Source organism: Sus scrofa, chromosome 4, assembly GCF_054392235.1.
Source record: "Sus scrofa isolate SSC_HxYL_T2T_F1_AM1 chromosome 4, Sscrofa_HxYL_maternal_Yorkshire_Landrace_v2.0, whole genome shotgun sequence".
Classification (NCBI taxonomy): Eukaryota; Metazoa; Chordata; class Mammalia; order Artiodactyla; family Suidae; genus Sus; species Sus scrofa.
The window spans coordinates 115479661-115540608 of NC_139386.1; the positions used below are offsets into that span (position 1 = coordinate 115479661).

The 60948-nt window shown below is 48.7% G+C and overlaps 2 protein-coding genes across 3 annotated transcripts; both read left to right on the forward strand.

The window, feature by feature from the left end:
• The first annotated feature begins 17019 nt into the window (after positions 1 to 17019).
• On the forward strand, positions 17020 to 32122 carry EPS8L3 (EPS8 signaling adaptor L3). Its single transcript, XM_003125864.5, has 19 exons — positions 17020 to 17199; positions 20714 to 20779; positions 20934 to 20998; positions 22844 to 23002; positions 23287 to 23436; positions 23529 to 23584; positions 23997 to 24136; positions 24224 to 24339; positions 24574 to 24694; positions 24773 to 24834; positions 25058 to 25132; positions 25465 to 25613; positions 29199 to 29280; positions 29504 to 29538; positions 30022 to 30202; positions 30418 to 30546; positions 30828 to 30901; positions 31404 to 31536; positions 31794 to 32122. Exons 2-19 carry the CDS (start codon positions 20749 to 20751, stop codon positions 31803 to 31805), a joined length of 1770 nt encoding a protein of 589 aa, XP_003125912.3. The 5' UTR covers positions 17020 to 17199; positions 20714 to 20748; the 3' UTR covers positions 31806 to 32122.
• A 3027-nt stretch (positions 32123 to 35149) lies between these two features.
• On the forward strand, positions 35150 to 38090 carry GSTM3 (glutathione S-transferase mu 3). 2 transcript variants are annotated; one of them, NM_001244939.1, is given in 8 exon segments: positions 35151 to 35229; positions 35609 to 35684; positions 36017 to 36081; positions 36728 to 36809; positions 36896 to 36996; positions 37299 to 37394; positions 37484 to 37594; positions 37889 to 38084. In NM_001244939.1, coding segments are annotated over 8 exon segments (678 nt in total). In that variant the 5' UTR covers positions 35151 to 35181; the 3' UTR covers positions 37988 to 38084.
• The last annotated feature ends 22858 nt before the right edge of the window (positions 38091 to 60948 follow it).

The following is a 60948-nucleotide window of genomic DNA, read 5'->3' on the forward strand; positions in this document are numbered from 1 at the left end:
GACATCGGCAGAGCATTGGGGCAAAGGAGGGCAGAGTCCAGGCTTTAGGTGGCTGAGGTCCGGAGGGTCGACTCATCATTCCATCCTCTCCCTGGGGGTGGGGGGCTTAGTTCCTGCAGAAATCAAAGATGTGCATCAGATTGCACTGTGTATTCCTTGAGGAGGAACTAAGACTCTGCTTTATCGCTGAGCTGTTGTTTCCTGCCTGCTTTTTCTCTGTTTCTGCACCCCTCACTTTCCTTAAGATTGTGCATTACTGAGACCTATTCAAAGCCAAGCATTAGCCCAGCTTAGATCCCCAATGGCTTAGGTCAAAGATGGCTTCGCTTAGGTCACGGAAGCCATGCCTGGTTCTTTTTCTCCGGGAACCCCTCCCGCACCCTACCTGCTTACATCCTCACAGGTGGTGACAGGCAGGAAAGGGAACAGAAGCTCATGTACCTACTGCTTCCCGCTGTCCACGGGAGCAGCGTTCAAATTCGTTGTCAGGGCAGGTTTGTATATTTACTCAGATGGATAATCTTCTGCAGCCCAAAGCAAACCGCTCGGAAGAAGGGGTGGTGCTTTTCTCAGGGACTCCTTGGGGACCCAGGCGTCCCTGGCAGAGGGAGTCCCCGAGATGAGGAGATGTGCGGAGAGTGAAGCTGGGCTCTGTCTGTGAGCTACCACCTGGCCCTGCTTTCAAGAGGAAACGCGGGCACCTTGGGGTGAGTCACATGCCTCAGGCGTGTTTCCAGGACAGAACCCGGTAGGCCTGCCTCTGGCCCTGCCCTGACTCTGCCCCCTCCTAGCCCGGCCAGCTCACCAGGCAGAGGGCAGCACTCCCGCCCAGGCGGAGGCAGGGGAACCTGACTCTCCCCAGCCCCTGGGAGGGGGCGGGGGGGACGGTGGGATGCTGGGTTCGGCAGGGTTGTCTGTGCCCCCCGCCCCCAGCACCCACCATGGTGCTGGGACCCGGGGCTTCAGGGTGTCAGCTCAGATTCTTCTTGGCTTCCTCCACCTCTGCTTCCTGCTACCATAGCCAATCCCATTAATCACCTTCGCTTGCCATTCCCCAGGAATGCGGCGGTCTCATAAAAATCAGGCCTGGGTTAAACAAATAAACCAACCTGGAGGCTTCTAAGTCAGCTGCAAGGCTCCTCCAGGCTTCTTCTCTGCTCTGCCCCAAGCCCTGCTCCCCAACAGGATCGCAGAGCCACCCTCTCGCACACACCCCAGGACTAGGAGGGAACAGCCTCAGCCCCAGGAAGCCATCTCTAGTTAGGGGGAGTGGGTGCCCAGAAGCCGGAAAACCACCTCCCCCTGCCCAGGGCTCCCCTCCCTACCTCCACCACACCTCCACCTGTGTCCCCCCACCCAGCTCCTCCACATTCGGTGTCCAGCACCCCACTCCCCCAACCTGAGGCTCTGCCGACCACCTCTCACCCTGCCCGGGGCCCTACACCCTCCCTCGAGGGAATGGGATGTGGCTCCAGGGAGATTCCCCCAAGGAAATGGAGAGGCCAGAGGGATGGGAGCCAGCTGGGAGCCTCTTCCTGCACGCCCCCCCATCTCCTCCTCCAGCCCCAGGACGCAGCATGGTAAAGTCCCACTGGGCCTAGCCTACAGGCAGGCTCAGTCCTGCCTCAGAGACTTTTTGCCGAAAGGAAGAGACCCACACCCCTAAGCACCAATAAACAAATGGGAAAATATGCAAACACTCAGCCCACTCACCAGAACACAAGAACCCACAGCTGGGCCGAAGGGTGCGCGCAGGTGCAGACTGCACTGCTGCTCCAGAGAGCGGCCAAAGGGGCCAAAGCCAGGCTGCAGCTATCACGCTAGGGCCCCAGACCCTTGATTCTCCAAGCCACTTAAAATATTTCAGATAGCCAACAGACTGCTGACATTTAGCCATAGTAAGGCTTGTGGGATTAACAAAAAGTTGAAATCTTTGCTTTTGGCTGGAATTACATCAATTGAATGCAGACCATCTCAGGCTGATAAACATTCTGAGGGTCTGTGTACTAGAATCAGATTGAGAAGACGGAGAAAGAACTAATAAATTTACCACTGTTTAACAGTTTTTTCCAAACATGGAGTTTATAGAGGAGGAAATAGTAAAATGGATCTCAGATGCTTCATTTCCTTAATATACAAAGAGTTCCTACAAACCAATGCGAAAAAGATACATAGCCCTCCCTCAAAATGGTCAAAGGCCATTAACACAGGATTCACAAAAAGAGAAGAAAGAAATTCAAATAGCCAACAAGTATAGGACAAATGCTCAACCTCATTCTTAAAGGCATTTAAAATTTTTAAATGCGATATCATTTTTTTACCTATCAAATCGCAAAGATTTTAAAGTTATGGTAATACTTGTATCAGTGCAGTTACAAGAAAATGGGCATTCTCATGCACTGTTGGTGGAACTGTAAATTGTTAGTGTTTTGGGAAGGCAATTTGGGAACTTACATTCAAATTTTAATCAGCTGGCAATGAATCTGCAAATATACTTGTTTAGCTCAGCACCGTCGGTAATAGTGACAACTAGAAGCAGCTTAAATGACTTTACAGTGGACTTTGCAGTCATTACAAAGAAGGTAGCTCTACAGGTGTCAACATGAAAAAGATGCCCAAGATATGACATTAAAGGCAAAAAAGGTAAGCAGTAAAATACCCTGGCTATGATATGGGTCATTCGTGTTTTTAAAGAAAACAGTAACCTGTAGCTATATATATTTGTTTATAAGGAACATGCCTTAGGGATAAACAAGAAGTTGTTGTGAGTGGTTCCCTGGGGAATAGGTTGGGGCAAGGAGTAAGATAGGATGCTTTTGAGTTGTGCACGCCTTCTTCTGATGTTATATTATTTATCATAATTTTTAATGATTTTCTATTGAGGTATAATTGTCATATATTACTTTCAGGTGTACAACATAATGATTCAACATATGTATATAAATTTATTTTTTCTTTTTTTAGTCTTTTTAAGGCCACGCCTGTGGCATATGGAGGTTCCCAGGCTGGGGGTCAAATCGGAGCTGCAGCTGCCGGCCTACACCACAGCCACAGCCACAGCCACGCTGGATCTGAGTCGAGTCTGCACTGCAACCTACACTGCAGCTCAGAGCAACACCAGATCCTCAACGCAGTGATCGAAGCCAGGGATCGAAGTGGCATCCTCATGGATACGAGTCGGGTTTGATACCACTGAGCCACAACGGGAGCTCCTACAAATTGATTTTTTTCAGGGGCCCTTGGCAAGAAAAAGCTGAAGGCCTCCAGCTTGGGAGCACTGGGTGATTTACCAAGAAGGCGCCACTGGAGGAGGTGAGGGTGGCCGTCCCGGGGTCCAGAGGGGAGGGGAGCCTAGAGGGTCCTTTGCAGAGGAGGGGAGCCCTGCAGGGACAGACCTCTGTCTCAGCTGGAACAGGAGGACCACGGAGGGGGTCTGCCCGCTCCCCACCTCCATCCCACCACACAGGCAGGGGAGACAAAGGGAGCCCCGACAGAGAGGCCTGCCCGCAAATAACAGCACAAGCCTCAGTGGGGCCGGCAGGTGGGCCCTGGGGTCTGATCCAGCCCCTCCTCCTCTCAGTCCCCCGAGGGCTCCTCCCTCTGTTTGTGCTGAGCCAAGCCCACATAAAATCTCTGACCCTCAAGACGGGCCTGTGCACAAGAACTTTTCTCAAAGGAAAAGGAAAAGAAAAAGTGAAAAGGCCGACAGATGGATGGCTGTTTGAGAACAGTCTCTGACTGGAAGCTCCCCCAGCCTGGCTAGAGATGCGGGGGCCAAGGCTGGGGTCCTTGGGGAGATTAGGACTTTTCTGGTCTTTGAGTGATTCCTCCTACCCACCCACCCCCACCTGAACTTGAGCGGGGTCACATGGTCCTTGCCTAGGATGTCAGCTCCCATGTTTCTCACCGGGGCTGTCACTTTGTTTCCCTGATCGTCAGTCTTTTCATCTGTAAAGTGGGGGTCATGGCACCTTGAGGGTTGATGTGAGAATTAGAAACATAACATAAATAAATATTATAAATAAATCATAGAGCACAAAGATCACCATACAAGAAGCATCCAGATAACTAAACTTCTTATGGTAATCATTGTGCAGTACACATGGATCGATTCATTATGTTGTAGATCTTTTTTTTCTTTTTTTTTTCTTTTTTTTTTCTTTTTTAGGACTGCACTTTCGGCATATGGAGGTTCCCAGGCCAGGGGTCAAATCAAAGCTGTAGCTGCCAGCCTACACCACAGCCACAGCAACGCCAGATCTGAGCCACGTCTGTGACCTACACCACAGCTTACGGCCACGCCGGATCTTTAACCCACTGAGCGAGGCCAGGGATCGAACCCAAAACCCCATGGTTCCTAGTCGGATTCGTTAACCACTGAGCCACAACAGGAACTCCCTGGTGTGGATCTTAAATGTACAGTGTTACCTGTCTAATATATCTCAATAAAACTCTTATCTGTTCATCATTGTCTCGGAACACAGCCTTTGCTCTGCTGTCCAGGATGTCTTTCCTTTTTCTCCATCTGGCAAAAATCTGACTTGTGTTTCAAGGCTTAGGTCCAGTCCCAACCCCTTGGTCAAAACCTCTGCAGCCCTGGATGAGCGGGAGCATCCTCTCCTCCTCAGGGCTTCTGGGCACTGTGTTCGCAGCCCCTCAGCCCTCAGTGGCTAAGTCGTGGGGGTCTTTGGCCCTGTGCACTGGGGTCTCTGGGCTGCAATGCTGCCCTTCCATCTTTGTGTCCCTGTCTCTAGCACAGAGGCCACTGGATATCTCTGCCAAAGGCCCACGTGAATGACCTGACAACCTTCTGTCTTAAGGAAGAGAGTGAGTGGGGCGGCAGGGCCTCTTTCTCCCTAGATGCCTTTCTAGTTTGGCTTGATTCCAAAGGAGCTGGGGGTGCCCTGAAGGGCCCCATTCAGATACCTCATGATGCTGGGGCTCCCTCATCAGGGGGAAGGGTTACAGGTACCCAAAACAAGGTGTACAGCTGTAGAGCTGGGCTGGGCTGCGGTGCTCCCCTAGAAGGATGAGCACCCAACCCAAGGCTGTCCTGTCAGGTCACGGGAACCTGGCAGCTTCAGTGGCCACCCATTGGCCTTTTGAAGAAAGGAGCCAGCATGTCCCCGCCCCCCCGCCAACCCCCCTACCCCGACACACCAACACAAACATACAGCTGTGCACAGCTGGCTTGTTCCCTCCCTCTGGGCCCCGGTGCTCCTCCCCACCCCAGACCTGGGCTAAAGAAACATCATGGGTCGGTCCTGCCCCCTGCTGGCAACAAAAGGAATGGCCCCTCAGCCAATGAGGCTGGGGAAAGTGCAGGGACGCTGCCTGGCCAATACTGCTCCAGAAAACAAAGAACACCCACAGCCCCGGGTCCTTCCCGCTGTCCTGTGGTGTCATTATTCAACCTAACTGTTCGAGTCCAAACCCCTTGGCCTGGCAAAGTCCTCCAGGACCTGGTTCCAATGTCCCTTTCCAAACTGACGGCTTCCTACACCCTCCCCCCACCCTGGTCCCAGGTGACGCATCTGTTCTTTGTCCCCAGAACACACTGGCCAGTGTGTCCTGACCTCCAGCCTCCATGCAGACCTTCCCCTTCCAGCAACGCCCTGCCTTTTCTCTTTGCTTCAAGATCCAGGTTAAGGAATTTCCATCGTGGCTCAGTGGAAACAAGCTCAACTAGGAACCATGAGGTTGCGGGTTTGATCCCTAGCCTCGCTCAGTGGGTTAAGGATCTGGTATTGCTGTGAGCTGTGGTGTAGGTCGCAGACGTGGCTCAGATCCCACGTTGCTGTGGCTCTGGCGTAGGCTGGCAGTTACAGCTCCGATTCGACCCCTAGCCTGGGAACTTCCAAATGACATGTGGCCATAAAAAGCAAATAATAATAATAATAACAAAGAAAGAAACAAAAGCTCCAGTTCAAATCTCACCTCCTGGCTGACTGAACTTGTCCTCATCCAGAGCTCATCCCTGTCCCTGGTGGCGTGTGCCCGCCCTCATCTCATTAGCAACTAGACTAGAGGGTAGTCACATTGGAACATGCATAGGCTCAGGGGTTCAGCACAGGACCCCGCACAGAGCTGGAGCATAATCAGTGCTGGGTGGGGCAGGTGATCAATCCCAGCACCTCACATTTCCGTTTCTCCCACCAGCCCCCAGGGCCTTCGGGAGGCTGGCAGTGTCCCTCGGGAGGGGAAGCGGGGCTGGGCTTAAAGTGCAAGTCCCTGATGATGCTCCAGCCCCCTCACCCTCACAGCTGTCAGAGAGGCAGGGCTGGGGGGGCTGGGCGGAGGCCCCCTGACATGCAGCTGGACATGGGGGGAATTTGTGTCCAAGGGAAGCTGTCCCCGTCCTCAGAGTAGGCTCCAGGCCACTCCCTCCTCTCCCAGCCTCTTCTGCTCTAACTTCTGGCTCCTGTCTACCTTCATTCACTCTCTCCTGCCCGTTAGCCATCCTCTATTAGGTGCCAGGCACTGGCTTGGTTGTGAGTATTACATGGAAAAGACACCAAACCCTGTCCTCAAGTATTTCCTTATCTCGTAGAAGAGAATCGCGATCTTTACCAATACCTTGGCTTGAAGTTTCTGACAGAGCGGTAAGACCAAGCATGTTCTGGTGTGCCCTCGTGGCACAGTGGGTTAAGGATCTAGCATCTTCACTGTGGTGGCTCTGGCCACACAGTTTTGATTCCTGGCCAAGAACTTCTCTGTGCCACAGACATGGCCCAAATAAATAAATAATATTTTAAATATTAAAAAAAATTAATGTAATAGTTTGCATCTACCAACCCTAAACTCCCACTCCCTCCCCTCCTCCCCCCCCCCCTTGGCAACCACAAGTCTGTTCTCTATGTCTGTGGGTCTGTTTCTGTTTGGTAGATAGATTCATGTGGGTCACATTTTAGATTCCACGTATAAGTGATATCATATGGTATTTGTCTTTCTCTTTCTGACTTACCTCACTTAGTATGAGAGTCTCTAGTTGTGTCCGCATTGCTGCAAATGCCATCATTTTGTTCTTTTTATGGCTGAGTAGTATTCCATTGTATATATGTATCACATCTTCCTAATCCACCTGTTGATGGACATTTAAGTTGTTTCCATGTCCTGGCTATTGTGAACAGTGCTGCAATGAACTTAGGGGTGCATGTGCCTTTTGAAATATAGTTTTGTCTGGATATATGCCCAGGAGTGGGATTCCTGGATCATATGGTAGTTCTATATTTAGTTTTCTGAGGAACCTCCATGCTGTTTTCCATAGTGGCTGCACCAACGTACATTCCCACCAACAGTGCAGGAGGGTTCCCTTTACTCCACACCCTCTCCAGCGTTTGCTGCTTGTTGACTTGTTAATAATGGCCATTCTGACCTGTGTGAGCTGGTACCTCATTGTAGTTTGGATTTGCACTTCTCTAATAATTAGTGACGTTGAGCATCTTCTCGTGTGCCTGCTGGCCATTTGTATGTCTTCTTTGGCGAAATGTCTATGTAGCTTGTCTGCCTATTTGTCAGTTGGGTTGTTGGGTTTTTTGTTGTGTTGCGTGAGTTGCTTGTATATTTTGGAGATTAAGCAAAAAAAGAAGAGGCGCATCCTCTCCAATCACAACCCCTGAACCAGCTGAGAGGCAAGGGGAGCCTTCCAGAACAAGGGCATGTTGGAGGTGAGATCGGAAGGGGGAATAGGCGTTGCCAGGCAAGGAAGGTGAGGCGGCCGAAGGTGCAGCAAGCTCTGAAGCTCCGGGTACGTCTTTGCAGATGGGTTTGGGATGGGAAGGGTATGAAGCGAAGAGGAGGCAGAAGGCAGATCTCAAGTGCCTCGGGCAAAGCCAGGGAGCTTGATATATATATATTTTTTTCCTTTACTGCAATGGGAGTAACTGAAGGTTCTGTAAGCAGAAAAGCGATGTGTGTAAATCTGATGGTTAGAAAGATCTGTTGGGCAGAGGCGGGGAAGCATCGGCAGGGAGAGTCCCTGGGGGAGAAGACAGGTGGGAGGTTCAGGTGTGGTGGCGTAAGGGGTGGGGCTGGGGGTGCCCGAATTAAGGCAGTAACAGCAGGGATGGAAAACCATGAGCAGATTCTGGAGATTTAAACAAGAAAAACCCAGGACTTAGCGACTCCAAGTGTGGAGTGGATGGTGGGACCACAGGCTGAGATGAGGACAGCAGAGGAGGAGCAGCTGGGGTGATGGAGAAAACAGGCTCAGCTACAAGCAGGGTGAGTTCAGGCTGTTTGGGGGACCTTGGCCAAGCTGACTAAGAGGTAGCCGTGGAGCTGGGTCAGAGGTGCAGAGAGACGGGGCCTGAGCCATCAGTGGGGGCATCTCCGAGATGGTAGCTGAAGCTTTAGGAGGGACTGCATTTGCCCAGGGACAGGGGGTAGGAGAAAGGAGGGAGGTGGAGAGGGAAGATCCTGTTCATTTTAGGGGTTCGAGCTCTGTCGCTGAGGGTCAGGGAGGCAAGAACAAACTAGAGGCAGTGCAGCTCGTGGAAGGGCATTCACATCAGAGAACGTGGATTCATATTCCAGCTCTTCGGGATATGGGACCATTGCCTTACATCTCCAAGCCTCAGTTTCTCCAATCATGAAACGGTCTTCATAATACCTACTTTGTAGCATTATTGAAAAATTATACCCATAAAGCACCTCCCATAGCTCCCGGCAAAAATGTTTCAATAAATGAAAGCCATGATTTTTTTTGAGGCGGGGGGCATCTTTTTAGGGCCATACTCACAGCATATGGAAGTTCCCAGGCTAGGGGTCGAATCGGAGCTGCAGCTGCTGGCCTACACCACAGCCACAGCAAAGCGGGATCTGAGCTGCATCTGCGACCTAAACCACAGCTCATGGCAACGCCAAATCCTTAACCCACACCCTCATGGATACTAGTCAGGTTCTTAACTTGCTGGGCCACAGTGGGAACTCCCAAAAGCCACTAGTATAAATGGCAAACACTGAGAGGCTGCAAAGTTTTCAGAATCTTCCACGATTGCTAGTCCTCCTGGCTGGAAGCCCTTTTGGGCCTCTACCTGCCACTTTTCTTACCAGGTAGATAAGCAGATCCAGGCAGGACAGAGATGTCCCTGAAACCTCCACCCGAGCCCTCTGTCCTCCCCAGGGATAGTGTTCTCTGGATGGACGCCACAGCCGACCCCTCCTGACCCCTGCCTTGCCCTTCAGCGCCTTCCCTGGAACTGCAGCTTGTTGGTGGAAGGGCACAGCAGGGGCCCCAGACGCCACCGTGTCTCCTCCCCACCACGTGAGCTCCCACTCCTCCTCTAGGCAGCCCCGGAGGAGTGAGGGGGATGGGATCAAAAGGTGGGTGAAGGAGTCCGGGAGCCATCAGAACTGAACAGCCCAGCTCCCTTGGTGGGGTAAGCTCCCCAAGCCGGGGACAGGCAGGCAAACTTCATCCAGAGAGGTGGTGGCCCTGGCTTCAGTTTCCTCATCCACAAAATACCAGGCAAGGACAGCCCCCTCTGAGGTCCCTCCCACCTGGACTGCTCTGATTTCACCAGGTCCTCGCCTTTCCTGTATGCTACTCACCTGCTTGCCAGCAGAGGGCGCTCACACCTCTTCCCAACCAGTGTGATGCCAGGACCTGGGAGACTGGCCAAGAGTCAGGAAACCTTATTAAACCACCGCTGTGCCTGGCATGTGACACGTTTAGTGCAGCACCTGGCCAGGGCAAGCGTCCAATAAGTAGTAGCCATGGTTGTCTCCATTTCGCAGATGAGGAACTAAGGTTCCAAGAGTTAAGTATGTACGTAGTATGTATGTATGTATGTATGTATGTATTGTGTTTTTAGGGCCACACCTGTGCCATATGGAGGTTCCCAAGCTGGGGTCGAATCGGAGCTGTTGCTGCTGACCTACACCCAGAGCCATAGCAATGCCAGATCTGAGCCACGTCTGCGACCTACACCACAGCTCACCGCAACACTGGATCCTTGACCTGCTGAGCGAGGCCAGGGATTGAACCTGCCACATCATGGTTCCTAGTCAGATTCATTTCCACTGTGCCATGATGGGAACTCAAAGTGAGTGTTTGTGACCCTGCGGCCCTTGATCTGTGCTGTGTAGTGTCCCACGTGGCCTGCATTGCTGGGGAGGCCATGGGGGCTGGTTACTAAAAGGGGCCCAGTAGCAGCTGGATGCTGCAGAGGGAACCTGGCTTCGTGTGGAGGAATAACGTGGGGTGGGAATATGCGGAGGGGGTGCGAGGGCCAAGAAACCAAGGAGAGGCTTCTGGGCTGCTCAGCTGGCTCTGTGCTCCCGCTCTCCCCCCACCGCTCACAAACGCCCCCCTCTGCAAGGCTGGGGAAGGACAGCCTAGCATGTCTGGAGCCTCTCAAGGCCAACCAGGGTACAGCCTGGACCCAGCCCAAGTGCTGGGCGACCTCAATGGGGAGGCCTGAGATTGCTCCCCAAGACAGCCCCAGCCTCTGTGACCTCCAGGGCCATGTGGCACAGAGGGGCGGGCTGAGCCCCCCTGCCGGCCTTCCTGGGGGCCAGGACACTAGCCTCATCCAACAGCCACCCCTGGGCAGGACCGAGTCCTGGGGCTGCAGGAGGGGTACCTCCTCGGGACTTCATTACCTTGTTTTGTTAACTTTAAAATTTTGAGGGGGGTGGAGAGGGAGTGGAGAGGCAATGATTATAAAGTAACATGCTCTTTGGGAAAAAGTTGGAAAATGCAGAAAAGCAGGAAGAAGAAACCACATAGAAGGCCCCCCAGAGCCCCAAAGATATGGACATTGTTTCTTTTAGTATCTTTTCTTCAAGTCAAGCTGCATAGGTTCAAAGGACACCCCTGCCGGCTGTGTGACCTGGGCTGAGCTACCTCTCATCTATTTGTGTGCGCCTCAGTTTCTTCATCGGTAACTTGGGGATGAAAACAAGAGAACCTACTTCAAAGAATTGTTGTAAGCATTCAGCAGGTGGGTACCGGTCACAGGGTGGATGCTGAATACACGTTTAGATTCACACGGTGACTTTTTTCCTATGTTTAGATTTTCGTGATTACAATTTTTTTTTTTTGTACAGAATTGACTGCTACCATGTTGTAACAAGCTTTATTCACCAAATACTACACCCTGAACATTTTCTCTGTTTAGATTTATGTGATGGCAATGTTTTCTGTTTTGATGTATACGATTCCAAGTTTTGTTGAGATTTTTTTTTCTCTGTTTTCAATTATATGCGGTCAATGTATGTGTGTGTTTCATTCACAAAAGTAGGTGCTGAACCGTGAACTTTCCTGCCCCAAATCACTGTATAAACTTTTACACATGGTTTTGAATGGCTGCATTGAGGTGGCCTTTGGCAGTGGATTGGAATGGAGACAGGAGCAGACGTGCACGATGGGGGCTGATTGAGGGCCGCCCCCCCCCCCACCGGCCGGGCATGTCCACGGCAGGCAGCCAGGCCTGGCTCAGGGACAGTAGCTCAGGGCACTGCCCCTCTTGGGACCGTGAGCTGGGCCTATATCAGGCCCCTCCCTTGAGATCCCCAAGGGCAGGCCCCTCTCAGAGGCTCCCCTACCTAGGCCGGCCTCCCCGTCTGGCCCATGCTTGCTCTCTAGTTTCTCTGAAAGCCTGCTCTGAATCACAGTCCAAGGTCCAGGCCTCTGGCAAAGGGCTTTTCAGATGTCCCTAAGGGCCTTTCCTCCAGGGCCATCTGGCAAGAGGAGGCTGGGTGACTCTGAAACTGACAACACTAAAGGCCGGAACCTAACCAGAACACAGACTGGGACTCGGAACCAGCCCCAACCCAGATTGGACTTGAACCCACATGTCGGCACTCGAAACCAGCCTAAACCCACGGTTTTAAATGAAAATCATTCCCCCAGTGTCTGGACTCACGGAGGTTCAGGGTCGTCCTGCCTCTGCACAGAAGGGATTCAGCAAGAGACAAAGCAACAGGCAAGAAGGAGGTTTATTAGGATGGGACGCTTATGAGAGATGCGAGCAGGCAGGCAAGGAGGCTCTGCCCTGGGGATCTGGTGGGCTACAGGTTTACCATCCAAGGGGAGGGGGCGGGGGGGATCGGAAAGGACCTCCTCTTCCTCAAAGTCCTGCCGCTGGTCTGGATCAGAAGGCAGGCCTCATCCCATCCCCCACCCAACGACCCGAGGCAATTCTCGCACCTCCGTTAGCCCAGCAAGCCTGCCTTGTGCTTATGGCTTTCTCGAATGAACAGTGGTCTCCCCTAGGTTTCCCTCTTTGTTGGTGGTCCCTTACTGGACTTCTATACCCACCTGTGCCTACTCCATCCCTCTCAACTCCCTCCCTGGAGGAGGTGGGATGCAGGATGGAGAGGAGGGAGGAGGAGCTCCTGCGAGTGAGGGTCCTGCCGCAGATCCCAGGCTGGATGGAGGCGGAGCCAAGTGCCCAGGAGTAGGGGGAGCCCGCCCCCCGCTGCCAAGGTCCTCTGGCAAGTAGAAGAAGGTAGGAGAAATAAGGTCGGAGCCTGGGCCCTGGGCCTGGGGTTTAGCAGACGGAGGGTCTGAGGACGAGCTGGCAGATGGGGAAGGGCCTGACATTCCCATCTCCCAGGCCCTGGAGGGGACAGTTTCCAGGAACCCCTAAGGCCCAGCCTTCTTTCCTGCAAACTTAAGCCTCGGACATCACACTGGCCCCAGAGAACTGACTCTGCCCTCAAATTGCCCCCCCCCCGCACTGCCTCCTGCTGCCAAATGCTTTTCCTTCCTCTGCCTCTGTGGGGAGGAAGGGGGACGGGGAGACCACAGCAGGACTACGCCAGGACCCAGGCCAGAGGCTCCGGCCCTTCTCCCCTGGTGAGGCGGGCCCTCCCCTGTGCCCCAGCCTCGCTCTCTCAGCTGAGTGCTGCTTCTGCCCCTGGAACGCGAGCTCCACGAGCACGGATGCCATCGCTCTTGTTTACCCCTCTGTCTGGCTCTTAGCAGCAGCCTGTCCTGCGGGCCAGGATGGGTGGCGACAGTGGCAGGGGTGGGGTCTCTTTTTGGTGACTCCCCAGCAGCCCTGGGGCCACGACCACCAGGACTCAGGCCCCAGCCCCTAATCTGACACAGAGGCCGTGCTTCGTCCATGCAGGCTGCCAGCGAGAGCACAGCCTGGAGCCCGCTCTGGCATCCAGGTCTGTGGGCCTGAGGCGTTCCTCGCTGGTAACCCACCCCTGGAGGCCTTTGAGCCACAGATGGGCTTTATTCCCCCGATTCCCGAGCCCTGCTCTGCCTCCCTCACCGCCCTTCGAGAAAGCAGAATTCGTTCCCCAGGGCCCTCCAGAGTTCTTGGTACTGAGCAGGGCCTGCTTGGGAGTTTCCTGGCAGCCTGGGAAGCAGGGGGTCCCCTTGGCCCCTTCAGCTAAAACCTGGGCTCCTGGGTCTGTCTTTACCCCCATTCCTCGTGGCCTCTCTCTATGCCTCGAGAACCAGCAAGTGGCAGGGCCCTCCCCGGTGGTAGGGAGGAAAAACTTCCTTGTCACACCTTTGTGCAAAGCTATTCAGTGACTCCACTTACCACCAGATAGTTAAAGACACACATATCCCCTGTCCCCTGCCACTACCGCCCTGCCTCTCTCTCTCTCTCTCTCTCTCTCTTTCTCTCTCTCTCTCTCTCTCTCTCTCACACACACACACACACACACACACACACACAGAGTTCAGGGTCTAGCCATGCCCAATTTCTCACCACTCCGCTTTACCCATCCAGACAGCAGGATCTTTCCTCCCTTCCACCCGGCCCCAAATGCCTTCATCTCTGGGCCAGACTCCTATGTTATCGTGAAGGCCCAGCTCCATCATCTCCTCCTCTGGGAAGTCTTCCTTGCTGTCCCCAAACAGAGTATGGGCCTTTGCCCTTGGGATGTCACCGTGCATATATTTGTCCGCAGGTCCTGCTCTCTCCTGGGCTGTGGCAAAACAAACAACAAACTAGCCTGGGGTCTCAGGGATTCTAGTCTGATGGGAGACATGTCCCTCCGTGTGACACATGCGATAGTAGAGGGACATGTGTACAAGGTGTCTGGGAGCCTAGGGCCACAATGCCCGGTGGTCCCGTGGAGGCAGAGCTTACAGTAGGCACAGAGGATCGTAGGCGGTGCCCCTGAGCAGGGAGCACGGCAGGTGGCCCGGTACCAAGGCATGACGCATCGAGGACTCACAAATCATTGTCTAAGCAGAGCGTAAAGTACAAGAGGCAGGGAGTGGGGGGGAGATAAGGCCCGTCTCAGAGGCAGGAGCCTCAAGCTCATGAAGCTCCTGCTCCATTAAGTAGGAAATACGGCGTGTTCGCAACATTCAGGAGGGGGTGGACGCGAACCTCTCATCCAGCCACGATTTCATGTGCTGTTGCTAATTTATCAAGGCGATGGTTCAGGACCAAATGAGGCCCAAAGTGGTCCAAGTCCCAGTTTAAAAGTAACACTGGGACATTTTCCAGTTTAACAAATGGAATACTGGAATGGAATACTGGAAGCTTTTAGAAAGAATTCTTTCTAAACCCTTTGAAATTGAATTCCTGGGACTTCTAGCTTTCCTAGAGCTAATAAGGATTTATCCCATAAACTGTTAGATAGATTCAAAGTTTTCATAGACATATGCATCTTTTTTTAAAGGGCCATGATAAGGAATTTGGATTTTATCCTGAGAGCAATGAGGAATTAGCAATGGGTTTTATTTTATTTTATTTTTAATTATGCTACTTTATTTTATTTTATTTATTTTTAGTAACCACAGCCATGGCATATGGAAGTTCCTTGGCCAGGGACTGCCTCTGAGCCACAGCTGCAGCAACACCAGATCCTTTAACCCACTGCACAGGGCTGGGAATCGACCCCACGTCTCCGCAGCAACCTGAGCTGCTACAGTCAGGTTCGTAACCCACTGCACCACAGTGGAAACTCCTAGTGATGGGTTTTAGAGGAGAGGATGATCAGAGTTCCAGCTAAGGAGGATCCCCCGTCTCTAACGAGGAGAGGGACTAATAAGAACAAGACTGGAGGCAGGGAGGCTGGCGGCTGCGGCGCTGTCACAGGTGGACAATTTGACGAAGGGCTGAGCTCAGGTCATAGCAGTGAGGTGGGAGGAAGACGGGTCTGTAGGAACTTGCTAAGGTGGGGGGCACGGGGGGGGGCGGGGGGGGGACTCACAGGATGGGTGATGGGCCAGGGATAGGGGCTGAGGGAGGACGCGGATGGTCCCCGTGCCTGGCTTGGACGCTTGGCTGGTGCTGGTGCCTTTGCTGAGCTGGGAGGGCGGGAGGAAGGGCTAAGGGGTTTGGAGGGAGATGCTGAACTCAGCTGATTTCCAGTGTGTCTCCTAGGATGGAGCGTAGTGCCTGGCAGACAGGAAGCCCTCCGTATAGAGAATGAATGACTGTAACAATGAACGGACGAATGAATGAATGAAGTGCCTTGGGCTGCACAGGCTCATCATTCAAGGAGATGCCTCCTGAGTCCCTAATTCCTTCCCCTCCCACCTGTGTCCTGGCTCTGGGTGCCCCAGACAAAGAACTGCTTTGACACTTGAACTTTCTTTGTGCAGAAGCATCAGCCTTGGCCCCCCAATCCCTGGGGCCTGGCACCTCCAGCCTTCCCAATGCCCCTCTTCCCTGGAGTGGTTCCACAATGCCTCGTGCTGATGAAGCCCCAGGCCCAGCCCCACCCAAGCTGCAGAGGGCTCCTTCCACCGCTTCCTATCGGACCCTGCAGATGCAGGATGCGGACCCAGGGACAGGCTGGGGGAAGGACAGGGCCTGGCCTCAGCTGGGCAGGGACAACAGTCACAGCGGGGCACCCGGGCTGTCCTATCCTGAAAGAGGCTGAAGGACTGAGAGCCTGTGTTCCAGGGAGCAGAACAGCCAGGGAGGTCAGGAGGGCTGGTTCCAGGAGGCCACGGTGGGGGCTGGCCCCGCAGGCACCTGATCCCTGGGCTCCTAAAGCGGCTGCTCTGTGGACCCTCTCAGGTGAGGCAGGCCCCCGGCCAGGGTCCCACCCTGGACTCCAGTCCACCCAGGGCAGTGTGGGCTGGGATGGGGGTGGGGCAGGGGAGCCGGCTGAGGTCTCCTGGGATGGCACAGGAAGCTGAGGCTGACGGGCACAGGCTCTGTTCCCAGACCCCAGGACTCCCCTTCGCAGATCCTAACCCTCCCGGGGCCGGAGACCCACCACCCCTCGAACACAGGCACTTCCCTCCCTCCCCTCCTGCTTTGCCCCCGTGGCTTCTGTTTATAACCTGCCTCCCTTGTGGGACTGTGAGCCCCCAGAGGGCAGGCAGCCTGGGTGCCGAGCTTTCAGATAACACGAAGTACGAGGCTTGGGACGGGGCGGGCCTCGCTTTCTCATCTCTGCTGAAGCCACCCAGGCTCAGCCAGAGGCCAGAGGGCATGGGGAAGGGTGGGGAGGGAAGGAAATGCCCTTGAGAGGAAGGGAAAGAATGGCGAGGGAGGGGGCTCCCTGCCGGGTCCGAGGGGACAGAAGAAAGGGTGGGATGAGGCGGGCTCTGCCAGGAAGAAATCTCAGCGCTGTGTGTCATGCCCACGGCAGTCCCAGCCCTCAGCGCCCGTCTCCTCCTATGAGATCCACCTGCTGCTCACAGGCACCACCTGGGCACACACGATCACACACTCACATGTGCCGCACGCACCGGCACACACGCCAGCCTTCGGTTGCCCCCAGGCTGGGGTCCACCTGCAGCCGCCCCCCACCTGGGCCCTGACCGCAGAAGCTGGGCTTGGCCCAGCCCGGGTGCCCTCTTCTTTTGGTCTCCGCCCTCGTGCCTGATGCTGATCTGGGGTCTCAGAGGAGGTACCCAGGAGGCAGGGGGAAGCGGGGCCCTCACACTAATGCCAGAGGCAAGCAGAGGAAGAAGCTGGGAAGCAGGGGTCTCTGGTTAAGCCTGGAACACCCATCGGCACAGGCACTGCCACGGGCCCCAGGCTTTGGCGCTGGGCAGGTGGTGGCCTAGGAGGCCTCCCCTTCCACCCTCCCCTCACCCCCCCGCCAGAGTCCAAAGAGCACAGGTGTGGCTTCCTCAGGGCCTCACCACCATAAGGCCTGCCTGCTCCATCAGGGCTCGCTGGATCACAGGACCTCTACCTGCGGCCACGCCACTAGCAGAGAAGCCACTGCCTTCCCATCCGGAGCCCCAGACCACCGGCTCAGACACCTGCTCCTTCAGGGGACCAGCCACCAGTCCCCACTGGAACCCAGGTAAGGGCCTGGCCCTCAGGAAGATCAGGGCCCAGCCGAGCCTTGGGGGATCCCAGGGCTTTGGAGGCAACTCAGTGGCTTCCCAGGCCAGGGTCTCCAGCCCATTCTCAGATGTAGCCAGAAGGAGGAAGCCCAAGACGGGCTTGGGGCTCAGCCTCGGGTGAGCCAGCCGGAGAGGAGGGCTCCAGAGTATCTCTGGGCTGCTTCTCTCAGGGTCTGTGATGCAGACATGAACTCTTTCCCTGCTCCAAGCTCCTAAATTTGGGGAAATCGGGCTGCTACAGCCCCCGTTCCCAGGGGCAAGGCAGACCAGAGTCAGCCCCCACTTCCCCCCCCACCTCTCATCCCCCCATCGCCCCTCCGCCACCTTGAGGGTCTCCCCATCCCCTGTCTGCTTGGCAGACTCTTGAGCGCAGATGTTTTCCTGGACTTGCCACAGAGACCCACAGGGACCATCCTGGAGTGGGTGTGTGTGGGGGGGCACTGGTGGGTAGGGAGAGGTGCCAACCTCAGCAGAGCACAGTTTCTCTGTCTTCTGGATCTAGAAGCAGGAAGTGCTGCAGCCTGAGAGGTGGAGCTGCGGGTGGTGGGGGCAGGCTTTGGGAACCCCGTACCCTTGGAGAGGACAGGGATCCTTCCAAACAACGGAAGCAGAAACCCGGCCGCCCCTCCACGGTCCCTGAATTGTTGACTAGCAACTCATTTCCCCAACACTGAGTCACCTTATCAGCTCCTCTGCTATTTTCATAGCAGTCGTCGTAATAGGGGTGTGGGCTGTTCTCTGACACTTTGCCCGGGATATTCCAAGGTTTCTGGACAACTCAGATGCACCACGCAGATGCCCAGACACTCACACCACCGACACCCTGGTCATGATGCACACACATCTCGTGGAAGTCACACACGCCCCTGACCCTCACGCTCCACCGACTCCTGCTCCACCCCGCGCACACGCACGCACCGCATTTACCTCCCTTCCGTGTCAACATAAACATCTTCTAGACCCTCCTTCTGGGCCAGGAGGGCACTGGAGGGTACAGTGGGGACAAGATCAGTCTGTCCTCAGGCGGTCACAGCCCGGGGACCGAGGCCCATAACAGTTTGAGCATAGCGTTTGCAGTCAGACCTGGCTGGTTTCATTCTCGATTGAATACTTACTTGTGACTTCAGACCTGTTACCCTCGTTGAGCCTCCACATCCTCACCTGGTAAATGGGCTGATAGTAGGTCCCAGCCAGCAAGGCTGTTTTGAGAATTAACGGAATTGATGGAGGTAAAGGCTGGAGGACAGCACATAGGGCCAAGGAAGGAGAAGCCAGGGTAGTGAAAAATAAATGGTACCGTATTCACAAGGCTCACGGCACTCACCAGGGTGACTGCTGTTGATAGAGAGGAATGCACAAGTTTCGGCATGGCCTTGGGAGGGTGGGCAGGGTGGAAGGGGGTAGTCACGGAGGGCTTCACTGAGGAGGTGATCCTTGAACTGGAATTGATTTATTTAGTTTTTTATTGAGTTAACCTTGGTTTATAACATTATGTGTTTCATGTGTACCATGTATTTCTACTTCTATATACACAACCGTGGGCTCACCACGAAAAATTTGATTTCCATCCATCGCCACACAGTTAATCTTTACTCATGTCACCCTCTCTCCTGTCCCCTCTGATAACCTCTGTTCTCTGTATCTACATTTTGGTTTGGTTTGTTCGTTTATTTATTTAGTTTTAGCTATTTATTTATTTATTTTTTGTCTTTTTGCTATTTCTTGGGCCGCTCCTGCGGCATATGGAGGTTCCCAGGCTAGGGGTTGAATCAGAGCTGTAGCCGCCAGCCTATGCCAGAGCCACAGCAACGCAGGATCCGAGCCACATCTGCAACCTACACCACAGCTCATGGCAATGCCAGTCCTCAACCCACTGAGCAAGGGCAGGGACCGAACCCTCAACCTCATGTTTCCTAGTTGGATTCGTTAACCACTGCGCCACGACAGGAACTCCTGTTCATTTATTTTTGTTTGTTTGCTTTTTTTTCTTTTTTCTTTTTTTTGTCTTTTTGCCTTTTCTAGGGCCGCTCCCGCGGCATATGGAGGTTCCCAGGCCAGGGGTCGAATCGGAGCTGTAGCCCCCGGCCTACACCAGAGCCACAGCAACGCGGGGTCCAAGCCATGTCTGCAACCTACACCACAGCTCATGGCAATGCCAGATCCTCAACCCACTGAGCAAGGCCAGGGATTGAACCCGCAACCCCATGGTTCCTAGTCGGATTCGTTAACCACTGAGCCATGACGGGAACTCCTCTTTGTTTCTTACATTCCACCTATGAGTGGAATCCTCTGATGTCTGTCTTTCTCTGCCTAGCTTATTTCATTTAGCGTAATACCCTCAAGGTATTATGTTGCACATGGCAAGGTTTCATCTTTTTTATGGCTGCCTAGTATTCCACTGTATACACCACATCTCCCTTATCCATTCATCTGTGGAAGGGCACCTACAGTGTTTGCATGTCTTGGCTCTTGTAAATAAGGCCTGAATGACTATAGGGAGCACACATATCTTTTCCAACCAGTATTTTCATATTCTTTGGATAAAGAACCAGAAGTGGGATTGCTAGATCATGTGTTAGTTGTATTCTTATTTTTTGAGGTGTTTCCATACTGCTTTCCACAGTGGCTGTGGCATTTTATATTCCCACCAATGGCACACAAGGGTTCCCTTTTCTTCACGTCCTTACAAACATTTGTTATTTCTTGCCTTTTTGATAATAGACATTCTGACCGGTGTGAGGTGATACCTCCTATGACTTGCATTTCCCTAGTAATTAGTGCTCGTGGCCATCTGTGTATTTTCTCTGGAACCTGGGGCTGGGATTCAGAAGTGAGGCTGGGGCGGGACTCCGGGCAGAGGATTCAGAATATGTAAAGGCAAAGAGAAAGAGATTTGGTAAGATATTCAGGGAAGTGCAGATCACTGGCGCAACCTACAGAGCCCCACAATAAATGTGCGTGTACACACACACACACACACACACACCCCTCCTGAGCGGATCCCCAGTGTAAGAGCCAACACTGGCCTTCTCCCAATTCGCAGAATTGAAACAGGTGTGGATGAGAGGATTGCTTTGGTAAGGAAAGCTGCTGAACCTCGTGCTTTGCCTGCAGAAGCTAGGCACACCCATCCAGCATCTATTACACTCAGGCCAGGATGGGATCTGGTTCCACGTGTCTGTCCATGCAGCTTTCCTGAGGCCGTTAGAATGATCTAATAGAGGCTGGGAGTGTGCCTGGACCTCTGAGGCCCAGCTCAGGCGGAGGGCTCCTCGGCGCAGAGCACAGCTGGAGATGGATCCAGAAAGGCCCCTGCAGCCAGGGGCTTTGGGTCTGGTCCTAGAAGCCCCAGATCCGAGCTTGGTCCAAGTCTCATCTCTGGGTCGGGGATGGGCCGTGACAGCTGCTCTCCTGCCCTGCTCTGCCCTGGTGTCCCTCTCCCCAGCTCTGACAGCTGTCTCTTCCCTCCAGTTTGGGTTCTAGGGCGTCATCTCAGCAGCGTCAACATGTCCCGGCCCAGCAGCAGAGCCATTTACCGTAAGCTGTCCCCCTGTGTCCTCTCCCCTGCCCTTATCTGAGCTCCCCAAACCCCTGCCCTCCGCTCTCCCCCTCCCCATGCCCACCACCCCCATGGCTGTGTATCTCTCACCTCCTTCTCCCGCCCCCACCCCCTTGCTCTGTGTCTTGGCAGTGCACCGGAAGGAGTATGTGCAGAATCTCACCTCAGAGCCCACCCACCTGCAGCACAGGGTAGAGGTGAGTAACCCGGGGGCCCCGACAATTTGCTGATCCAACCCGCGTTTTCCCATGCACCTGCCGCCCTGACAAAAAACAGACGTCTTAGATAAGTCTTTGCCATGGAAGTCCATAGCCTGCCCCAGCCAGATCAGGGGGCTCGGGTCCAGCAAGGCTCACTGAGCATCTGCTAAGAGCGGGTAAGGACGAGGACAGGGCGGGGCGCTGGGCATTGGCAAGGGGGGCGGGGCTAACGGTTGAGTCAGTGGACATCCTATCTCCGGGCAGGAACAAATAGCAGAGGGATGGGTCAGGAGCTACCTGCCTCCACCCCACCCTACCCCACCCCGTCTCTGGGCCCACTTCCTGCCCCAGGAAACTGCTCTTTGCCCAGGATCTGGCACAACTAGTGGAAGGAATATGTGAGGTCAGTGGTCCCTTGGAGGACTTGAAAGGACCACTGTGGGGAGGGTCTGGGATTGAGCTTCTGGGGCAGGAATGCATGGCATGGAGGCTGGGATGGGGGCTCTGGCCCTGCCTGGAGGGATGACATGGGCACTGCCCAACCTAGCTGCTGGAAGAGTTGTTGACGCCATGGTGAGAGCTCAGACGGGCGGGGTGGGGCACGAAGAGCAGACACCAGGTCAGACTGAAGGTCTGGGGTAGAAACCGCCCCTGGGCAGCAGCAGATTCAGAGCCTCATGGAAAAGCAGGGAGGGATGCTGGAGCAACAGCGTAGAGGCTCCAGAGGCGGCACTTCCCCAGCCAGCTTGGTTGGGACCAGGAGCGGTGGGCTTTGGGGAGGGGGTAGGGGTTGGGAACTGGCTTCGTTTAGGTCCAGCAAGCAAAAGCAAGAGGAGGCATGTCGAGGATGCCAGGGTGTTTGCTCGTGACATCAGGGGCCCCTGAACATGCTGCCTGGTGAACTGGGAGAGGAGCTGGGAGCTAGGCAGGAGGCGGGGTGGTGGAATCAAGGGGCAGGAGGCTGACGGGATGGCACCCCCCACAACAAGATCCTGGAGAGGAGGGCGAGGGGCAGGACCATGAGAGTGATGGTGGCGTTTGGATGGGAGAAGGAAGGGGTCTCCTTGGGGGGCAAGAATGACAGCAAAGCCCTGCTGGAATGATCAGACTAGCGAGGAGACTGAGGTCCGTGTGGACCTCTTGGGGCAGGCTTGACCTTTTCTTGAGAGCCTGGGAGGTGATGGCTTAGCAGAAGTGGGACAGGCATTCTGGGCACAGGGAACAGCATGAGCAAAGGCACGGAGATACAAATGCTAGGTCAGGGAGGAGAAGGACCAGGCTGGGGTGGTAATTCCCAAATAGCGCGAACAATGCTAAGGACAGAATCTGAGCATCCTCTATCCCATCCAGAGGAGTTCAGACATATTTGTTGGGTAGGTGGAGCCAACATCTGCCCCATCCGGTCCCCTCAGCTGGCTGGACTCTTCCCTGCCAACCACCTTTTTTTTTTTGTTTTTTTGTTTTTTTGGCCACCCCACGCATATGGAATTCCCAGGCCAGGGATCAGATCCAGGGATCAGACAAGGGTTTTTAAAGACACCACCAATCTGGTTGTGCCACAGTGGGAACTCCTGGCCTGGACTCTTAAAGGCCATGACTGTCCTGCCTCCAGACTCCTAAGCCCCTTCCTACAGCCCATCGGACCCCAACTGAGGGGCTCCATCGTTGCCTGACTGCCTCTGGCCTTCACAGTGGCCCTTGAGGGCTGCTTTATGGGAACTGCCTGGGACCTCCTCATAAGGAAGCCAGGGATGCGTCTTCCTCCTCTGCTGCCTGTCCCCACCCCCACCCGTGATGCCCTCTCCAGACCTTCTCCCAGTCCTCGGCCTCCTCTCTCCTCAGCACCTGATGACATGTAAGCTGGGGACACAGAGAGTCCAGGAGCCCAAGGATGCCCTGCAGAAGCTGCAGGAGATGGACACTCAGGGCCGGGTGTGGAGCCAGGACTTGCTCCTGCAGGTCCGCGATGGCTGGCTCCAGCTGCTGGACATCGAGACCAAGGTCAGCGTCCCATCATTCCCCACAAGGGGTCATGGCTAACCTAGACTGTGGGAAAGGCACTGGGCATGGACAGCAAATCCCTCCTCGTCCTACATGGCAGCCGCCCTCCCCCCCCCACAATATGTACCCACAACTAGGAAGGAGCCAGGGACAGGGGCACAGGGGTCAGGGGAGATGACACTCCTTCAAGTGGCCACTAGAAGGGTGAGGCAACCCAGGGCAGGAGCTCCCGGGGGACAGCTGGCTCTTAGGGACCTCACAGCCAACCTCTCTGCCTGGCTCAGGAGGAGCTGGAGTCTTACCGCCTGGACAGCATCAAGGTCATGGATGTGGCACTTGACACCTGCTCCTACAACTCTGTCCTGTCCATCACAGTGCAGGATTCGGGCCTGCGAGACGTTAGCACCCTGCTCTTCCAGTGCCCGGAAGTGGGGGTGAGTGGGTGTGGGAGTCAATGACCAGCACCCCTGCCCCTCCCCCACCCCCCTACCCCTGCCACAGCCTGCCTGCTTGCTGCTTCCTGCAGGCAGAGCGACTGAAGACCAGCCTGCAGAAGGCTCTGGAAGAGGACTTAGAGCAAAGGTAGGCAGCCTCTGCCCCAGCCCACCTGCCCGAGCTCAGGGCTCAGAGCTCAGGCCTGCGTCTGTTCCACATCTATGGGAGCCCGGGAGCCTGTGGCCCAGTAACACATGCATTGACCTGGGAACGGGCCAGGCTGGAACTGGGGTGCAGCTGGGCATGGGGAAGGCTGTGGGGCTGGGCCCAGAGAACACTGGAGGCTGTCCCCAGAGACGGACATGGGACCAAGAGGTCTCGGAGGGCAGAGATGAGTGAGACAGCAAGAGTCAGGGAAGAGTTCAGATGGAGACCAGGGAACAGAACCAGGGGGGTTCCTGGAGAGAGATGGGCACCCTGGGTCATGGGGCAGATGGGTGGGCAGAGCTTCTGTGCCAAGAACCTTGTCAAAGCTGTTTCCCTACCATGTCCTCGGCAGACCCCGATTTGGAGCCCTCCACCCAGACCAGGACAGATGGAGGGGGCCTCCCCTGGAAAGGCCACTCCCTAAGGAGCAAGCACCCCCTTTTGAGCGGGGACCCCCTCCAGAACAGCCCCACTGGATGGCCCCAGAGCAGAGTAAGTTCGGGCATGAGGACCAGTGGGAGGCGAGGGTTCTGATCAAAGATGAAAGAGCGTCTGGGCCACGGTCCCCTCCCATTGCAGACACACCACCGTCCCCAAGGCCCCTGCCGCACCCCTCCAGCGTCCACGAGCGGAGCGCCTTCACTCCGCCTCCTTTGAGGCGGCCCCCATCCCCCGAGAACCCTGAACGGGATGAGGTAACAGCAGATCGGCTCGGGCTTGTGGATGCTTTGGGGCCTGGCTGAAGGGAGGACACCAATTGTCCCCCCGACCCCAAGGAACCAGGTCCCAGGATGGCCAAGGCTGGCCTTGGGCTGAGGGGGGACATGGAGTCTTGGTCAGACCCTGGGCCTTGCCGTGGCGGGTGTGGGGGTGCTGGGAGTGCCGGGGCTCGAGCTGCCCACTCAGGCCCCAGGGTGTTTGGGGTCCAGGAGGTGCTGAACCACGTCCTAAAAGACATCGAGCTGTTCGTGGGGAAGCTGAAGGAGGCCCAGGCCCTGTCAAAGACCAGCCGTAAGAAGAAGAGATGGCGCAAGAAGACAAAAAAGGGAGGTGAGTGCTGGGGCCTGCAGGACAGGAGTAGGGGTTGGAATTACCTGGGTCCCGCTACCTCCCCGCCTCTCTCTCCAGGGGTGACAGAAGCACATTACATTGACTGCTTCCAGAAGATCAAGTACAGCTTCAACCTCCTGGTATGTGGCTCCCCGCACGTTCCCCAGCTCTTCCCCCCAGCCCCCCGCTCCAGCAATCCCCCCTCCCCGGTCTCACAGACACCCCAGGCTTCTCCCCACTTTGGGGACTTTTTGGAGAATGCCAGGCTCCCTGCCAAGGCCCGGAACAATTATGGGCCCCTGGGGTCCTGGTGAAGGTGGGGTGAAGGGATGGGTGGTGACAGGCATCCCTCTGTGTCCCCAGGGGAAGCTGGCCATCAGGCTGCAGGAGACAAGTGCCCCTGAGTTTATACACATCCTCTTCCAAACTCTGGACTTCGTGAGTCAGGGGAGGGCAGGGTGGTACAGAGGGACATGCTGAAGTTAAGATGGGACAGAGGCCAGGGTGGGCAGCAGGGGGCAGAGGAGGGCTGTGGGTCTGCCTCTCATTCACCCCAGCACACCCTTGTCCTTGACCCCAAGACACCAGCCTCACTCAGCCGATGAGATGGGCTGGGGTAGGAGACCGGGACACCAGCGGCGGCGGGAAGGAGTAGGCCTGGGACAACGTGGCATTGCCAAAGTGGGAAACCAGGGACCCCGGGCCCTTTCCCACTCCCATCTGGTCCTGTGGGAGCCCAGGCTTCCTGACACCTTCTGTCCCTCCCCTAGATCTTAGCCCAGTGCCCTGAGCCTGACCTGGCAGCCCAAGTGATCTCACCTCTCCTCACCACCAAAGCCATTGACCTCTTGCAGTCCTGTCTAAGTCCATTGGAGAACAGCCTCTGGAAGGGCCTGGGCAAGGCCTGGACCACCAGCCAGTAAGTGATGACAAGGCCTGAATGAGTTGGGGGCAAGTGGCATGGGGCACGGGGCAGGACACTGGAAGAGGTAGGCTCTATGTTATATCTTAAAAAAAAACCCAGAGGAATTCCTGCTGTGGCGCAGTGAGTTAATGAGCAGCTTGTCTTGGTGGTGTTGCGGGTTTGATCCCTGGCCTGGCGCAGTGGGTTAGGGATCTAATGTAGCTGCAGCTGTGGCTCAGATTCCATCCCTGACCTGAGAACTTCCATATGCCCAGTTATGGCCCAAAAAGGAAAAAACAAACAAATTCTGTACCTATTAAACTAGAAAAACAAAACAAACAAACAAAAATCCATACCCAGTCCTCCGTCTCCCCAGCCCCTGGTAACCTCTACTTTACAAAATATCTCAAAACAAACTGGGAGAATCTATGTGGAGTTTTAAGTTATACTCAATTATATACATTCAATTGTATACATATAAGTTATATACAAACAATGGGGGAGGGGGAGGAAACACCACTTCGCATCACCCACCACCGAAGGGAAAGCATTAGCTCAGAAAAGAAAAAAAAAGACCAATTCTTCCCAAGAAAAGAGAGTTGGCAATCTTCTACTAAACTTTTTCTCATTTTTGTCAAGATCAAAGTGAAAAAGTTGTCTCAATCCAGGCTAGATTTTAAGAATTACATGTAAGAGATGCTACAAATGTAACATCCATGAGTCACAACTGGGAGTTCCCATGGTGGCTCAGCAAGTTAAGAATCTGACTAGTATTCAGGAGGACACAGGTTCGATCCCTGGCTCAGTTGGTTAAGGATCTGGTGTGGCTGGGAGCTTCGGGGTAGGTTGCAGACGTGGCTCAGATCTGGCACGGCTGTGGCTGTGGCTGTGACCTAAGATAGCATATGCAAAAAAAAGAAAAAAAAAAAAAAAAAGAGTCGTAACCAACCAGCCCAGCTGAGCAGCTAAGACAGAGCTAGCTAAGAGCTAACCCTCTTTCTGAGCAGTTGGGCAGCGAGGCCAAACAGATGATAGCCGTTGGGGGTCAGGTGGGGTGGGGTGTCCAGCTTGAATATGCTGAGCTGAGGTGTCAGGGGAACTTTATTTTTTTTCTTTTCTTTTTTTCTTTTTTTTTTTTTTGTCTTTTTGCCATTTCTAGGGCCGCTCCCGTGGCATATGGAGGTTCCCAGGCTAGGAGTCGAATCGGAGCTGTAGCCACCAGCCTATGGGATCCAAGCCACATCTGCAACCTACACCACAGCTCACGGCAACACCGGATCCTTAACCCACTGAGCAAGGCCAGGGATCGAACCCGCAACCTCATGGTTCCTAGTCGGATTCATTAACCACTGCGCCATGACGGGAACTCCTCAGGGGAACTTTCCATAGAGACAGGGTGGAGGCTGTCAACAGGGTGGAGCTCCCCTCTCCTAGGGGAGAGGCTGGCTACATGGGCTGGAGGACAGTCAGCACAGAAGTGACAGCTGGGCCCAGAGGCAAGTGTCACAGTGGGGGCCCCAGAGCTCACTTTAACAAGCGTGGTCTGCTCTCCCCAGGAGAGATGGGCTTGAGGAAACTTCTGGGCCACAGGAAACAGGGTTAAGACAGGAAAGAGAAATCCCAGAGCATTAACAGGAGAAACAGCAAAAGCAGGTGCATAAGAACCAAAGGAGAAGAGGGCTTTACAAAGAGACATCAACTGGGAAATAAGCCAGGCATCTAGCCTACTGAGCCCCATTAAAGGGTTTTTGTGTCCAGTTTATCCAAAGACATAAATGATAATGTAATGTCATCTGTTCCTTTTATTGTGGGAGGATGTACACAGGATAAAATGTATTTGAACCATTTTTAGGTGTATAATTCAATGGCATTAGGTACATGCATGGTGTTGTGCAACCACCCCCACTATCCATTTCCAGAACTTTCCAACATCCCGAACAGAAACTCTGTACCCACTAGACAATTAACCAAAACTCTGTACCCATTCCTCTTTTCCCAGCCCCCGGTAACTTCTATTTTCTGTCTCTGTTTATTATTTTAAATATAATATTACGTCAGATGTGCCTAAGAGGTTTTCTCATTTCATAAAACAACCAAAAATGAATGAATGAAATAAAAGACAGAAACACAGAAAACAGAATAGCCCAACAGATGTAAAAACCCTCCAAAAAGTTGCACTTTGGGCAGATTGTGTTCAAGTGGCTTGATTTTAAGTAAACTGACTGAGATTTATAAACAACGGCTAAATTCTGTGAGAATCCAGGATATAGACCATAGAAGGCCATTTGGATTTAGCAATCGGGAGATTATAAGGACTTTAGAAGAACCAGTTTCAACAGAGAAATGGCAGAGGTAAAAGTCAGGTTGCAAGGAATCAGGAAAGAACCAGAGATACGAAAATGTAGGCAGGGCATATGGCCACATCCTCAAACGATTTCACAAAGATAAGGTAAGAGAATGACAGCTTATTCTAAAGGGTCAAGCAGAGGTGAAGCACTTTTTTAGGGCAAAGAAAAGGAGCCAATTAAAAAGGAGCCAATTTAGGAGTTCTCTTTGTGGCTCAGCGGTTAACAAACCCCACTAGCATCCATGAGGACACAGATTTGATCCCTGGCCTCACTCGGTGGGTTAAGGATCCAGCGTTGCCGTGAGCTGTGGTGTAGGTCACAGATGCAGCTTGGATCCTGAGTTGCTGTGGTGTAGGCTGGCAGCTGTAGCGCCAATATGACTCCTAGCCTGGGAACCTCCATATGCTGCAGGTGCAGCCCTACAAAGCGGGGAAAAAAAAAAAAAAAAAAAAAAAAAAAAAAAAAAAAAAAAAGAACCAACTTAAAAGGCCAGGTATTCAGAAAAGGGGACAATTTATTTGTTCCTCTTGCATAAGTATCTACTAGCTGCATCCTCTGTCACATGCACTGAACTCAAAATGCAGCTCCCAAGGATTTCAACGCAGTAAGAAAACCAGACATGTGAGAATCACCTGCAATTCAGCCTGAGCGGGACCATAATCCAGGGTGAGGGAGGTCAGCAGCAGTGCAGAAAAGACTTTCACCTCCGCCTCTACGGGGCAGGGAGGGGACTTCCTCGAGGCGGGGAGCTGGCAATCCAGGGGGAGGGAAGAGGAGTAGAACCCACGCAGGGCAAGCCTGGAGGCCACAAACAGCATCGTTCTTCCTGGGTCCTGGGCAATGGCTGAGCAGGGAGGCTGAGAGGCAAGTTCCAGCCCCCACCCTAGAGCCAGGTGCAGCGCTCTGCTGAGCTCACAATGGGAAGTCCGCACCCTAGCGGGCTAGAAAGAAAGAGGTCTGCTCCCCCACAACGGGGAAAAACAGGTTAGACCCCAAGGGGGTCTTCCAGAACCCCCCAACAGTGAGATAAAGTACCCGGTGCAGTTGCGATGGCGTGGATGTAACTGCACTTTCACAGGCAGAGGGGAGTCTGGCCCGCGGATACCTGCCCCATGGGATTTGTTCAGGCTGATCTGTTGGCTCCAGGGTGGGTGTCCTGGGCCCTGTCCTCCATCACCTCGAAGATCTCCCGGGTGAGGCCCTGTCACCTCCACCCTGGCACAGAGTGGACTCAGCTTTGTTCTCTCCCCAGGGCCAACTGGACGGGCAGTGAGCCCCTGCCCTACCAACCCACGTTCTATGATGGTTGGCAGCTTCCAGAACTTACCTACCAGGTAAGGGGAGCGAAGCACAGAGGCCTGTTTAAAGCCCTGGTCTCTGGCTAGTTCCTGCCCTCCTAGTCCAAACCACAGCCCCCAAGCGGTAGGTGGGTTCTGTGTGGTGGGCAGAGGGGGGAGGGGGTGTGAGGCAGCCGAGCGCAGGTGGGTCCGTGGTCTCCGCCCCAGCTCCCTATCGCCGTGACTGCGGACATCTGTGCTTCCTGCTCTGCCCCTACAGGCGCTCTCAAGATACCAAGATACCACTTCCCTCCGGTAGGTATCCCTGGGCTGAGTCGGGACCATACGGTCCTGGGGAGGACGGGACAGGGCCGGTCCTGTGGGTCTGTGGGTTCTGCATCTCACTGACCTCTGGGCTCTCTTTCGGCCAGACCTGTACACCAACAAGCACATCCTCCCCCTACCGGGGCGACCCCCAGACTCCAGTCCCTTCTTTTTTCACTACTCCCCACACGAATCTCTGACTTCCCAGAGCGTGGCTAGAAGTGCTTAAAGGAGACCTCACATATAGAAAATTCTACTGCTGGGAGACTCCTCAGAAATCAACAACATCTCAGACCCTTTCTGCCTGTAGAAACCTGTACCCTAAGCCCACCGAACAATCACCTGCCCTTAAATTCTGTAGGCTCAAAAGCCACAGCCAGACTCCAGGCAGGAGCTATCTCTGGGCCTCTGGGGCTGAGACAGGGGCCCGATCTCTGAAGCTCCATGCTCCAACCATCTTCACTCTGTCTCTAGGGGAAGCCCTAGTTTAGAGAGCACTTTACACTTCGCTCAAGAGGAGGCATACAACCACAGCCCCAAACTGGGGCCCTCCAGACCTGGATCTGTCAAGCCGGGCCTGCAAATGCAAGTCCTATATGAGTTTGAAGCTAGGAACTCACAGGAACTGACTGTGGTCCAGGGAGAGGTGCTGGAGGTAAGGCACAGGCTTGAGCCAGAAAAGAACGTGGTGGTTGGTGGGAGCTACTAGCGGCCTGGGGTGGGTGGTCCAGGTATGGGACTGCCAGGGTTGGGGGGGGCTAGCGAGGGAGAAGCAACATTGGGAAAGGCCAGGAGGGAGAAAACCTTCGAGGGGAGAGGGAAGGCTGGCTGGACAGAGGCTCGAGTCACTGATTTAGTGACTCTTGGCAGATTCTGGACCAGAGCAAGCGGTGGTGGCTGGTGAAGAATGAGATGGGACGGAGCGGCTACATCCCCAGCAACATCCTGGAGCCCCTCCAGTCGGGGGCTCCCAGGAGCCAGAACGGGTCGCCCTCTCGGGTACTGCTCAGCCCAGACTTTTCAGGAGCTATAAAGCCTGAGTCAGAGGTGGGGGCAGGGGGGATTCGGTGACAGAGGAGACGGTCCTGGTTTAATCAGTATTACGGCATGCTTCCTGTGTGCCGAGCCTGTCGTGGGGCCAGAGCAGAGAACAAGCCTTGTGCCCACTGCATGAGCAGCACGGAGTGAGATAAGTGATGGGATGGCAGCCCAGAGAAGGGACCCAGAGGATGGCGGGCTCCCAGGGGTCATGGCCTCTGACCCCCAGTTCCTGATTCTAGGCTCCAATGCTTCGACTTAGCTCCAGGCCTGAGGAGGTCACAGCGTGGCTGCAGGCAGAGAACTTCTCCACTGTGTGAGTGCCTAGCCCCATGTGGTCCGTGGGGAGAGCCCTTGCAAAGGGCTCGGATAATAACCAGGGAAGCTCAGAGACCCGGAACCTCCAACCTGGCCTGCACGGTGCAAGACAGACCCACATGGGCTGCCCAGTGGCAGCGCCGCCTCTGCCCAGTTAAAGGGAGCAGAAGAAGGGGCCAGTCATGCCTCTGTTGGAGCCCCCTGAGGAGCCCCTGATAGGGGGCAGGCAGCAGGATCGGGGGACTAGGGAAGAAGCTCAGCTGCCAGCCGCCCCTCCCACCACCAGTGGCTCTTCCTCGACGCCTCTCCCTTCAAGGCTAGGGGCTCTGAACTTGGTTTAAGCCAATATGTGTATCTTCCTTCCTCACCTCCAGATAGCCTTTCCATGGAGTTCCCCCATCAGCCCAGCCTCCAAGCCCAAACAGCCTCTGTTCCACCCAGATACCCAGGCCCAGGTCCCTCTGCCCCACCACTGACGGTTTCTGTTCTTTTTGTTCCAGCACCGTGAGGACCCTCGGCTCCCTGACAGGGAGCCAGCTGCTTCACATGAGACCTGGGGAGCTACAGATGCTGTGTCCACGGGAGGCCCCACGGGTCCTGGCACGGCTGGAGGCCGTCAGAAGGATGCTGGGGGTGAGGACACCCTGGGGTCCTGACCCCTGCTGGAAACGCGGGGTGCTCCCAGAGTAAGACTGAGAGTGCCGGGCAGACAAGCCAGCAGGCCCAGCTCTGGGGTGGCACTCAGTGTGGCAGGTCTAGGCACAGGACGGTCCCCCAGGAGCTTGACTTCAAGTGCTCAGGGACGCCTTGAGGCTCCCAGCTGGTTGTGGACATGAGCTCTGGGGTCCCTCACCTGGCACCTGCCTCACCCCCATCTTTTCCTTCCTCAGATAAGCCCTTAGGCACCAACTCAGACACCTCCAAGACCAAGGCTCTCTCACAAGCAAGGCGGCGGATCTGAGATTCTTTAGGGCTCCGAGAGTTCCCCTTTCAGGTCCCCTGGCTGCAGTGAACCCCATACCCCAGCTCACATGGCAAAGAGGATGATCAAGCCCATAGGATGAGACAGATGGTGCCCCTTCTCACTGTGTTGAGAGCTGCTCTCTCCAGTTAACACCTGTTTATTGGATCTCTTTCCTGAGCCTGGAGCACTTATGCCCAGAGCTGTCAGGACTCTGTTTAATGCCTCTCCTCCCCAATAAAATTATGTCCAAGCTTGTCGTGTGCCTCTCTTGCATCTTCCTTTGGTCCTGATGGAGGCCCAAGGTGGGAAGCCAGGAAGAGCTGGGCCACTGGACATGAAATAGCAGCAGCCCTACACCCACCACCAGGCCCGACTGAGTGTGAGCGAGAATTCACTGGAGCTGAGAGTCCGAATTTGAGAACTACAGACCGAGCTCTCCTTACTTTTTAAACAAACTCCAAAATAAGGCTATACTTGATATCTCTATTCTTCTGTGTATATTTCCCCCAGGACATCCCAAGGCATCAGCACAGCTGAGGACACAATACTTCACAGGAGCAAAGAGTTCTGGGGCGGCCAGGGGTAGGTTTTGATCAGCCATACTGATGATCCAGAAAAGCACAAAAAAGTATGTCGTGATCCAGGCTCTACTTGGCAGCTTTCTCTTTTAACGCTTTTGTACTCTCTTGTTTTTTGTTTGGTTTGTTTTGTTTGCTTTTTAGGGCCACACCCGCACGGCATGTGTAAGTTCCCATGCTAGGGGTTGAATCAGAGCTACTGGCCTATACCACAGCCACAGCAACTCAGGATCCGAGCCACATCTGCAACCTAAACCACAGCTCATGGCAACACTTAACCAGTGATCGAGGCCAGGGATCGAACCTGCATCCTCATGGATACTCATTGGATTTGTTTCTGCTGTGCCGCAATGGGAACTCCCTGTACCCCCTTGTCGAGTGAGCTAAAGTTGAGCCCAGTGGCAGAGCCTAGGGAATCTGGGTCTGGAACATTAGACTGGCGGTGTGAACTCTGGCAAGTCATTTAGCTCCCTGGGTCCCTGTTTTCTCAAGGTTAAGTGAAGAGTCTGGACTGCCTGTGGCTTCTAATATTTAGTATACAAAGCTTATAGCCTTCTTTAATCTCACAACTGTCACAGACTCCCCTCCCTACATAACAGGTTGCACTTCCATTGATTTAGTCTTATAGATAAGGCTTGGTATACCTATGAATTAAGGGCTCCTTAAGGATTCTTTTTTTTTTTTTTTTTTAATCTTTTTGCCTTTTCTAGGGCCACTCCCGCAGCACATGGAGGTTCCCAGGCTAGGGGTCTAATCGGAGCTGTAGCCCCCGGCCTACACCAGAGCCACAGCAACGCAGGATCTGAGCCGCGTCTGCGACCTACACCACAGCTCACGGCAACACTGGATCCTTAACCCCCTGAGCAAGGCCAGGGATCGAACCTGCAACCTCGTGGTTTCTAGTTGGATTCATTAACCACTGAGCCACGACGGGAACTCCAGGGCTCCTTAAGGATTCCTAAGATGTTCCCTTAAGTTTCTCTTAGTTGAACTTGACTATGACCGTAACACTGCCTGGGCCCTAGAATATCCAAATTTTCCAACTGCCTACATCATTCCCTCAAGTACCTGGCCTCAGAAAATCATCTTTCTAGCTAAAATACTAAATAGGACAACAATTATTTTCCCTCACCAAACAGAACAAAGGTGAGACCCTTAATGTCTGACTGTCAAGGGCAAAAGCTAACCAGAAAGGGAGTTCCCATTGTGGCTCAGCGGTAGCTAACGTGAATAATATCCATGAGGATGTAGGTTCAATCCCTGGCCTTGCTCGATCCCTGGGTTAAAGATCCAGGATTGCCATGAGCTGCAATGAAGATTGAAGACACGGCTTGGATCCCTAGCTGCCACAGCTGTGGTGTAGGCTGGTGGCTACAGCTCCAATTTGACCCCTAGCATGGGAACTTCCATATGCCATGGGTGTGGCCCTAAAAAAAAAAAAAAAAAAAGAGGTAACCAGAAAAGTTCATTTGGGGGGATGGGGAAATGGGGAAAGAAGATATTGATATATTGCCTTCTGAGGCTTCATGGAGATGAAGGAGTCCTGGAAACAGGGAAACCCTTCAGGACCAGGAAAAAGTGATTTAGCCGGGTGCCCTCCAGATTTCCCAGCAAAGACTGAGATGAGGCGAGGCCATCTGGATATCCAAATGCTGAGGAACCAGCACAAGCTGTGCTATTAGATAGACCTAGATTCAAATCCCAGCCCACCCATGGGAACTTGAGCTTAGAAAGGCAGCTCAACCAACCTCTCCAGGCCTCTATAATAATCTTCTACAAAATGGGCATAAATCCTACTTCGCAAAGTTGGTGTGAAGCTTAAATTGAACAAATTAAGCTAACCTACACAAAGTACCTAGACTATTGCCTAGGATACCATAGACATTCAATAAGTATTAGTTGTGTACCCCAAGTTAATTTGTGACTGGTCTGTTATCTTGGGAGGAGGAACCCAGACATCCTCCCAGCTGGCACATGCCATCTGCATGCTCCTGGAGTGCATTGATAGATCTGTCCCTATGCATTTGTACTTTTATCCTTTCTTCTTTTAGTGAAATGTCCTTTTAAAAAGTCCCAACTTTGCCTCAGCCAAACTAAGGGGAAAATGTCATTTCTTGCACGCAGGCAAGGGGGCTGGGGCTCTGTGTCCTTAGCAGCTGTGCTGTGGAAGCCACGCCAGAAATCCACTGAGTAGCCTCGGGCTCCTCCCCAGCCACCCTCAACAAGGGCAGAGATTCCCTGGCGGGCAGCAGCCGTAGCCTCCTGGTACTTGCCCATCTCCCCCAGATCCCTCCACCCCCGCCCGATAAATATTAATGGCGTGAATTCCATTCTCCCACGGTAATCTCCCACGTGCGCTATCAGCGCTCACCTCACTCTAACCGGCACTATTAAACACAGCACGGCTTCACTAGTGGAGAGTGCAGAGCCCCAAATCCAAGTCTTCCAGCTATGCCTTCCCTTTCTGGGTTTTGCCCATGGAGCAGGGGCGGGAGGACGGGCGGTGTGGGTAGTTTCCCGCCCCAAGCCGCTCCAACTCGCCCCAACCCGCCCCAACTGCAAGGTCTGCAGAAGTCTAGCCTGCGCGTGGCCCTGCGAACAGGCGGAGGGAGGGGACGAGGGAGGTGGGGGCGGAGTCAGGGAGCCCACGTTGGCCACGCCCACTTACGTAGGTTATAAAGGCCCGCTCTTCCGCTCACCACCTGCAGTCCTCGAAGGCACGCAAGTGAAGTCACCATGCTGTCGACCAAGTCTATGGTTCTGGGTTACTGGGATATTCGCGGGGTGAGTGCCGTCTCTACCACTGGGCCACTTGGTCTGGGAGACGGACGCGGAGGTGCTCATCATCAGCGGTCTCCGAGAGAAGGGGCTACTCGGGACCCAAACGCCGCGACGCGCAACGTTGCGCGGCCGACCCCAGCCGAGCTCCTGGGCCGCGGAAACCGACTCCTGCCTCATCTCTGGGATCCCCGGCCCGGGGGAGAGAGGCTGAGGGCAGCAAGCCGCCTGGGTCGGTCTCAGGGGCCGCTTAACGACCGCCTCGGCGGGATGCAGGCCTTCAGCAGCCCTGGGCCCAGGGGAATGGGGACGTTGGCGGGCGGGGGGTGTGCGGAGGCGGGTGGGAACAGCGCAGGCGCTGAAGCGGGGGCCTCTTCCCCCCCAGCTGGCGCATGCCATCCGCATGCTCCTGGAGTTCACTGATACATCCTATGAAGAGAAACGGTACATCTGCGGGGAAGGTAATGCCCCTCTGGGTGCCCAAGCGACGCCGCGCTGAGCCGGGCAGGTCCTCCAAGTGTCCCTATTTTCTTGTGCCCTGAGGGGTGGCGTCCCGCCAAGGTCCGGTAGGACTAAGGACCCAGTCATTTGGGAGCTGTCTGCTGTGTCCTATGTGGGGAGAAAGATGGGGGTTCTTGCTGTGCCTTAGGCCAGCCCTATTTTAGCACTGAAAGGTTAAGCTTTGGGGCCTGGGTTTGGGAGGTTATTGGAGTTAGGATGTGTCTTTAAATCTTTATTCCACTCAGGTGGGCTTTTAAGGAGCTTGGATCTCACCTCATTCCCTCTCTTACAGCTCCTGACTATGATAGAAGCCAGTGGCTGGATGTGAAATACAAACTAGACCTGGACTTTCCTAACGTAGGTGGCTTTAGGGGCAGAAGGGAAGGCCTTTGACTCTATTCTTGCTCTTTTCCTCTCTACTCTTGGGGGGAGGGTCTAGAATAAGGGCTTTTAACTTGAGAATAGATAGAATGCAGGGGAGCTTGGAGGGAAAAAATGACATTTCCACTGACAAAAAGTTATCAATTGCTTGTTATGAATATAGCCAATAAGTGGACCTTGGGTATTAGCCATGCCCGTGACTTTGCCCCTAGCAGAAATCAGATATTTTCAAATTATATTACATGTGTTGCAGATAATTGTAAATAAATATTATTTCCATTTATCATACTTTGAAACTGTGATGGGTGTTACATCTTCTTGTCATTTCTCTTACAATTTTGTTCTTTGAGTGTTGTATAAATTGTGCAATCTGCTTTATGCCCTTCAAAGCCTTATTCTAAGAAAGGGTCCATGACATGCATACGCCCCCCCCGAATTAAGCACCCTTGTCTGGAATCAGGTGAGGACCCACTGGCTACCTTCTACTTATTTTTTTCTTTCCTAACACATCTCCTCTCTACTGTTCCCCTTCCTTCAAGTCTCATCTTCTCCAGGAGAGAGAGAGAGACAGGGAGGCAAGAGCAAGTCAGGTGGTTCATTTGGCCTGTCCGTTTCTTTCCAGCTGCCCTATCTCATGGACGGGAAGAACAAGCTCACCCAGAGCAATGCCATCTTGCGCTACATCGCCCGCAAGCACAACATGTGTGAGTGGGGTAGGGCTGATGAGATGAGGGCTGCTCACCTGGGAGAGGATGAGGCCGCAGGTGATTTCTCATCATTTGGCCTGCAGGTGGGGAGACTGAAGAAGAAAAGATTCGAGTGGACATCATGGAGAACCAAATAATGGATTTTCGCATGCAGCTGATAAGACTCTGCTATAGTCCTGATCACGTGAGTGTCCTCCAGTGAAAGACATGAAGAAAAAGGAACGTTTAGGAACCCAAGCTGCTCTGTTCCGCAGCTGCTTCCTTCCCACCAAGTTTGTCAGAATGGGAAACAGAACTCTTATTTGGGGCCGGGGGGAGGGGTTGTTTGTCATATAACTGAGGTTAGCCCCTCTTCCTTTCCATCCCGCCACCCCTGCCTTCGGGCAGTGAGAGGAAAACACTGTAGAAGGGGCCACAAAGTGTGTGTCACTGGCCTGTGGATGATGACAGCTGTTCTACCTTCCCTCTTACCTGCCTCTCTCCCAGGAAAAGCTGAAGCCTCAGTACTTGGAACAGCTACCTGGACAACTGAAACAGTTCTCCTTGTTCCTGGGGAAATACTCATGGTTTGCAGGGGAAAAGGTAGGAAGAAAGAAAAGGAAGGCGATCTCTCTCTGTCTCTGCAGGTGTTCATGAGCTCCTCATGCCTGACTCTCTCTCTGTCCCTGCAGCTCACGTTTGTGGATTTCCTTACCTACGACGTCTTAGATCAGAACCGTATCTTTGAGCCCAGGTGCCTGGATGAATTTCCAAATCTGAAGGCTTTCATGTGCCGTTTTGAGGTGATGCTCCCTGCACCTTTCTCTCACCAAAACACGGGCTCCCCTGCGCCCCCAGGGCCCCCCTTGTGGTAGATTGCCCAACACCAATTGAGTTCGCCCAACACCAACTTTTGCCTAAAGGATCAGTGATTGGGCACCTGTAAACCTTTAAGCCTTGGAAAGGCCCAGGCTTCCATACCTTGAAGGCACTGTCTACAAGAAGTGGCAGGGGTAGGGGGTGCATGTTGCTATTTTGGAATGGCTCTGTTCCACTGAGTTAGAGTCTTTCTAAGGTTTGGTGTGCCTTCCCTTCAGGCTTTGGAGAAAATAGCTGCCTACATGCAGTCTGACCGCTTCCTCAAGATGCCCATCAACAACAAGATGGCCCAGTGGGGCAACAAGAGACTATACTGAGCACCAGGCGGACTTGCACTGCTTGTTTAGTTCCACCCTGTCCCTTGGGGACCTGTACTCTCTCTTCTCTGCTCCTTTCAATAAATAGCACTTAGGCTCCTGGTGTCCAGCTGGATTTGTCTTGGGAGTAAAGGCCGAAGGAGGTAAAGGACATGTGAATTCCATCACTGCCACACTGATATCCCCACCCCACACCTGGTTCATGGGCTGGAGGTTCTTGCCCAGCCCTTGAGAGTGAGTACTAGAAAGAAAGGTGAGCTTGCACATCTGTAGAGAAGAGGTGTGTGGAATGAGACCGGCTACCAAGCTAAACTTCATGGTACTGTGGGCTCAGCAGAACTGGAGTTCAGAAACAGACCCTTATATATGTGATGAAGATATTTCAAATTGGTGAACTAACCAGTATACAGGATTTGGACAGTTACTTAGCAATTAAAAATAACAGACCCAGACCTCATACCAAATTGATTTATCTCATTCTAAAATTAACATACTAAAAATTAACATGAGTTTAAGGCCTAAAGTTAAACACAAAGCCATAGAAGTATTAACGAAAAATGTATGAATATTTATGTTCATAGGGTAGGAAAAGTTTCTCTAAGCCATTTTAAAAAGCCATAAACGGGAGTTCCCATGGTGGTACAGTGGGTTAAGAATCTGACCGCAGAGGCTCAGGTTACTGAGGAGGTACAGGTTTGAATCCATGGCCAGGCGTAGTGGGTTAAGGATCCAGTGTTGCCACAGCTGTGCCTGGGAACTTCCATATGCCTCGGATGTGGCCATAAAATTTTTTTTCAGAAGGAAAGATTGACATGTTGAACATTATTTCAAAGTCTAAAGATTTTTTTATGACAAGGAACAACTAAGCAAAATTAAATGGCAAGTGAGATAAAGGACCAATATAGAGACTATATAAAGAGCTCTCATCATTAAGGTAACTCAGGCTTTTTTTGTTTGTTTTTAATTGAATATAACTCTCTGTGCTATACAGTAGGTCCTTATTTATGTATAGTAGTTTGTATCTGCTAGTCCAAATTCCTAATTTAACCATAAGTTTGTTTTCTATGTGTGTGTGTCTATTTTGTAAGTTCATTTGTATCTTTTTTTTTTTAGATTCCATGTGTAAGTGATATGATATTTGTCTTTCTCTGATTTCACTTGGCATGATAATCTCTAAGTTCATTCATGTTGCTGCAAATGGCATTATTTCATTCTTTTTTATGGCTGAATAATATTCCACTGTATTTATGTACCACATCTTCTTTATCCATTCATCTGTTGATGGACATTTAGGTTGCTTCGATGTCTTGGCTGTTGTAAATAGTGCTGTTGTGAACATTGTGGTGCATGTATCTTTGAATTAGAGTTTTCATCTTTTCCAGATGTATGCCCAGGAATGGGATTGCAGGATCATATGGTAACTCTAGTCTTTTAAGGAATCTTCAGACTGTTCTGCATAGTGGTTGTACCAATTTATATTCCCACCAACAGTGTAGGAGGGTTCCCTTTTCTTCACACTCTCTCCAGCAGTTATTATTTGTAGACTTTTTGATGGTGGCAATTCTAACTTGGAAGCAACTCCGTTTTTTAAAAATGGTCAAAAATCTGTGAATAAATGATTTATGTAAATAGAAGTATTGATGGCCAAAAAAGAAGAAAAAGTTAAAAAGATGTTTATAATCCAAGAATTACAAATTATACCAATAAGAGACCATTTTTCCATCTATCAGATGAACACATTTAAAATCTATAACGTGTTGGCAAAGCTTGGAAAAATAAGGATTTCTTTCTGGTGAACTTGTAAATTGGTATAGCTACTTTGGAGGACAGTTTGTCAATATCTTCTAAAATTCAGATCATATCCTGTGACCCAACAATGATGACCTTGCTTCCTCAAACCTAGTGAGTGAAACCTAGTCTCCTGGAAGTAAGGACACTACAGTCCTATGTCATGTAATCAAGGAAGCGACATGCCATCACCTTTGCTGTGTTTTATTAGAAGAAATTATAGGTCTCGCCCACACTCAAAGGGAGAGGATTCCCAAGAGCGTGAGTACCAGAAGGTGGGATTACCGGGCCATTTAGAGTCTGTTCACCACAGGGAAGAGGCATGGAAATGGGAAATTGGCCCTGCAGTCCCTTGAGAAGAGAATCCTGGGGAAAACTGATGACAGAGCGTCATGGCAATTGCAAAGGAGAGATTTAAAAAGCATGGGTCTTTTTTTCCACTTGAATTCCAGATAAACTGTAGAAAAATCACATGTTCCAACTTTTTCTAGTTACTATGTTAGGGAAAATCCACTTAACAGTTACCCAAAATCAAGAAAGCTGGAAAGGGAGTTCCTGTTGTGGCTCAGCAGAAATGAATCTAGCATCCACGAGGACTCAGGTTCCATCCCTGGCCTCACTCAGTTGGTTAGGGATCCGGTGTTGCCATGAGCTGTGGTGTAGGTCACAGACAGGGCTCAGATCTGGTGTTGGCTGTGCCTGTGGTGTAGGCTAGTGGCCACAGCTCTGATCTGACCCCTAGCCTGGGAACTTCTATATGCTGAGGATACGGCCCTAAAAAGAAAAAAGACAAAAAAAAAAAAAAAAAAAAGACAAAAAAAGCAGGGAAGGCATCTCTGAGGAGCAGATTCATTCCATACCAAGACTTGGCTTCCCCAGGTCCCAACCACACCTGATGCTAGTTCTGTGATGGGCAAGAAGAGAATGATGTCACAATGGCTGCCTAAAAGCAAAGAAGGGGTGTAGATGCCCTGACATCCCAGAGGCACTCAGGCCACACATATGTTGCGAGGCTGGTATACCAGTGATGGGTCTGTGCAAGCAGCATCAATAAGAACTTTTCAAAACAAAACTCGTGATAGGTGCATTAAATTTGGTGGAGCAGCTCCCCAAAAAGAAGGAAACTCGTTTCATTATTGAAGATTGAGCAACTGGATTAGGGCCTTTCCAGTTCAGAAGGAAATAGCTTATGCAATTCAAGCAAAAGCTGTAGAGTTATTTTATTGGTGGGGTGGGCAGACGAGGGACTCCGATGTGTGTGGACATGGATCTTTAAGGGCTTATGGAAACACCTGGACTTGGTACAGGAATTACACGTTCCTTATCCTTCTGCGGTGAGCCACCTGGATACAACAAATTTAGGGGATCTAGATGGATGGTAGGGAAAAGAGAAGGAAAAGACATTTAACTAATGATTTTCCTAATATACAAGTTTGTTCGTATCCTTCCCCTGCTTGAATAGGACTAAGTGGCTTCTTAGGCCTTGAGAAAAAGACAGTCTCTTCGAGGGTACTAAATCCTTCATAGCCTGACCTCTGCTTCCCTTGCAGCTACATCTCTTGGCAGGTGCCCTAGAGCACTGGGTCCAGCCTTCCTGAATTCCCTAGACTCTAGAGTCAGGCTGCCTGGGTTCAGATCCTGGCTTGGCCACAGTAATCTCTGGCCTCCTGTGCCTCTGTGCCTTCTCTGACAAATGAACCCCCCCCTCCCTAGGACTTTGTAAGGAATAAGCTGGTATTTCTACAGCACTTTAGGAAGGACCATTGTTATATAAATTTATAAATTAGCCCAGTGCACCATGTTCTGTTTGATCTTCCTGCTTTTGGACTTGCTGTCCTCTGCCTGGAATGCTTTTGCTCTGGCCAACTAAGCCCACCTGATGCCTCTTCATCCTCTAAGGTAAGCTGAGAAGCCCCTGCCCGGGGGAGTCACAGTTCAGAACCCCGTGGGAAGCATAAGTGATGGCCACCAGAGATTTCTCTTTGCTCTCCTCTGGGAGAAGCTTCGCTACCCTTTTGAACTTACGTGTAATGTTCTGACTTGCTTTGGCGAAGTTACACATATCATTTGTGGACATTACACAGTTTTCCAAGCAGGAGTGTTAAGAGCCAGTGCGGGAGTGGCCATATCTGTTTGGACCACTGTCATGATTGGGAGGGGGAGCCCAGCAGAAAAACCGTGAGAACCAGGGCCTGTTGCCCACAGCTGACATGGAGCATGAGCAGGAAATTAATGTGCATTAAGCCTCTGAGGTTTAGTTTCTCCTGACAAACATTCCTCTATCTCCCCCAGCTAATTTAATGCACTGGTTTTATTTTTATTTATTTTGGTTTTGGGGGCGCCGTACCTGTGGCACATGGAAGTTCCCAGGCTAGGGGTCAAATGGGAGCTACAGCTGCCAGCCTACGCCACAGGCACAGCAATGCTGGATCCTTAACCCACTGATCAAGGCCAGGGATCAAACCCACATCCTCAAGGATCCTGGTCAGGTTTGTTAACCGCTGAGCCACAAAGGGAACTCTTTCAAATGCCAATTTTAAATCTGTTCCTATGGGATTTGGCGTTTGTCTCTGTCAGTACGCACTGAACTCTAATTGCTGGTTTAAGGATCTGTCTCTGCCAGTAAACCATACATTGCCGAGGGCAGGAACTGTGTCCTAAGCAATGTTTTTGTATCTGGAGCTTGTGTAGAGCCCAACACAAAGTAGGCACCCTATAATGCGTATTCCTTCCTTCTGATGAGAACTGGCGGGAGAAAAGAAGAATTTACTTCAGAAAAGTGCTTAGTGACCTCAAGGAATTTTAAAAATTCCTCTCTGTTCTGACTGGGAGCAGAACACAATAGGTAATGGCCTCTTCTTAAAGCAGATGGCAGAAGTGCTTGGAGTTAGCACAGAAGTTCAGGTTCAAAGAGATCCCAGGATAGCAAAGAATTCTGAGGCTGGAGGGGGGTGAAGTGATTTCATGGTCCAGTTTGCTTCCTGCTTAAGCCAGATCGGAATGAAACATTGCCAAAACCCAGTGAGCATGAGCTCTTAGTGTTCTTTGGGGATTTTTAATAGAGATAATTATAGGTGCCTCGCCCATGAGATTTAATCCAGAAGAAAAGATTCAATAGATGTGTGTATGTTGAAATTTCAAATGAATAGCTGTTGCTCTGTGGAGGACTTGTGGACATGGAGACAGAGGACCCATCTGAGGTTATTGTCATTAAAAGAGGGCGTTTACAATGGTGGGGGGCGGGTGCAAATAGAACAAACAGGGTAATGTTTATGCCCATGAGAAGTTGGAAGGACAATGAGAATAGGTCTGTACGTCATCTTCTGGGGTGTGTAATGTTTCTAACAGTACTAACAGATTTTTTTTTTTTTTTGGAACTATAACTGAAACCATATCTGCTTCCTTCCAAAATTACGTTTTGAGTGGGAAAAGTAGGATGCAGGAAACACAGCTTGGCTCTTGGGCCTTTTGGACAGAACTGTGGTTTATCAGGGGATTGTGGAGCTGCCCCACCAAGGGGAGCCTGCTGGGGAAAAGCCAGATCTGACTACGTGGGGCTGTGACAGTGGGTGTGTTCAGGAGGAACATGGGATCCACCAGGACTGGACCCTCCTCTGCTTCCAAGCCGTGAGTTACCATGTAGGGCAGGCTGATTTCTGTGTGTCAGTCATCAGTCAAGTGGTAGAACAATAAAGCGGGATGACAGTGAACCTGAAAGGGGGGGGGGTCATCAGAAGGATGGAGGCAAGAGCTGATCCAGGCAGTAACTTTAATTTGCAAACATCTGTATTTAGTATAAAAGCTTGGTCATGCAGTATCTCTTTGGAATCCTCTCCCCAAGGAAGAGTGTCCTATAAGCATTGACGATAAATGCAGAACAGCTTATCTGCACGTCGGAGTGCAAGCTGTTTTCTGTGACATTCCAGAGCTCACCTTCCTTTCCCTTTTTTCACCTCCCTTTCTAATACTATTTCATGTAGGGTGAATTGGGAGTCACCGACATTTGCTCTAGTCTGTCCTTTTCAAAAATATCAATCTGAATGTTACCCACAGATGCCGAACTTGGAATTGGATGCAGTAGTTAATGGCACTTTGGGTTATTCCTCTGTGGGGAGAACAGAGAAAAAGGATGGGGGCGTTTTTGCCCAGGGATGGTTGCATTCTGTTAGGCAGGAGCATCTTATGGTGGTGGCTGTAGTGATGACTATTTGAAATGCACATGTGGACAAGAATACATCTCTGTTAGACCTCTATCCTCTGCATCTTTTAAACATCCTTCCTATAGGTCAGGAATTTCTCAAACCTCCCAAGGTAGAAGCCTGCCGCCAGTTGACTCTCAATACCCATCACCCCATCTTCTGTTGTCACAGATTCTCCACTTCTGTTGGACATGTTACATCCCAGGCAAAGGATGTCATTTCCAAAATGATTAACTTCTGGAGTTCCTGTTATGGCTGATCGATAACAAATTCGAAGAGTATCCATGAGGAGGCAGGTTCGATCCCTGGCCTGGCTCAGTGGGTTAAGGATCCGGTGTTGCGGCGAGCTGTGGTGTAGGTCGTAGACACAGCTCAGATCCTGCGTTGCTGTGGCTTTGGTGTAGGCTGGCAGCTACAGGTCCGATTCGACCCCTAGCCTGGGAACTCCTATATGTTGCCCTAAAAAGACAAAGTTCTAGTCAATGAGATATAAATTGAAGTGTATATTACTTCCAGGAAGTCTCAATAAGAGGGAACTTCTGTGCTAACTCCATTCCACTTTTGTCCTCCTGCTGTCTGGAACACAGATGTGACAGGGCTTTAAGCAGCCATTTTGTGGCTACGAGGTGATGTAAAAAATGGAAAACACCTGCCAAGGATGATGAAGCATAAAGTTTTTAAAGTCAGGTCATTAAGGTTACTATGAAGGTAACATTCCCAGTGCTTAACTATCTATCTGCACATCTTTTTTTTCAAATGAGGAATAAACATATGTCCTATTTAAGCCACTGTTACTATTTAGTTATAAATACAGCAGAACTTAATCCTAACTAATTCACTTGTTCTTCCAGGCCTGTGACCCAGGCTCTGATAACTGCACTCAGCGGTGCGGAATCTCAGTTCTAAGAAGCAGGCCCTGAGAATTTGTTATCTGGCGAGGGGAATGGTAGAGGGATCAGGACTTTGGAGGCAGCAGTAATGAGACATTCACATCTTTGCCACATGTCGCTGGTTGGAGCTCCACTGTCTGTGTCCAGCAGTGGCTGTGGGGTTGTCTTTAGGACAGTCCCATATGTGGTGAGGCACACTTCCTGGCTACCCAGCTGCCAAGGCCACCTTTCTGGCCCTCCCAGGGATTCAGTGAGCTACCCAATACCTCTAGAAATTTTTTTTCCTGTTTTAGTAGCAACAAGGTCTATGTGAAGATAAAGGCCTTATCTTTAATACTTTAGTCTCTGTCCTCCTTGCCTGAAAATACTGGCTTAAACCCAAGGTTTCTCCTTGTCTTCGATTTATCCTCACTTTCCTGGGTGTGGGAGAGACTGCAGACAGCCACCAATTCTATTCTTCTGTTGAAATATGTATCCACCCTTGGGACTAGGTAAAGCCACACAACTGATCACAAATGGGATGTGATTAATTGTGATGTTTGCAATTTCTGCCTCACTTGTATGATGGAAAGTTGCTTCCTTGGTTTACTCTATTTTCTTTCCCATACTCACGATATAGCTTCAACCAAGGAAATGAGGAAGCAACCTTGTGAATGGCAGAGCCACAGGATGGAAGGAGCCTGCGTTCCTGAATGACTTCATGGAGTGCAGCAGCCTCAATAGTCTGGATTATTCCCCATGGAACATGAAAGAAGAATAAACTTCCATTTTCTGTAAGCTGCTGTCTTGGGCTCGCTATCAGCTTTATTTTTCTCTGCTGATACACTAATAATGGCATAGAACTTGTAATTAACAGCAAGTAATCACAGATGAATGCAGGAGACACCAATGCAGCAGCCATGTTCTCAGAATATTTCTTATTTTCTCATTCTAGAGGAAAAGATACACACTGGATGGTGTAGAAGCACTGCCATGAGGTGCCAAAGCATCCCAAGTCTTGAGGAGTGTGCCAGACCCTAGTCACAAGAAAATCGTCTTTTTTGGTTGCCTCAGTTTGAAGTATTCGCATTCTACTACCTCTACTTCTACTCCAGACTTTAAAATGTATGTCTGTACCTTTTATAATTTGCAACTGACTTTGGTCATCACATATCCCCTCTCTTTTAAAGTATTGAGTTATTTTCTTTCGTCTTTGATGGTCACCTTTTACATTTCAAATCTCTGATTTAAGCTCTAACTATGTCCTTTTAACCTCAACTTCTAAATCAGGAGGTCAGAATCTCAGGCCACCTGTTTTTGTAAAGGAGTCAGGAAGGTATGGACACCTGTTTCTGAGATTCTGTTGCAATACAGCACCATCCATTTGTGTGTTGTCTATGGCTGCTTTCACACTACAATGGAAAAGGTGAGCAACTGTGATGAGATGGCCCACAAAGACAAAAATGCTGACTTACCTTACCTGTTTCATTAGCTTATAGCTTTACTGGAATTTTTTTCCATGCCAGACTTATTTTTCATACTGTTCAGTGTTTTGATCGAGGCATTTTCCCCCTTACAGCTTTTTTTTAATTGAAGTATAGTTGATTTAGAGTGTGTTAATTTCAGGGGTACAGCAAAGTGATTGCATTCCGTACACACACACAAACACATGTATATATTATTTTTTCTATTCTTTTCCATTATAGGTTATTATAGCGAATACAGTTCCCTGTGGTGTACAGGTCCTTCTCGTTTACCCAGTTTTTTTTTTAAGTTTTTTATTATGATTGATTTACACTGTTCTGTCAATTTCTTCTGTATCACAAAGTGACCCTGTTATACATATATATATATATTCTTTCTCTTATATTCTATCATGTTCTATCACAAGTTCATTGTGCTATACAGTAGGACCTCATTGCTTATCCATTCTAAATGTAATGGTTTGCATCTACTAACCCCAGACTCCCAATCTGCCCCACTCCCTCCTCCTCCCCCTTGACAACCACAAGTCTGATCTCTATGTCTGTGAATCTGTTTCTGTTTTGTAGATAGGTTCATCTGTGCCATATTTTAGATTCCACGTACAAGTGATATCATATGGTATTTGTCTTATTTGACCTATTTCACTTAGTATGAGAATCCCTAGTTGCATCCATGTTGCTGCAAATGGCATCATTTTCTTCTTCTTTATGGCTGAGTAGTATTCCATTGTGTATGTGTACAACATCTCTTAATCCATTCTTCTGTCAATGGACATTTAGGTTGTTTCCATGTCCTACCTATTGTGAATAGTGCTGCAATGTATCTTTTTGAATGAAATTTTTGTCCAGATACATGCCCAGTAGTGGGATCACTAGATCATATGGTACTTCTATATTTAGTTTTCTGATGTACCTCCATACTGTTTTGCATAGTGGCTGCACCAATTTACATTCCCACCAAGAGTATAGAAGGGTTCCCTTTTCTCCACACCCTCTCCAACATTTGTTATTTGTAGACTTACTCATGGTGGCTGTTGTGGCTGCTGTGAGCTGGTACCTCAATGTAGTTTTGATTTGCATTTCTCTAATAATTAGTGATGTTGAGCATTTTTTCATGTACCATCTGTATGTCTTCTTTGGAGAAATGTCTACTCAGTTCTTCTGCCCATTTTTCAATTGTATAGTTGGTTTTTTTGCTGTTGAGTTGTATGAGTTGTTTGTATATCTTGGAGGTTAGCCCCTGTCAATTCATCATTTGCAACTATTTTCTCCCATTCCATGGGTTGTCTTTTCTTCCTTTTTTATGGTTTCCTTTGCTGTGCTGAAGCTTGTCAGTTTGATTAGGTCCCATTTATTTATTTTTATTTTCATTTCTATTGCCTTGGGTGACTGACCTAGGAAAATATTTGTGTGGTTGATGTCAGAGAATGTTTTGGCTATGTTCTCTTCTAGGAGTTTGATGGTGTCTTGCCTTATGTTTAAGTCTTTAAGCCATTTTGAGTTTATTTTTTGTGCATGGTGTGAGGGTGTGCTCTGATTTCATTGATCTACATGCAGTTGTCCAGTTTTCCCAGCACCACTTGCTGAAGAGACCATCTTCTTCCCATTTTATATTCTTGCCTATTTTGTTGAAGATTAATTGACCAAAGGCATCTGGGTTTATTTCTGGGTTCTCTATTCTGTTCCCTTGGCCCATATGTCTGTTTTTGTACCAGTACCACATTGTCTTGATTACTGTAGCTTTGCAATACTGTTCAAAGTCTGAGAGAGTTAGACCTCCTGCTTGGTTTTTGTTCCTCAGGATTGTTTTGGCAGTTCTGGCTCTTTTATGGTTCCATATAAATGTTTGGATCGTTTGTTCTAGTTTTGTGAAGAATGTCATGGGTAATTTGACAGGAATTGAATTGAATCTGTAGATTGCTTTGGGTAGTATGGCCATTTTAATGATATTAATTCTTTCAGTCCAGGAGCATGGGATATCTTACCATTTTTTCGAATCCTCTTTAATTTCCTTGATTAATGTTTTATAGTTCTTAGCATAGAAGTCTTTCACCTCCTTGGTCAGGTTTATTCCTAGGTATTTAATTTTGGGGGGTGCAATTTTAAAAGGTATTTTTTATTTTCTAATGTTTCATTGTTAATATACAGAAATGCAACTGATTTCTGAATGTAATCTTGCTAATTTGCTGGATTCATTGATCAGTTAGAGAAGTTTTTGTGTGGAGTCCTTTGTTTTCTATATGTAGTATCATGTCATCTGCATACAGTGACAATTTTACCTCTTCTCTTCCAATTTGGATACCTTTTATTTCTTTTTTCTTTTTTTCTTTTTTTTTTTTTTGTCTTTTTGCTATTTCTTGGGCCGCTCCCGGGGCATATGGAGGTTCCCAGGCTAGGGGTCCAATCAGAGCTGTAATCTCCCGCCTACGCCAGAACCACAGCAACGCGGGATCCGAGCCGCGTCTGCAACCTACACCACAGCTCACGGCAACACCGGATCGTTAACCCACTGAGCAAGGGCAGGGACCAAACCCGCAACCTCATGGTTCCTAGTCGGATTCGTTAACCACTGCGCCACGACGGGAACTCCGGATACCTTTTATTTCTTTTGTTTGTCTGATTGCTGTGGCTAGGGCTTCCAATACTATGTTGAATCAAAGTGGTGAGAGTGGGCATCCTTGTCTTGTTCCAGATTTTAGTGGGAAGGCTTTTGACTTTCTCCATTGAATATTATATTGGCTGTGGTTTGTTGTAAATGGCTTTTATTATGTTATGTTCCCACTGTACCCACTTTGGTGAGAGTTTTTTATCATGAATGGATGTTAGATTTTCTTAAATGCTTTTTATGCATCTATTGAGATGACCATGTGGTTTTTGACTTTTGTTAATGTGGTGTATGACATTGGTTGATTTGTGTATGTGAAACATCCTGGTGAGCTTGGGAAGAATCCCACTTGTTCATGGTGTATAATCTTTTTGATGTGTTTTATTGGATTCAGTTGGCTAAAATGTTGATGATAAATTTTGCATCTATAGTCATCAAAGATATTGGCCTATAATTTTCTTTTTTGGTAGTATCTTTTGTTTTGGTATCAGGGTAAGGGTGGCTTCATAGAGTGTCTTTGGGAGTCTTCCTTCTTCTTCAATATTTTTGAAAAGTTTAAGAAGGATGGGTATAAGTTCTTCATATGTTTGGGTAGAAATCACCTACCAATGAAGCCATCTGGTCCTGGACTTTTATTTGTAGGGAGTATTTTTATTACATATTCAATTTCATTTCTAGTGATTGGTCTGCTCAAGTGATCTATTTCTTCTTGATTCTGTTTTGGTGGGCCATACATCTCTAGAAAATTGTCCATTTCTTCTAGGTTGTCAGATTCGTTGGCATATAATTATTCATAGTATTCTTTTATGTTTTTTTTTTAATTTCTGCAGTATCCATTGAGATTTCTCCTTTTTCACTTCTTATTTTGTTTATTTGGGTTCTCTCTCTTTTCTTCTTGGTGAGTCTGGCCAGAGGTTTGTCAGTTTTGTTTACCATTTCAGAGAACCAGTTTTTGGTTTTATTGTTTTTTTCTTTTTCTAAAATCTGTTTTATTGATTTCCATGATTTCCTTCCTCCTGCTGACTATAGTATTTTGTGTTTTGTTTTTCTAATTCTTTTAGTTGGTAGATTAGGTTGTTAATTGGAGATTTTTCTTGTTTTCTAAGGAAGGCCTGTGTTGCTATGAACTTCCCTCTAAGCACTGCTTTTGCAGCATCCCATAGATTTTTTAAATTACTCAATGAGGAGTTCCCGTCGTGGTGCAGTGGTTAACGAATCCGACTAGGAACCATGAGGTTGCGGGGTCGGTCCCTGCCCTTGCTCAGTGGGTTAACGATCCGGTGTTGCCGTGAGCTGTGGTGTAGGCCAGTACGCGGCTCGGATCCCATGTTGCTGTGGCTCTGGCGTAGGCCAGTAGCTACAGCTCCGATTAGACTCCTAGCCTGGGAACCTCCATATGCCGTGGGAGCGGCCCAAGAAATAGCAAAAAAAGACAAAAAAAAATTAAAATTACTCAATGAATTTTATTACATTTATATTTGTACAATGATCATCACAGCCCAATTTTAGAGTATTTCCATCCCAAACCCCCACCCCCCAACCTGTCTCCTTTGGAAACCATGTTTTTCAAAGTCTGAGTCAGTATTTGTTCTGCAAAGTTCATTGTGTCCTTTTTTTGGACTCCGCATGTAAGTGATAGCATATGATGTTGGTGTCTCACAGTCTGACTAACTTCACTTAGCATGACAATTTCTAGGTCCATCCATATTGCTGCAAATTCTTTCCTTTTAATGGCTGAGTAATATTCCGTTGTGTATATGTATACCTTCTTTATCCACTCCTCTGTTGATGGACATTTAGGTTGTTTCCATGTCTTGGCTATTGAAAATAGTGCTGCAATGAACATTGGAGTACATGTGTCTTTTCTAGTCATGGTTTTCTCTGGATAAATTCCCAGGAGTGGGATTGCTGGATTGAATGGTAATTCTATTTTTAGTTTTCTCAGGCATCTCCATACTGTTTTCCACAGTGGTTGCACCAATTAAGTTCCATTTTCTCCACACTCTCTCTAGCATTTATTGTTTGTAGATTTTTGGATGATGGCCATTCTGGACAGTGTAAGGTGGTACCTCATAGTGGTTTTGATTTGCATTTCTGTAATAATTAGTGATGCTGAACATCTCTTCATGTGTTTTTTGGCCATCTATATGTCTTCTTTGGAGAATTGTCTGTTTAGATCTTCTGCCCATTTTTTGATGGGGTTGTTTGTATTTTTTTGGTATTGAGCTGCAGAAGGTGTTTATGAATTTTGGAGATTAATCCCTTATCAGTCATTTCATTTGCAAGTATTTTATCCCATTCTGTGGGTTGTCTTTTTGTTTTCTTTAGGGTTTCCTTTGCTGTGCAGAGACTTAATTTGTATTAAGTCCCATTTGTTTATTTTTGTTTTTATCATCATTACTCTAGGAGGTGGATCTAAGAAGATAATGCTGTCGATTATGTTGGAGAGTGTTTGGCCTATGTTTTCCTCTAAGAGTTTAATAGTGTCTGGTCTTATATTTAGGTCTTTAATCCATTTTGAGTTTATTTTTGTGTATGGTGTTAGGAAGTGTTCTAATTTCATTCTTTTCCATGTGACTGTCCAGTTTTCCCAGCACCACTTATTGAAGGGACTGTCTTTTCTCCATTGTATATTCTTGCCTCCTTTGTCATAGATTAGTTGACTGTAGATGCATGGGTTTAATTCATTACAGTTTTGATGACTATTGCTGTGTAGTATAGTCTGACGTGAGGGAGCCTGATTTCTCCAGCTCCATTTTTCTTTCTCAGGATGTCTTTGGCTATTCTGGGTCTTTCGTGCTTCCAAACAAATTTTAAGATATTTTGTTCTTGGATTTCCAGTCGTGGCTCAGCAGTTGGCAAACCTGACTAGCATCCATGAAGATATGGGTTTGATCTCACTCAGTGGGTTAAGGAGCTGGCATTGCCATGAGCTGTGGTGTAGGTCACAGACACAGCTCGGATCCCACATTGCTGTGGATGTGGCTTGGGCCAGTGGCTAAGTTCTGATTGGACCTCTAGCCTGGGAACCTCCATATGTTGAGGGTGTGGCCCTAAAAGAAAGACCAAAAAAAAAAAAAGATACTTTGAGTTCTGTAAAAAATGTCCTTGCTACTTTGACAGGGATTGTATTGAATCTGTAGATTGCCTTGGGTAGTATAGTCATTTTGATAATATTGACTCTTCTACTCTAAGAGCATGGTATGTCTTTCCATCTATTTGTGTCATCTTTGATTTCTTTCATCAGTGTCTTATAGTTTTCAGAGTACAGGTCTTTTGTTTCTTTAGGTAGGTTTATTCCTAAGTATTTTATTCTTTTTGATGCAATGGTGAGTGGGTTTGTTTCCTAATTTCTCTTTCTGATCTTTCATTGTTAGTATATAGAAAGGGCAATTGATTTCCATGTATTAATTTTTTATTCTGCAACTTTTCCAAATTCATGGATGAGCTCTAACAGTTTTCTGGTAGTGTCTTTAGAGTTTTCTAGGTGTAGTATCATGTCATCTGCAAACAGTGATGGTTTTACTTCTTCCTTTCCAATTTGGATTCCTTTTATTTCTTTTTCTTCTCTGATTGCCATGGCTAGGACTTCCAAAACTATGTTGAGTCCTCTTTTTTTTTTCTTGATAAGTCTGGCTAAGGGTGTATCAACTTTGTTGATCTTTTCAAAGAACCAGCTTTTCATTTAATTGATATTTTCTATGGTTTTCCTCATTTATGTTTCATTTATTTCTGCTTTGATCTTTATGATTTCTCTCCTCTGCTGACTTTAGGTCTTGTCTATTCCTCTCTCTCTAGCTGCTTTAGATGTAAAGTTAGGTTGGTTATTTGAGCTTTTTCTTGTTTCCTGAGGTAGGTTTGTATTGCTATAAACTTTCCTCTTAGAATGGCTTTTGCTACATTCCATAGGTTTGGGAGTGTTTTGTCTTTGTTGTCATTTGCTTCTAGGTATTTTTAAATTTCCTTTTTCATTTCTTCAGTGATCCATTGGTTGTTTAGTAGCATGTTGTTTAGTCTCCACCTTGTTTGGGTTTTTTTGCAGTTTTTTTTCTTGTTGATGATTTCCAGTTGTATAGCATTGTGGTCAGAAAAGATGCTTGATATGATTTCAATTTTCTTAAAGTCACCAGGGCTTGATTTGTGGTCCAGAATGTGATCAATCCTAGAGAATGTTCTGTGTGCATTTGAGAAGAATGTGTATTCTGCTGCTTTGGGAATATTCTACAAATACCTATTAAGTTCATTTAATCAGATGCATCACTTAAAGCCTGTGTTTCCTTGTTGATTTTCTGTCTGGATGATCTGTCAATTTCTGTAAGTGGTGTGTTAAAGTCCCCTGATATTATTGTGTTATTGTCAGTTTCTCCTTTTAAGGTTGTTAGCAGTTGCCCTGTATGTTGAGGTGATCTTATTTGGGGTGCATATATATTTACAATTGTTATATCCTCTTCTTGGATTGATCCTTTGATCATTATGTAATGTCCTTCTTTGTCTCTTATAATATTATTTATTTTAAGGTCTATTTTGTCTGAGTATTGCTACTCCAGCTTTCTTTTGATTCCTGTTTACATGGACTATTTTCTTCTATCCTCTCACTTTCAATTTGTATGTGTCCCTAGAAGTGAAGTGGGTCTCTTGAAGACAGCGTGTATATGGGTCTTGGTTTTGAATCCATTCAGCCAGTCTATGTCTTTTGGTTGGGGCATTTAGTCCATTTACATTTAAGGTAGTTATTGATATGCATGTTCTTATTGCCATTTTATTAACTGTTTTGGATTTGTTTTTGTTGCTCTTTTTTCTTTCCTTCTTCTCTTGTTCTCTCCTCTTGTGGTTTGATGACTATCTTTAGTGTTCTATTTGAGTCGATTTTTCTTATTTGTGTATCTATTGTAGATTTTTGGCTTGCAGTTACCCTGAAGTTTTGATATAGGAGTCTATATATATATATATATATATACATATATATATATATATATATATATATATATATATATATATATATATATGAGATTGTTTTAGGTTGTTGGTCTCTTAATTGCAAGTGCACCTGCAGTGTCCTGCATTTGTACTCTCCTCTTCTAGTGATTTCTGATTTTGGTAGTATAACTGTGCATGGACGATTTCGTATCTTTACTGTATATATACCTTGCTGGTGATCCTTGTCATTTATGGTATTTTTGTTTCTAGTTGTGGCCTTTTCTTTTCTGCCTAGAGAAGTTCCTTTAGTATTTGTTGTAAAGCTGGTTTAGTGTTGCTGGATTCTCTTAGCCTTTGCTTGTCTGTGAAGCTTTTGATTTCTCCTTCAAATCTGAATGAAAGCCTTGCTGGGTAAAGTAATTTTGTTTGGAGTTTTTATTCTCCTTTCCTCATTTTAAGTATATTGTGCCACTCCTTTCTGGCCTGCAGAGTTTCTGCTGAAAAATCTGTCAATAACCTTATCGGAGTTCCCTTGTATGTTATTTGTTTCTTTTCCCTAGCTGCTTTCAATATTTTCTCTTTGTCTTTAATTTTGGTCAGTTTGATTAATATGTATCTCAGGATGTTCCTCCTTGGATTTATTTTATGTGCTACTCATTGTGCTTCCTGGATTTGAGTGAATGTTTCCTTTCCCATGTTAGGCAAGTTTTCAGATATTATCTTTTTGGATGTTTTTTCTGTCCCTTTCTCTCTCTCTTCTCCTTCTGGCACCCCTATAATATGGATGTTGGTGGGTTTAATGTTGTCCCAGATTTCTCTTAGACTGTCTTCATTTCTTTTCAATCTTCTTTCTCTTTTCTCTTCTGCATCAGTGATTTCCACTAGTCTGTCCTCCACCTCACTTAATTCGTTCTTCTTCCTCCTGTATTCTGCTGTTGGTTGCTTCTAATGAATAATTTATTTCAGTTAATTGTATTTTGCATCTCTGCTTGCTTAAATTTTAAATCTTATATTTCTTTGCTCAGTGTTTGCTGTAAATTATCACTCTTTGCCTCCAGTTTATTTCCAATGTCTTGCATCATCTTCACTATCATCAGTCTAAAGTCTTTTTCCTGGAGACTGATAATCTCCAGATCACTTAGCTGTTTTTCTGAGGTTTTTCCTTGCTCCCTCATCTGAGTTATAGTTCTCTGTCTTTTCATTTCATAGGTTTTTGATGTGGGGACCGTTTTACAGATAATAGAGTTGTAGCCTCTCTTACTTCTGGCATCTGCCCCCCCCCCTTGTGCCTGAAGTTGGTACAGGGGCATGCTGTAGGCTTCCTGATGAGAGGGACTGGTACCTGCCCACTGGTAGATGGTGCTGATTCTAATCTCTCTGATGGGTGGGTTTTTGTCTCTGGGTGAGATTACAGGTGGCTGTGTGCCTAGGGGGTCTTTAGGCAGCCTGTTTACTGGTGGGTGGGGCTGTGATGCCACCTGGATTACTGTTTGACCAGGGGCTTCTCAGCATTGATGGGTGGGGCCAGATTTTCCCAAAATGACCACCTCTAGAGGAACACACACTCATGAATATTCCCAAGACCTTTGCCTCCAATGTCCTTCCCACACAATGAGCCACAGTCGCCCCCTGTTTTCCAAGGAGATCCTCCAAGAACTGCAGTCAGATCCAACCCAGATTCTTATGGAGTCCCTGCTTTTCCCTGGAACCCAGTGCACATGAAAACCTGTGTGCCCCTTTCAAGAATGGCCTCTCTGTTTCCCCCAGTCCCATGAAGCTCCTGTGCACAAACTCCACTAGCCTTCAATGCCAGATGCTCTGGGAGCTCTTTCTCCTAATGCCAGGGGACGTGATGTGGGGCTCAGAACTCTCACTCCTGTAGGTGAGTCTCTCTGATACAGCAACTTTCCAGTCTGTGGGCTGCCCACCCAGCGGGTATGGGGTTGCTTATATTGCATAATTGCCCCTCCTACAGTCTTGATATGGCCTCCTTTTTGTCTTCTGGAGTGGGATATCTTTTTTGAAAGTTTCCAGTCCATTTGGTTGAAGGTTATTCAGCATTTTGTTGTAATGTTACTCTTTTTATGAGAGAAGGTGAGCTACAGTCCTTCTAGTCCATCATATTAATCCCATCTCCCCCATAGATTTAGAATGGATGTGTTTTCATTGTCATTTGTCTCGAGGTTTTGTTTTTTGATTTTTTGGTATTTTTTTTAGGGCCACACCTGAGGCACATGAAAGTTCCCAAGTTTCCAGGCTAGGGGTTGAATCAGAGCTGCAGCTTCAGGCCTACCCCGCAGCCACAACAATGCCAGATTGTAGCTGAATCTGTGACCTACGCTATGGCTCACAGCAACACTGGATCCCCCACCCACTGAGCAAGGCCAGGAATCGAAACCACATCCTCATGAATTCTAGTCAGATTTGTTTCCACTGTGTCACAACAGAAACTCCTGTCTCAAGGTATTTTTTGATTACCTTTTTGACTTCCTCCTTGACCCATTCATTTTTAGTAGCATGTGTTTTCTCATTTCTTTTTCCTATGGTTTATTTCTAGTGTCATGCCATTGTGGTCAGAGAAGATGCTTGAAATAATTTCTGTACTCTTAAATTTGTTGAGATTAGTTTTGTGCTCCAGTATGTGGTCAGTCCTAGAAAATGTTCCACGTACACTTGAAAAGAATGTATATTCTGTGTTTTGGGGATGTAAAATATCAGTGAAGTCTAACTGTCCTATTGTGTCATTTAGGACCTCTGTTGCCTTGACTTTCTGTCTAGAGGATCTGTCCATTGATGTGCAGGGAGTGTTAAAGTCTTCTACTATTATTATATTCCCATCGTTTTCTCTTTTTTCGTCTGTTTGTATTTGTTGTATGTATATCGGTGCTTCTATATTAGGAGCATATATATTGATGATTGTAATATCCTCTTCTTGAATTGATCCTTTTACTTTTAAATGGTGTCCTTTGTTGTCTTTCTTTATGGTCTTTTTTTAAAGTCCATTTTGTCTGATATGAGTATTGCAGCTCCCACTTTCCTGTCATTTCCATTCACATGAAATTTTTTTTTTCATTCCCTCACTTCGAATTTATATGTGTCCTTTGCACTAAGGTGAGTCTCTTGTAGGCAGCATATTGTAGGCTCTTGTTTGTTTGTTTTTTTAATCTAGTCTGCCCCTTTATTTTTTACTAAAACATTCAGTCCATTGACATTTAAGGTAATTATTAATAAATATGTATTGCCATTTTAAACCTTGTTTTCCAGTTGATCCTATGTTTCTCCTTTGTTCCTTTTTTTTTTTTTTTTTTTGGGTTGGATAATTTCCTTTTATTTTATGCTTGTGTCCTCTTCTTTTTAGTTTTTGTGAATGTAATGTTTGGTTTTGATTTGTGGTTGCCCTGGTTTTCAAATATGTTAACCCCTTTCTATATCTGCTTGCTTTAGCCTGATACTCATGTAGGCTCAAACACATTCTAACAAAAGTCTAAATTTTCTTACTTTCCTTCCCCATATCTTAACGATTTTGAGGTCCTTTTTTTACATGCTTGTGTTTATCCTTTTGCATTTCCTTGTGTTTATTGTTACTTTTAGAAATAGGTTTTTTTTTCCAAATCTTTATACTGTCTTATTTAAGTGATTGCTTTCCAATTGTGATTTCCTCAATTCTATATCTTCTTACTTATTTCCCATTTAGAGGATCCTTTTCAGTATTTCTTTGAGAATGGATTTAGTATTGTTTTTGTTTGTTGGAGGAATTCTTTATTTCTCCTTTTATTTTAAATGATATTCCTGCTGGGTAGAGTATTGTAGGCTTCAAATTTTTCCCTTTTAGACTTTGAATATATCTTGCCACTCTCTTCTGGCCTATAATGTTTCTGTAGAGAAATCAGCTAATAGCCTTATGGGAGTTCCCTTATAATTAATTCTGTTTTTCTCTTGTGGCCTTTAGAATATTCTCCTTATGTTTAACTTTTGCCATTTTTATCATAATATGTCTCAGTGTAGGTCTGTTTGGGCACAATTTGTTTGGGGCCCTCTGTGCTTCCTGTATATAGATAGCTGGTTCCTTTAGATTTGGAAAGTTTTCAGCCATAATTTCTTCAAATACATTTTCAGTCCCCTTTTCTTTTTCTTCCCTTCCAGAACCCCTATTGTGTGTTGATTGGCCCACTTAATATTATCCCATAGATCTCTTATATTGCTTTCATGTTTTTTCATTTGGTTTTCTGGCTGCTGTCCTGATTGGGTGATTTCCATTATTCTATCTTCCAAGTCACTAATTTGTTCCTCTGCATTACTCATTCTTCTTTTCAATGTCTTTGCATCTCTGCAAATGAATTTTCTAGTTTTTCATGGCTCCTCCTTATAGTTTCTAGTTCCTTTCTAAAGTAATCTTTAGAAATATGAATAGAAATATGCATTACTGTTCATATATGCTCTTAATTCCTTCAGTATTTTCATTACCTCCTTTTTGAACTCTATGTGTTAGACTGTAGTGGTCTGTTTCATTCTTTGCTCCTTCAGGTGAATTCTCCTGTTCTTTTAACTGGATATGTTTCCCGAGATTCTTCATTTTGCTAATACTTTTCTTACTCTGTGAGTTGAGGGAAAACAGCTATCTACTGTAGTCTTAGAGCACTATTTATATGCAAGGATGCCCAAGGTAGGTTGTGAGGGCTTACTTTTTTTTTTCCCCCATGAGAGCTGCTTTTGGTTTGGATGCTTGTTGTCTCTTTCCTCAGTGTATGCAGGCTGTTATCCCCTTTATAGTGGGTGTGCAAGGGTATGGCCTGCATGCACTTCCAGGGAGATGGAGGCAATGGCAGGGCCTGTAGCCAGTGCCTGGTTGTTGGACCCTTGACAGTACTAAGGATCCATAGGGAGGTGGGAGCACAGGCTGCTCCTGGTTGCAGGACCCTGGGCAGTGGCTGTGACCCTCTGGGATGTGGAGGTGGTGCCCAGTGGCAATGTCAGGGCCTATACATTCCCAAAGGAGTGAAAGTAAGGGGTGGCACTTGGTTGCAGTACCCTCTTTGGTGGTGACCTCTGAGGTGACTTGAGCTGCAGGTGGTGCCTATTCATGGGATCCATAGTGTTGGTGGGCTGTACCCACCTCTGGAGTCTGAGATGGCTGTGGCAGTTTGCACTCACCACCCATAGCTTGCGCCAGAGGTTCCCTCCACCTGAGAGTCCTTGCATGCTAAGAGAAAGATGTTCCTGTGGTGGTCCCACCCCTCCTTCTCTCACCCTCCCCAACAATGGCACCCTGCTTCCCCTGTGGGCCCAGGCCTCCTCCTATGATGCCTCGGCTGTGGCACTCCACTCCTCAGCCTGTGGTGCACTACTCCCCACCATCTGCAGGCTGTCTCCGCTTAGCCAGTCTTTCATATCCTCTCCATGGAACTAACCTCCAAAGCCTGAGGCTGCCCAGCCCCCACCTGAGTGTCTCAGGCTATGGTGTCCCAGGTGGTGGTACTGATGGTCGGTATGGCTCTCTCTCTACTTTGCCCTCCTCGGTCCAGCTGCTGAGCTATTCTTCAAGGCTTTGAGGTTCCCCCTCCATCCTGGCTGATCTCTCCATCAGTCAGGTGGCCTCCTCCCAGGGTGCAGATTCCTTTCCTCTTTCACAGCTCCCTCTCAGGAGTGCTGGTCCCTTTTTTTCCCTCTTCTCTCTCTTTTTTTCCTTTTGTTCTACCCAGTTATGTGGAGAGTTTCTTGCCTTTTTTGGAGGTTTAAGTTCTGCTGGCATTCAGTAGGTGTTCTGTGTGAATCATTCTACATGTAGACTTTTTTTTTTTTTTGATGTGTTTCTGGGAGAAGGTGAGTGCCACTTCTTACTCCTTTGCTATCTCAACCCCTACTTGTTTATCTATTTTATGCATAGTAGTATGTATCTGCTAATCCCAAACTCCTAATTTATCCCTCCCTCACCCTTTCCCCTTTGGTAACTATACATTTGTTTTCTATGTCTCTGGGTCTGTTTCTGTTATATAATAACAGAACTTATGTAAATAAGTTCATTTGTATCATATTTAAGATTCTGCATATAAGTGATATATGATATTTGTCTTTCTCTGACTTCACTTACTATGATAATGTTTAGATCCATTTATGTTGCCATAAATGCCAATATTTCATTCTTTTCTATGCCTGAATAGTATTCAGTTGTATGTATCTACCACATATTCTTTATCCATTCATCTGTCAATGGACATTTAGATTCCTTCCAAGTCTAGATTAATGTAAATGGTGCTACAATGAATATGAGGGTGCATTATCTTTTCAAATTAAGTTTTCATGTTAATAAAACCCATGATACATGCCTGGGATTGGGATTTCTAGGTCATAAGGTAATTATATTTTTAGTTTTTTAGGAACCTCCATAATGTTTTCCATAGTGGCTGTACCATTTACATTATTACCAACAGTATAGAAGGGCTACCTTTTCCCCATGCTCTCTCCATCTTAAATTATTTGTAGCCTTTTTGATGATGGCCATTCGGACCTGTGTGAGCTGGTACCTCATTGTAGTTTTGATTTGCACATCTCTAAGAATTAACGATATTAAACATATTTTCATGTGCCTTTTGGACAGTTGTATGTCTTCTTTGGAGAAATGTCAGTTTAGGTCTCCTGTCCATTTTTTATTGGATTATTTGTGTTTCTTTTTATATTGAGCTGTATGAGCCATTCGTATTTCTTGGAAATTAATCTCTCAGTCACATCATTTGCAAATATTTTCTGCCATTCCATACATTGTCTTTTCATTTTGTTTATGGTTTCCTATGCTGTGCAGAAGCTCTTAATTAGGTCCCTTTTGTTTATTTTTTTCTTTTGTTTCCATTACTCTAGGAGATGGATAAAAAAAAAACATTGCTGTGATATATGTCAAAGAGTGTCCTGCCTGTGTTTTCCTCTAGGAGTTTTATAGTATTTGGTCTTACATTTAGGTCTTTAATCCATTTTGAGTTTATTTTTGTGTACGGTGTTAGGGAATGGTCTATTTGTATTTTTTAAATGAGTTTTATTTTTTCCATTATGTTTGGTTTACATCGTTCTGTCAGTTTTCTACTATACAGCAAAGTGACCCAGTCTCTCT

Coding starts and splice junctions, on each gene's coding strand:
- EPS8L3 (XM_003125864.5), top strand. CDS start 20,749: ATGTCCCGGCCCAGCAGCAGAGCCATTTACC. Junction 25,133..25,464: donor TCTTCCAAACTCTGGACTTC/GTGAGTCAGGGG, acceptor TCCCTCCCCTAG/ATCTTAGCCCAGTGCCCTGA. Junction 29,539..30,021: donor CAAGATACCACTTCCCTCCG/GTAGGTATCCCT, acceptor CTCTGTCTCTAG/GGGAAGCCCTAGTTTAGAGA.
- GSTM3 (XM_085020633.1), top strand. CDS start 36,740: ATGGACGGGAAGAACAAGCTCACCCAGAGCAATGCCATCTTGCGCTAC. Junction 37,395..37,483: donor CATGGTTTGCAGGGGAAAAG/GTAGGAAGAAAG, acceptor CTGTCCCTGCAG/CTCACGTTTGTGGATTTCCT. Junction 37,595..37,888: donor CTTTCATGTGCCGTTTTGAG/GTGATGCTCCCT, acceptor CCTTCCCTTCAG/GCTTTGGAGAAAATAGCTGC.